Here is a 70,416-nt window from a genome sequence, read left to right as displayed (position 1 = left end):
TAGATATATTCATCTTTTCCTGAAAATTATCTAACATATTTGGGTGTTTTTTTTAAGATTTTATTCATTTATTTGAGAGAGAGAGAGCACGAGCAGGAGGGAGGGGCAGAGGGAGAGGGAGAAGAAGCAAGCTCCCCGCTGAGCAGGGATCCCAGTGCAGGACTAGATCCCAGGACCCTGGGATCATAACCTGAGGCGAAGGCAGATGCTTCACCGACTGAGCCACCCAGGTGCCCCTATTTAACATATTTGTAACGATTAAAGTCCTTGCCTACAAATTTCAATATGCGAGTTATATGTTTATTGATCTTTTAGTTTTGATTGTGGACTACATTTTCATACTTCAGTGCATGCCTAATTTTTTTTAAAGTAAACTCTGCCCAACATGGGACTCAAACTCAGAACCTGAGATGAAAAGTCACATGCTCTACAGACAGAACCATCCAGGCACCCCTAGTAAATTTTTCTTACTGGACATGGCATGTTGCCCTGTAGAGTCTGAATTCTATCATCCTCCTCTGAATATTATTTTGTTCTAGGAGGCAACTAAATTCCCAAAAGATCACCTTTATAATGTGGGGGCTTAGTTTCAAGGTTTAGGCTTTGTTAAGGTGGGCCTATTTTGGTTTTGCATTTTGCCCTTAGTCCTAGGTTCAGTCCTTATGCCTGGAATGTGGCTGTTACTTCTACAGTATGGCCCTACTAAGTTTCAAAGAAAAGCTTGAAGTGCTTATCAAAACCCTCTAATTGGGCAGAACTTGAGCTCCAAACTCTCTCTCCCTAGCACCAGGCCATGCATCGCAGTCAGCTCTTTCACCTCCACTGTTGATTTCCCCTGGGCTAATTAGGGACTTGCCCCCAGCATACACAATTTAGGACTTGGCTGAGAATTTGGAGGCCAGTAAGTGTGCAGATTTTACGGCTCTATGTCTCCTGTACTTTCAGGAAAATTTCCAGACTCAAAGTACAAACTGACTCCTCGGTGCAGTAAGACCCCCTTTTCTGCTTAAACTCTGAGGATTCATGCTAACTGGGGGATACCCTCAGGGGAAAAGGAAAGCTCATTAAAGATGGATCTCACACAGTACTCCTGTCTTCTTTCAAGGATGACAGACATGTGCTCCAGTTTCTATCTGCTATTATTTGTCCAACATCTTCAAAAGTTGATTTATATTTTGTACAGAGTTTATAATTGTTACCAACAGGAGGAGGGTTAATCTGTTTTAAGCCACTCCATCATTACCAGAACCAAACTCCCTAGCTTAACTGTATTTTAAATGCAAATACATCTTATCTAATGCATTAGTGAACAAATATAATTCTATCACAAAAGTTGTGCTTAAAAATTTTAATAATTTTACCTCAATATAATTGGTTTCCCTTGTCATCCTTATTTTTTTAAAGATTTTTTATTTTTATTTTTTATTTTTTATTTTTTTTAAGATTTTGTTTTATTTATTTGATAGAGAGATACACAGCGAGAGAGGGGACACAAGCAGGGGGAGTGGGAGAGGGAGAGGGAGAAGCAGGCTTCCCGCCGAGCAGGGAGCCCGACGCGGGGCTCAATCCCAGGACCCTGGGATCATGACCTGAGCTGAAGGCAGACGCTTAACAACTGAGCCACCCAGGCGCCCCTTAAACGTTTTTTAAAGTAATCTCTACACCCAACACGGGGCTCAAACTCACAACTCTGCGATTAAGAGTCACATGCTCCCAACTGAGCCAGCCAGTTGCCCCTGTACTCCTTTCTTTTAAATAAATAATTTTGAGAAAATTATTCTGAGAGGTTCAAAGGCTTTACCAGAATCCCCTATACACAAATGTTAAGAACTTTAAAAATATGTGTTAAGAACTCCTGGCCTAGATTCTCTCCTGCTATCACAGCTTTCCCTGCAGCTGGAGGAAGCAGTTTCTCCAGGGTTCCTTCATTCATCACTTACTGAAGACCTACTCTATGTCAGGCACTGTCCTAGGCCCACGAGGCAGAACAATGAACAAAACCGAGCCCCTCTACTCAGAGCTGTCAGGGACATGTGTGTTCTTTTCACATTTCCGTGTGGAGGGACCAGTAACAGAGGAACTCTCCAGGCCTTTACCCTCAGTTGCTGGGTTACCTGACCTGAGAGGGACAGCCACTGACTCCCATCTATTAACTGGAGAAAATGAGTCTGTTGAAAGGATCTAATCCCAGGGCTGTTTGTTCTTTTCTTTCCCTCTCCACCTCAGCCCAGTATCACAAAGCCACCACTCTACTGTGTCTGCCCATTTTCTCAGGACGGAAGGAGAGATCATCTATCAGATGCTGCAGGTAAGCAGGTGGACAGAAGCCACAATGCTGGGGAAAAGGAGTGGGAGGCAAGAGTGTGGTCCTTCTCAAAGTTTGGCAATGAAGGGAAGTGGGAATTACTGGGTGGGGAGGCCGGGTCAGTGGACAATCTTTATTTATTTAGCAGAGAGAGAGAGAACCCAAGTAAGGGAGGCAGTAGAAAAAGGGAGAGGGAGAAGCAGGCTCCCCGCTGAGCAGGGAGCCCAATACAGGGCTCAATCCCAGAATGCTGGGATCATGACCTGAGCGGAAGGCAGATGTTTAACTGACTGAGCCACCCGGGTGCCCCAGGGGACCATTTTTTTTTTTAATGAGAAAAGTTTTGGCACTTTTTTAGGCTGAGGGGAGACAGAGATTGAGATACAAAAGAGATCATTAGTGAACCAAGCTCAGAAAAATGGGATAACTCTGAGAAAGGGCACAAGACAAGTGTTCAGTAAAATGGAGTTGTCTGTGGATTCTACAGCATCTCTCAGTGTGCGGAGTGTACTTCCTTGCAGATTCCCAAGCCCCAGCACTTAACCCGAGGATAAGTTTGAAGTTAAGAACACATTGGCCTTGGGGCGCCTGGGTGGCTCAGTCATTAAAGCGTCTGCCTTCGGCTCGGGTCATGATCCCGGGATCCTGGGATCGAGCCCCGCATCGGGCTCCCTGCTCGGCGGGAAGCCTGCTTCTCCCTCTCCCACTCCCCCTGCTTGTGTTCCCTCTCTCACTGTCTCTGTCAAATAAATTAAAAAAAAAAAAAAATCTTTAAAAAAAAAAAAAAAGAACACATTGGCCTTGGGGGGCACCTGGGTGGCTCAGATGGTTAAGTGTCTGCCTTCGGCTCAGGTCATGATCCTGGGGACCTGGGATCGAGCCCCATGTCGGGCTGAGCCTGCTTCTCCCTCTACTTGTGTGCGCTCTCAAACGAGTAAATAAAATCTTTAACACACACACACACACACACACACACACACAGGCCTGAAACGAAGCCTCAGGTTTCACATCCTTGTGGATGTGCTGCCACCTGCTGGAAGAATGACAGATGCAGCGACAACCATTTGCTAAAGGGAACCGCTTCTCTAAAATGGCTGCAAAATCTTCACCCAACCCACCAAATCCAAAACCAGCCTTCAGGGAGGCCTAGGATTAAGGCCTAGGATTAAGGTATTTGCAGGGTTCCAGTCCCTCAAAAGAAACCTGAACGCTCCTCTCTGGCTTTCCAGGGCTACCGACACCCTCCAACCTCCTCTCCATTCCACCCAACCTCCTCTCCATTACAACCAGTAATAACAAGGCTGGCTAGACTGTCACCCTTAATGGTGATGAACCAAATAGAAAGTGAGAATGAACCTCAATTTTCTGCCCACAGCAGGTTTATTGAGGGGCTGAGGTAAATGCCCGGCACACCCCAGGCACAGTATCAGGAACATTCACTCTTTGGAACCAGAATTCACTCATTGTAGGTGACTCGGTTAAGCGTCTGACTTCTGCTCACATCACGATCTCGGGGTCCTGGGATCAAGCCCCAGGATGGGCTCTCTGGTCAGCTGGCAGTCAGCTTCTCCCTCTCCTTCTGTGCACTCTCTCAAAAAGTATACATGTAAGAGGAACTCTTAATGGTCCAGTAGGTTTGATTCCCTCCAGCAAGGAACCCACAAGAACCCCAAGTCTGGGGTGGTCAAATCCTATTTAACAGCATTTGAGTAGTACTTGAGCAGTGGCTGTGCTGGGCCTGGGCCTACAGCAACCCCAATTCATGTTCCTAATGGTCAAATACCTTATTTTCAGGTTTAAACCTGCAAGCCTGCCAGACAAGAGTAGGCAACCAGGGCAAGCACCTACATAGGCAAGGCTGTAGGGTCACAGAGGCCCTCGTCATCCTTTGCTGAGTCTCGAGATCTTCACACCAACCTCACAGGCCTTCTTGCGAGTCCAGTGGTGGGGCATTCATCTGCCACTGATAGAAATTTTGAACACCATTCACCTTTGCTGTAATTTAAGAGCTAACAGACTTAACCCACAATATTCTTGATTTGCTCCAATTCAAACTTTTGAATTTAGGCAAACAGGGTGCCAAGGATTTTTTTAGGTTTGACTGGTCAGAGAATGTGCTCCTGCTGGCTTGAGCTTTCTTCACAGCACCAAACTTCCACTGGCAAGCTCGCCCTCCAAGGAGGCCATTGGTCCTCTACATCCACAGTACTTGCATCAAGACTGGTTTAAGTCACAGATGATACATGGGGAGTTTAGATTTCCTCATCCCATAGTGCAACTCAAACAGGACAAAACAGAACTGTCCATTTCCTTTAGACTGCCCTCTAAGCCTAAAAAATTCTCCAGTCTGTGTGTATATACACACACACACACATATATATATATATGTATTTGTTTTAAAGGATTTTCTTTTTTAAGCAATTTCTACACCCAATGTGGGGTTCAAACTCACAACCCTGAGACCAAGAGTTGCATGCTCTACTAGCCAGGTGCCCCTTCTACATTTTGACTACTCTGATTAAAACAGGTGGTTAGAGGGGCGCCTGGGTGACTCAGTCAGTTGAGTGGCTGCCTTCGGCTCAGGTCATGATCCCAGGGTCCTGGGATGGAGCCCCACATCGGGCTCCCTGCTCTGCGGGAAGCCTGCTTCTCCCTCTGCCACTCCCCCTGCTTGTGTTCCCTCTCTCGCTGTGTCTCTGTCAAATAAATAAAATCTTAAAAAAAAAAAGAACAGGTGGTTAGAGTCCATGGGCGTTTGGATTTGGATTGTTAGGTTTAAAATCTCTGCTCTGTAGCATCTGGGTCACTGTTCAGTAATCCTGTTAATCCCTTGGCAATAGACCTTTCATATGGCCCTTAATTTTTATCAGAGGTAGACAAGACAAGGAGTACTTATATTAGGGAGTACGAACATAGTCTAATACCAAAGTTCTTTCTCATCGGTTTAACCTGAGGTTGTTGGTGGATTTGATAGTTTCCTCCCCAGGCTGACGGTCCCAAAGCCCCCACTGGTCCAGTCATCTGGTACAAATTCTACTGAGTCATTGCCAATTCCAGAGTCCACGCTCTCAGCTGCATGCCTCAGGAGGCCTGACCAATGTGCTCCTGGACCCTCTCCAGAACTTCTTCAGGATACCGGATATCCTCAGGCCTGCTACAAGCAGGGTAAGCCACAGCAGATTGCCAACAAGCCTTTCATGTCACCTTACCAGCCATTTCACCGAAACCCGTAGCCAGAATACTTCAAACCAATTTATCAAGCATTTCCGGGAGGGGTGGTGGGGTGGATCTGGAGTGGCAGAGCTGGCTTTGCCATGCTCTACCTTCAGTAATAGTCCAGGAGAAACACTCTAGGAAGTACAAGTCTGGCACCAGAGTTTAGGACTTTTAATTTGTCCCAAAGTTGCTGAAGCAAAAATCATGATAAAACATTCTGCTTTCCTTTACGCCCCCCCAACGCAAAAAACAAAAACAAAACTATTTGTAGGAAAAAAATGGTTTTGTACATGGGAAGAAACAATATAAATTCAAAACTTACAGATAAGGATTAGCTCTATCACTCATCTCTTTAAAAAGTTTATATGAATATCCAGTCAAAACCAACAGGGTATCTCCCTTGAAATTTTATCTATACGAATTTCCAAGTAGACCACAGGACTGTACTGTCTTGGAATGTCCTCAGAAGGCTCTGTCATTGATCAGGTAACAGAGTAAAAACCCCAGAGTCCTTTTCTTTCAAACAGAAGAGGGAAAGACAGAGGGATGGAAGAAACTATTCAAACTTCGTCTTCTTTCCTTGTGGCTTGTGGTCTCCCCCTCCTCCTCTGCCTCCTCGGAAGCCTCCTCGCCCTACAAGAAAGCAAGACATCATTAAAGAATGAGTGCAAAGCTGCCAGGAATCCTCCCCTCCCCAGAGTGATCAGTGAGAACTTGGGAGATTGAGGCTCTGAGCACATTCCGAAGTGCATATGCCACAGTATCCAGGACATACAAAAGGAAGCCCCCCCAGCTTTCTTACCTCCAAAGCCTCCCCGGCCTCTGCCACCAAATCCACCTCGGCCTCCTCTGCCACCACCTCGGCCTCCAAAGCCACCTCGGCCTCCACCACGGCCTCCAAAACCACCTTCACCCTTAGGCTTGGCCCAGTCCAAAGTAACTTTGTTTCCATCAATTTCACCATCTTCCATGGCCTCCTTGGCAGCTTTCGCATCTTCCTCACTGTTGAAGTCTACAAAACCAAACCTAAAATGCCAAGTGAAATTGCCCATTATAGAATACATACTGAACAAGGGCCCAGATTAACCGCACATGCTAGACACTGATCCCATAAGAAGCAGACTTGCTCAACTGAAAAAAGACCCAAGTAATACAGTAAGCTACCTATGGAAGGTTGAAAACTGGATTTACTGACTGCTTGAACCTCAGAAATGTCTCACAAAACAGCAAAATATACCTCTGCGAAGACAGAAGGTAAAATAATGCTAACTGTGAATTGTCTCTTCTTCTCGTGCGAATCCATAAACTGCCACCAATCGACAGAAAGGAGCTCAATGAGAAGATCTGCTAGATGGGAGGTCTCCCCTTAGCAGACACTGAACATTCCCTGCTCATCTTACCCTTTAGAAGACCCAGTCTCCCGGTCAGTGACTATCCTTGCCCGAACAGAGCCATCAAACGACTCCTTTAACGTCTCTTCTGTGGTATCCTCAGACAGACCTTTGACAAACAAAGTTTTGGACGGCTCTACAGAAGAAAAATTGCACATTTTACCTAAAGCCACAATTCGTAATAACCAGATGCTGGCTTTCAATAATGTCCAGTGTAAGACTACTGGCCAAGAATGCGCATCTTAGCAGATGCTAGCCTTTCACTTAAAGGCTGAAAAAAAGCAGGTAAAAAGCAACTTAGCGAACTAGTGCTGAATTAAAACAAAAGGCATACAACAGCCACCACCATCTTAAGCTTACGTTGATTACTAGAGCAGCTCAGATCCTGTCTCAGATCCTTTATGGAAAGCAGGAGAAGCAATGCAAACAAGGCAGACAGCAATCCCTAAGCAGGCAGCTTTTTACAATCACTGCACAGGGCAGTAACCAGGGGCAGATGTACTGCTCGGAGAAGACAGCTGGATCAGAACTTGACTATCTAGAGGAATTTTCTTGAGATTTCATCAATTATTTTCTCAGATAATCAGTCATCATATCCAGTATCCTTCACTCAGCAACAAGAGGAAAACAAAAATGTTCATCTCTAAATTGGACCCCCCCCGCCCCCAAAAAACCACCGATGCAGCAATGCACCGAGGAGTGCTGACCCACAAATACCACACCCTATTAAATATAACTCACGGCTTCTGGCATTAGGTGATCCTCTGGGTCCTTGCAACTCCAGTCTGATTGCTCTGCCCTCAATTTCCCTTTTATTACAGGAATTTAAAGCTTCTTTAGCATCTTCAAATGAAGCAAATTCTATAAACGCATACCTGCGGACGAACAATCAATACTTAGAGCAAGTTACCAAGCACATGTCTCCTATGCTGTTATCTAACGCCACCAAGCCTTTTACCTCAAGGAGATACTTAAGTCATGCTCTTTATACAAATCTGTGGAGCAAAAATGATTCAGCTTCCAGTAACAGCCAGGAAAAAATAATTTTACTCCCCACCCCCCCCCCTTTTAGATCTATGCAAGACCTTCTTAGAGCCCGTAATTGATAACCTAAAGATACTAGTTATTTTACCCTTTAGATTTGCCATTTTGGTTCTGGGGCACTTTAATAAAAGTTGCCTTCTCAAATACTTCCTGAAGGGTTTCTTCTGTTGCATTGTAAGAAAGGTTGCTTAAAACCAGTGTTTTTGATTCACCTACAAAAAAACAAAACAAAACAAAACGCCAAATAAAGACACTGAAGCAATGGTCCCCAAGTTTAGTCACAGCTACAACACCTTACTCAAGAACTTCCACACTGGGAAGAGTTAACATACCAATGTTGATGCAGGTGGACTTCCACCTGTTAATACTGAGTACTTGTCATGCACGGTTTCATTCCTGTTACCTAGAGATAAAGCTACTTGTCTGCATCTTCTTAGAACATTCTAATTTAAAAACGCACACCAAGTAAGTAAAAAGCATACATATCAAAGGAAGCTAATTTGTCTATGTTCTAATGCAAAAGGACTTCGTATAGCTCTCACTCAAGACTTATTATTACAAAGAGGTGTAACTTGTTTGATGTCAATCTACAAGATTTCACCCATCAATCCTGGGATTCCCTAAATTCTCACCACTCCAAGTGCTATTCTTGCCGCCTCTAGAGTCGTGACTTTGACCCTTCTCTCCGGTGTAGAACAGGGAGATAGCCCGCCCATCTATCTCTGTGCCCTGCTTTTCTTCCAAGGTTTTTTCTGCATCAGCTTCGGTCTTAAATTCAATATAAGCAATCCTGCAAAACAGTGGGGGGGAAAAACCATATTCTTCTAACGCAAATGTTTTAATCTCAGCAACAGAAACTTGTTTGAAATGAGTACAATAAAAACGTTCTTTTGCATCTAAAACTAATGATGTAATGTATGGGGATTAACATAAGAATAATAAAAAAAAAAAACACGTTCTTTTGTTTCAAACAAACTGAAATGTTCTGGTTTTCTGCCATCTTCCACTTTTCAATTAAAACTTTCCTCCCATACTACACAAGGTTGCCAAGTACACCTAGAACATTTGTTCCTGGTCTCCCCACCTCACTGCACAACTATTACTTACAAAGCTCGGCACATTGCACAGTACTTTATACATATCAGCTCGCCTTTTAAAATCACACTATGGATTAAGTCTATTATCTCCACTGTACAGACAGGAAATGGAGGCACTGATTAAGGGTTAATTTGCCCAGTATCACACACCTTGAAAGTGAGATCAAAATTTTTTATGAAATCAGGGTAATGCATTAATTTAAATAAAACTCAACATTCCATAGACACAAAACATACCCTTTACTCTTTCCATCCTTGCTGACTAATCTGATCTCCGCAGCATCTTCAAATACTTCTTTTAATTCATCCTGAGTAACTTTGTAAGGCAGATTTTTAGCCAAAAGTGTTCTTGCATCTCGATCTAGATAAAAAAGACAAAACTGGAAACATGGCCTAAAAGACGCTCTCCTCACCCACGAAGATCAACTAATGGAAAAGTTCTGTTCAAATAATTTGAGATCCTACAATATATAAGGCACTCTGCTATATGGAGATGCAGCAGTGGAAAAACACAAGCTGCTGTCGTAATTGAAATCAAACTTTGTGTTGAATACTTAGAACGGAGCTCAAACTAAAATAGGTGCTCAGTATTTTTTGAATTAAAAAATTATCAACATACATTTTGAAACACGGCAAGTGAACAGAGAGAAAGTAAAGGATACAAAGAGAATAGTTGGGACCTAATCTAGTTCCAGTGAGGAAAGACCTCTCTATATTAACCAATTCTTTTTTTAATGAAGTCTCTTCTTGCTTACCTGACTTGGGAATTTATATCACCAGCAAGCAATGGATTTAACAGTTGAACTCACTTAATCCTCACATTATAAGGAAACCCAAAGAAAAAAAACGAAACTATTTAGTCTGGCCACTCAGCTCCAGCTAGATACATATCCATTAACAAGTTAGAGAGCACAATCACAATTACCTAAAGCCTTACATACCTTTCTTACTGTCTTTTCCCTTTGGTTTTTCTAGTTTAATTTCATTGCCAAAGACTTTTAAACCAGTGAGTTCCAAGGCTTTTTCCAGGTCTTCAGCAGATTCAAAATCCACATAGCCAAACTTCCTTTAAGGCGGTAAGATGAAAAAAGCAAAATTATGAGTGGGGGGAAAACCCCACAAAAACACAACTACAGACCACATACTGGGCAAGCAGTAATACTAATGTGAGGATACAAACAAGGATTAAGTAAAAAAACACCTACAGTATTAACAGAAATCAAGGCTCTATAGACTATTGGCTACTACAGCGTCAGGTATAATAAATACTGATGCGAGTTTACCTTTGAGGTCTTATTAGCCATACTGCTCATAACAATTGATATTAACTGACAAAAGAACCTGTTTTAAGCACTAAGAAAATCCTATCTAAAAGCATTAACTATTACAGCTTTTCAAATCCAGTACTCTTATACATATTTTTAAAAATGTTATTTGATAGAAAGAGACAGAGCGAGAGAGGGAACACAAGCAGGAGGAGTGGGGGAGGGAGAAGCAGGCTTCCCGCTGAGCAGGGAGCCTGATGCGGGGCTCGATCCCAGGACCCTGGGACCATGACGTGAGCCAAAGACAGACACTCAATGACTGAGCCACTCAGGGGCCCCAAATCCAGTTATTTTTAGATGGTTCTAGAAACACAAGCATCAAATCTCATAACTTACTAAAAATTTAGTAATATAACAAAACTTAAAAATTTTGGAAACTTCAATCTGGGATTTTATATTTTCATAATCTAGTAACTTAATTCATTAATGTCTAATATTTGAAGACTTGCAAACCTAGAAGTAATGTGCAGAACTCCCTCATACTCACCTAGACACACCAATTCTGACATCCACAACAGCAAGATCATTTTTAGCAAAAAGATCACTGATGCCCGTTTTTAATTCAGGAGCAGATTTGCTGAAGTTCAGGTTTCCAACAAAAAGATTGAATGATGTAGTTGGTTCTGTAGCTGTGCAAAATATAAATTCAAATTAGTCTACTTGTAAAGTACGGCATAAACTTAAACTTCCACTATGCCATTTCTACACAGAGCACATCAGACATCACAATATCACATCAGGTTTCAGTATTAAGTCCCTTTGTTGTTCATCACTTGTGCTATCAGGCATCCTAACCCTCCCCAATCCCCCCCATTCCTGTTACCTTCTACTTTCTGCTTCTTGGCTTCTGGAGCTGCTTTCTGTTTGGCCATTTCCTTCTTTCGTTTTCCAGGTGCTTCTTTAACAGGCTCTGAACAAGATTTCAAACAATCTGGTTACCAGTGAGTAGCCACATATAACGAAGTGCCTCCCCCCACCCTTTTTAAGTTACCTCTGTACCCAAACATGTGGCTCAAACTCATGACCTCAAGAGTTACATGCTCTACCAACTGAGCCAGCCAGGCGCCCCTTGAAGTGTCTCCTTTAAATAAAATCTTTAGCAGTGTACTTCAAAATCTAACTTGATTACCTTCCTCTTCTTCCTCCTCCTCCTCATCTTCTTCCTCATCATCATCCTCATCTTCCTCATCCTCCTCCTCCTCATCTTCATCCTCATCATCATCCTCTTCATCTTCGTCCTCAGCTGTGCTCTTGGCCTTCACAGGAACAGCTTTTGCAGGGGCTTTCTTCCCTTTGGCTGGTGTAGTCTCCATAGCTTCTTCTTCAGAGTCTGAAAGTGATGCAACTTAGTCAAAAACTCAAGAGAATTCTACCAAAAACAGTGTTAGTTCTAGGAAAATCTAAAGGAAATATAATCCTATCAATACCACTGTGCTTAGCAAATTATGGAAGGGATTAACAGATTAATTGGAAGCAAAATCCCCCATTATGAAAAATACAAAACGTGCCACTTTAAGCTATTTCTCGGGCAAGCAATCATTTTGGGTAACTTAAGTCTAGTGTACCACAAACACCCCAGAAAATCCCTGGAATGGTTTTCACCTAACTCCCAGGTTGTCATGGAACATGTAGCATTACTACCAAAACCTCACCCCTAATGTATCTTACAAAAGTAACCCAAGAACTAATGAAAGAACTCCCTACCATCTTCATCCTCATCTTCATCATCCTCCTCATCGTCTTCATCCTCCTCCTCCTCATCATCCTCCTCATCATCTGAGGTGGGGGCGGCAGCAACTGCTTTCATCACTGCTGGCTCGAATTCATCCTCATCTTCATCCTCATCCTCATCCTCCTCGTCCTCCTCTTCGCTGTCATCATCATCTTCCTCGTCACTGTCTTCCTTCTTGGCATTCTTACCATTCTTTGCTCCCTTGGCTGGGGTGGCTGCTCCTTTCTTACCAGGGGTTGCTACCAATGCTTTGCCTGGTGTGGCCCCCTTCTTGCCAGGTGTTGCTACTGCTTTGGCCGGCGCAATCGTCTTTTTGGCTGGTGTAGCCGCTGCCTTTTTGCCAGGGGTGACAACTGCTTTCTTGGCCGGTGTGGCAACTGTGACTTTTTTTGTTGGGGAAACCATCACCTTCTTTGCTGGAGTTGTGGTAGCCTTCTTGCCTTTTTTCTGAGGAATGATAACCTGAAGAATAAATAAAACCAAACATAAGTCTGTTTCCAAACCCAAAAAGACAACCTTGGTCTCATGAGTGAGTACTAAATTCTGGAACTGGTTCTGACTCCAGACCACATGCATTATATGTATTTTAGCATGTTAAACTACAGGGCCATGACACGGGTCCTTCCATGTGCCTGAAATGAGAACCTTCATCTTCAAATACTCAAGCATAAGGAACCCCTCTTAACAGTTCAAATACCTCCATCATAACCCCATCTTTAAAGCAGCACAGCCTAACATGGACTCTGACAACAGACTGTGTGGACCCCACCTGCCACTGTGTGACAGCCTTAGGCAACGCTTTAAAAAAATTCTAAGCCTCAACTTCTTTCTCCTCTGTGAAAGATAATAGCACCAACCTCCCATATTGTTAGAGATTATGAGTTGACATATGTAATTAGAAGCCTTGCACATAAAAAGTTCTACTTATTAACTGCTACTAAATCATTTAGAAGTCCTACAGTGGGTGGTGGTATAAAGTTCATTGAAGGCTCATTATTAAAACCAAAAAATAAAATGAGTATCAAATACACTGGGCAGTTAGCCCTTGCAAAATTAATACAGGTGAGATCTTAAGCTTGATAAAACCATTATTCACCTACATCTAAGTTACACTTTTTGTTCACTGCTGGTTTTATTGGGTAATGTATTATCAGTAAAACTTTGATTAAATTCTACACAAGAAATCTGAGCACAAATACAGTAGTTGTCTTTACAATGAGCAAACAGTAGCCAGGAATGGTAACAGGTTAACACAAAGAGAGGTGGCAACCCTCAACCCACACCAAGAGGTACAGTAACCAGTATCCCAAAGCTCATATGCAATGGAATAGAGACTAAATCCTGCTTGGAGGCTGGGAAAATAATTAAAATAACAATAACAACTACTCTTATTATTCTGCTAAAGCTAACCTCAAACCTGAATACAATGCACAGCAATGCCACTTAAAGGTTAACAGTCCAGGCTGTTTATTCAACTAGTATGTTAGGTTAACATACTCAAACTAGAAAAATGTCACTACTTAACAAAACATGTAACACCAAGCCCTAAACAGTGCTCATGGAAAGGAGACTCCCAATCTTTTCTCTCAAATTCAAACACTTACCTATGTCAACATGTCAGTGAAGGGCTTGGGAAACAATTATCTCAGCAGACCATGGATGAATGAATATAATCTTGTTTTTGTCAGTATTTTCAGACATCTAATACCACCCGTTTTAACGCTCCAGTTCATAGTTGAACACACGTCTCCATTAAGTCATATACAATTACCTCTTCTCCACTGCTATCATCATCTTCATCTTCTGACACTTCCTCATCTTCACTGTCTTCTTCTACCTCCTTTGGGGGAGGAGCCATTTTCTTGGGGTCACTTTGATTTTTACCAGCCTAAAACAGACATTTAGCACGTTACACCTACAGCATCTCAGACCATTCATATTTTGCCATCACTCTTTAGAGTAAAAAGCAGTCATCTCCCTTTCTTAAAATCCGCCTTTCCTGCCGCCAGATACTAAAATAAAAATGAAAACCGTTATTGGGGTCAACGTTAAAACAGAAACTGTCAACCCCCACCCCATTATTCCTGTCAGGTTTTACAAAAACGACCCAAGAATGAAAGGGCAGCTACAAAGAAAATTATCTCCCTCCTCCTCCTGCCTTCGTTAAGCACATCCGTTTTTAAAACTGTATTTGCAAAACCAACCATTACCTCAGACGTGAATTTAATAGACTACAACCGGCCAATTTTAACGGCCAACAATCCGTAGCCCTTCACCTGAAAAAAAGCCTTTGGTAAATTCTGGCACCACATCCTACACTGTCGCCTGAATCCAAATTCGGGGGAGGATCTTTAACTTTTTTTTTTTAAATCAGACCTTAACCTCACTACCTTGGGTCTTGCCACGAAGTTCTTTCCCGTGGGAACAACCCCGCCCCTTCCAGACCCGGCGGGGCCACGTGGGGATACCCCGCAGGTCCCCATGTGCGCGCAGCACGGCACAGAAAGCACGAGGCTGGGCCTCCCCCTGGAGCCCACCTCGTGTGCGCCCGTCTGGCCGGAGCCGACATCCCGTGGGCCGCAGGGCCTCCACCTGAAGCAATCCCGCCGCTCCCCGCCTCGCCGCCAGGTCCCTTCCACAGACGCCGGGACCCACGCGGCGCGGCCCACGTGGCGGGCCGCGCGCTGGGGCACGTGCGTCAGGAGGCGGGGCCCCGCTTGGGCCCGTCGCAGGAGTTCGGCATCATCCCTCCACCCCGGGGCCCAGCGCCCCCTCCCCAATCAGTCTCGAAGTCTTTCCGCGCCCCACCAACCACCCGCGGAACCTCCCGAAGCTCTTCACCTCGCCACCAAATAGCCAAGAGCCGCGAGACCTCCCCACTAATCGCGCGAGACTTCCCGCAGCATGGCGCCCTCGAACGCGCCCGGGACGGCGCGCAGGCCCTCCTCCTCGCGGCGCCGCGCGCGCGCTCCTCAGAAAGCAGGCCTCGACGTCCATGCTTGCGCAAGCCGTCTTCTTACCTTTGCGAGCTTCACCATGATGGCGGCTTATGCCGGCAGAGTGTGTGGCGAGCGAGTGGCGCAGACGAGCCCAGAGGAACCCAAGCGACGTCGATGGCGGCCGCTGGTACAGAAGATCCCGGAGCGCGTACACTTGGCTGCTAACGAGAGCTCGAGACTGAGGCGAAAGACTGAGCCTGCCCAGTAATCGCCTCTGGAAAGGCGACGACGGCGCCCTCGTGACTCCGTCTCGACCAATCAGAGGTTGCGCCCATCCCCTGGACCAATCGCGAGCCTCTACCCAAGAACGGCGCGGGGCGGGGCGCAGGCGGGAGTGGGCGGGCCGAGGCGGGCAGGGGAGGGGGAGGGGATTCGGTGGCGGCGCCCTGGGGGCGGGACTCGCTTTGTGCAAGGCCGGCGCTGATTGGGTAGTGAGAGCGCGGTTCCTGAAGTGCCCCTCCGCGGCCCGCTTTCCGGGCGCCTGCGCTGTGGGACGGACGTTTTTGGCGCCGCTCGTGCCCGAGCCCCGGGCGGTTGGGTCGGGGTGGTCTTGGGTTCCCGAATGTGTCGAGGTCCTGTCGACTCGGGAGGCCTTGGAGATGCTACGCGGCTCCGGCCCGCTCTCCACGCTGAGCCGCCCGGCGGCCGTGGAGAGAGCAGTTCGCCCACCGTTTCCCCGCTGATGAGCCCGAGACCTCCGGAAATTCAGGGACCACAAGGCTCACAGCGCCCTCCTTGGGGGCCCATCTCAGCCCCGCCCGCCAACGGACCCGGGCCAGAAAATCCCCGCCTGCAGGTGGTTCTCTCCCGGGCCACGTGTCCGAAGCTGCCTCCTGAGAGCTTTTTTTTTTTTTTTAATACAGTCGCGTACGTTGTGAGCAGTGTACAGATAACACATTTAATGTCAAGTAAGCTCACGCACTAGGTATTTCTCCCAATGAGGAACAGGCCCAGAGAGAGAACTTTGTGGTCACCAGGTGTCATAACTGGGGTGGGGAGAGGAACCTGACCAAGCACAGAGCCAACCAACCCTTTGACCACTCACAAGTTCCCTTTTTGTTAATTTGGGACTAAAGCGTACATTAAAATGTGACTGCGCATTCAGTATCACCAAATGGCCCAGGAGTCGATCAAAAGCCAAAGGAAAAGCTCCCTCAATGGCGGAGGCACAGAAGGTTCTTTGCATCGTGATCTTGCCGATTATTTTGATGGGTCACTGTGGGCAAACTTCATTGGTGCCAAACCCAGAGCACTTCCTGCAGTATAGCCTGCCTAGGACATACCCTGGGCATCTGGTACCTAAGATGTTTCTACAAAACCATGCCTGATACCTTCAGCTATGACGATATTTCCGCAATTGAACTGCTGTTCAGAGTCACCTCTGGAGATTCTAATTAAAGAGGTTTGGGTTGGGGACCAGGATTTTGTATTTTAACAAGGGCCCATGGGGATTCTTGTGAGCAATCAAGTTATTTTGCAATTCTTAACTAGCATACTCCTGGGACTGAGTATGTAGGAAATCCACAGCTACTCCTGGGGGCTCTGATCAGGGAGGGAGGAGGCTGGGGCCAGTTCTGCGGTCAGCACCCTGCTTTCTGACCTGTGCAGATCCCCCAGGAAGTTCATTTTCTGAACTCTGAGATGGGGACCAGGGTACACTTCCTGGGTTATGGGGGACAGAAAGAATGGCCTGGGCCAAGGGATGGTGGAATAAGACCCTGGTGTTTTTTGGGGGGGGGGTGTTTTTAAAGATTTTATTTGACAGCATGAGTGGGTGGGGGGGGAGCAAGGGGAGAGGGAGAAGCAGGCTCCCTGCTAAGTAGGGAATCCGATGAGGGACTCGATCCCAAGACCCCTGGATCATGATCTGAGCTGAAGGCAGGTGCTTAACCGACTGAGCCACCTAGGTGCCCGAAGACCCTGGTGTTTTCAAGCAGTGTGGCACAGAGCAAGATTAGGGCACTCATAGGAAGAGGCTGGAGAGATGAGCGGTAGGCATGATCAAGTGAAAATATTCTAGAAATATTGGTGTGGCTGGTTCCTTGTTCATATCTGTTTATGTCACCTCCTAAGAGGTTTTCCCTGACCTTCTAATGAAAAGTGCCACCCAGGGACTCCCTATCACATCACCCTAATTGAGTCATCTGCAGGTACATAATTACAACCTGGCATTTTTTTTTTAAAGATTTTATTTATTTATTTGCGAGAGAGAGAATGAGAGACAGAGAGCGTGAGAGGGAGGAGGATCAGAGGGAGAAGCAGACTCCCTGCCGAGCAGGGAGCCCGATGCGGGACTCGATCCCGGGACTCCAGGATCATGACCTGAGCTGAAGGCAGTCGCTTAACCGACTGAGCCACCCAGGCGCCCACAACCTGGCATTTTTCTTGACTGTTTATTGTCTGTTTGCTCCCTCCCCAGCCATGAGAACATAGATTTTGTTCTCTGCTATATTCCTGGCACCTAAAGCATTGGCGGACACAAGTAGAGGTGAAAATTATTTGTTGAATGAATGAATGAATGATTGATTTAGGAAAAAGAAGTAGTGGGAAGATCCAGTATTGTTTAGTGTTCAAGCCCCTTGCTTTGGAGTCAGTCTGGGATAGAAAAATAGTAATGCTTAATATTTATATAACGCTTTACTAAGTTCCAAGCAGTATTCCAGTTTTTTACATATTGATTCATTTACAAGAAAGTTACCTCTGTTTTACAGAACTAGGGCATAGTGAGGTAAATCAACTTGTCCAGGGTCACATAGCTAGTAAGTAGAGGAGCTAGGACCCTACTCTGTCATCCCAGGTTCTTCATCTATAAAATGGGGATCATAATAGTACCAGCCTCTTGGGTCATTATGGGTATTAAGTGAGATGCTGCGTGTATTTTTTTAGGGCAAATAATAAGCCCCAAGCCCTCAATTAATTTTTTTAAAGATTTATTTATTTTTTAGAGAGAGCACGCAGGCAAATGGGGGGAGGGGCAGAGGGAGAGAGAATCCTCAAGGAGACTGACTCCCTGCTAAGCAGGGAGCCCAACGTGGGCCTCGATCCCATGACCCTGAGATTATGACCTGAGCCAAAATCAAGAGTCAGACACTCAACCAACTGAACCACCAGGCACCCCAGCCTTCAATTTTTAGCCATTGTTACTATTGACAGACTTGGTGACTTGGATAGAGAGGGAGAAAGGATAATTTACTTCCATTATCTGTTGAGTGTGTGTGTGAGTGGAGTGACACAAGCAGGGCTGCAGGTCTGGGGGGGAGCTAAGGAGCTCAGTGTGGGACATATTCAGTGCATGAGGAATATCCATTGCTTCAGGCAATTGGTCCTGCAGAGATGGTCACATGACCACAGGCACAGGCTGTATGAGGAACCTGCCCAGAATAGCAGCCAGAATGAGGAGAGGAGGCAGCCCAGGCCTGGTAGGAGACATCTGGAAGTGGAAGAAGGCCCAGAGGCAGAAGCAGAGCCAGAGAGGGGAGTCTTATTTTTATTTATTTTTTAAGATTTTATTTATTTATTTGAGAGACAGCACAAGCGGGGGGGGGGAGGGGCAGAGGGAGAGGGACAAGCAGACTCCCCACTAAGGCGGGGCTCCACGCAGGGCTCAATCCCAGGCCCCTGAGATCATGACCTGAGCCAAAGTCAGACAATTAACTGACTGAGCCACCCAGGCGCCGCAGGGAGGGTAGTTTTAGAAGCCAAGGAAAGAGAATGTTCCCCCTACTGATGCTGTTCAAGGAGGAAGATGAACTTTGGGACAGCCTGTGGCGAAGGAGCCAGTAGAGGAAGAACTGGAAGGTCAGAAAGAAAAGGAGAGGACAAGATTAAGTGAGGAAGGATTCTTGAATAAAGGGGCCACCCCTTGGTCCAGACCAATTTGAGACTAAAGGTAAGAGTATCTGTGTAGCTACCAGTAAGTTTATGCCAGGTTGTAGGCTGGGGGGCGGCAGCAGCAAGGCTGACCTGTCAGTCTGGCTCAGTAAGTGCCTCCTAAGTGCCCAGATGGTGCCTGGTGCGTGGAAGGTGCTTAGTAAACATCCACTCATTGAACAGAGTGTGGGTGTCAGAATCATGGTAGCTCCCGTCTGTTGGGAGAATGGGAGGTTGTCTTCTGAAAGGAAAGGGAGGGAGCAGGATGGGAGTTTACTGAGCAGAGAGAGTGGTAGGAGAAAAGGAGGGGACACTCTCTTAAATGCCCAAGGATTGAATTAAAAGGCATGCAAAGGTTGGGGCACCTGGCTAGCTCAGTTGGTGGAGCATGAAACTCTTGATCTCAGGGTTGTGAGTTTGAGTCCCATGGTAGGTGTAGAGATTGCTTAAAAACAAAATCTTTAAAAAAAAAATAAAAATAAAAGGTATGCAAGGGAATGTAAATTGGTGCACCCGCTATGGAAAATGATATAGAGGTTTCTCAAAAAATTAAAAAATAGAGCTACCATATAATCCAACAGTCCTACTTCTGGGTTTATTTCCAAAGGAAATGAAAACAGGATTTCAAAGAGATTATCTGCACGCCCATGTTCATTGCAACATTATTCACAATAGCCAAGATACGGAAACAACCTGTCAGATGAATGGATAAAGAAGATGTGGTGTGTGTGTGTATATATATATATATATACACACACACAATTGGAATATTATTCAGTCAAAAGAAAGAAAGACATCCTGCCATTTGGGACAATGTAGATGGACCCGGAGGTCACGATGCTAAGTGAAATAAACCAGACAAAAACAAATACTGCATGTTATCCCTTATATGTGGAAGCCTAAGAAAAGAAAAAAAAAATCTAACTCCTAGAAACAGAGTAGAAAAGTGGTTGCCAGGGGTTGGGGAATTGAGGAAATAGGGAGAGATTGGTAAAACGGTGCAAACTTTCAGCTATAAGATGAAGGAGTCTGGGCACCTGGGTGGCTCAGTCGGTTAAGCGTCTGCCTTCGGCTCAGGTCATGATCCCAGGGTCCTGGGATCGAGCCCCGCATCGGGCTCCCTGCTCAGCGGGAAGCCTGCTTCTCTCTCTCCCTCTCCCCCGGCTTGTGTTCCTGCTCTCACTGTCTCTGTCAAATAAATAAATAAAATCTTAAAAAAAAAAAAGATAAAGGAGTCTGAGGAGCAAATGTAAAACATAGTGACAACAGTTGATAATACCATATTGTATAATCGAAATTTGCCAAGAGTAGAACTTCAGTGTTCTCACCAAAACAGAAAAGATAAATATCTGAGGTGATGGATATGTCAATTAACTAACCAGGGGAACCCTTTCAGTGTCTAGTATATGAAATCACCATGATGCGTCCACTTTTAAATATCCTACAATTTTAAATGTCAATTATACCTCAAAGCTGAAATTTAAAAGACAAACGCAGAGCATCTAAAAATAAATGAAAGGTGAGTAAACACCAGATGAAATAAATTGCTTATAGCCAGAACAGGAAAGAGCAGATGATGGCTTTGAGCAGGCAGGGTGGACCTCCCTTGCAAGGTCCAAATGCACTAGACCTTGGATGAAGGGAAATTGTGGTGTGAGCCTGCCCTAGCATATAACGGGGTGGCAAACAAGAGATCCTGCCTCTCCACTCTGTGCCCTTCTGCCTGTGTTTTTCATCTATTCAATGAAGGCAGGAATTATTTTTCCCTTTTCCAAGGCTATGACTAAGTATTAAGAGTAAAGCCAAGATGGCTCAGATCCATATCCTCAGGGGTTCTAAATCGGAGATTCCAGAAAGGAAACCATAAGTGGCTTACCCAAATGCCCAGAAACTTAAATAAGGTTCCCTCCAGTGTGATTCTCCTGCTGCCAGGATTCCAATGCTCTCCTCTATCCCTGTAGAGGGATAACCAGGACCGCAGGGTCTGTAACTAGGATCCCAGGGTCTACACAGAGTAGAGTGGCAAGAGCATAGGAGTTTGGTTTCCAAATGCTGCTTTTTTTTTTTTAAGTTTTCTAAAAATGACTTACTTGTTGTATTGCAAAGCACACACATGGTATAAAAGTACACAGAGTTCAAAAAGATGCACAGTAAATGGTCTCCTCCCTCCATGTCCCTTGGCCACTGTGTCCCAGGACAATGCCAGCAGCAGTCTCTTGCATATCCTTCCAGATCCAGTCACTGCATTTGCAAATAGACACGTGCGTATTTATTATATTGACCACAAATGCTATCTACATACTATACACTCATGTGGACTCGCCCTTTTTTATTGACTAGATTTATCCTGGAACTCCACATCAGTGCAGGCAGAGCTACCTCGTCTTTTTTAATAGCTACAGAGCATTCCTCATGTGGAAGGATCCTTTATTTAACTATTTGTCCTTACTTCTGGGCATCTGGGTTTGTTTGCTATGTGTTGCTTCTACCAACTGCCATAGTAAATAAACTTTTTACACACTTTATTTTGCACATTTACAATTATACCTGTAGAATACTTAAATGGAGAACAGTGGGGTCAAAGTGTGTGATCTTTCACATTTCAATCGATGCTCTGCCAAGTGTGGGGGTTTTGGTGTCAGCTCCAGCCAAGGGTGATCCCACCTGCCCCGGCTGGGGCTATCTGCTGCCCCCAGAGCTCCGGGGCTGAGACAGCACTCTACATTTCGGCAGAGGAGGAGGATGTGGGAGAGGTGTGAGGTCACCACATCCACTGGGTATCGCTCTAATTCTTTTCCTCGAATTTTCCTACTGGGAGTCTGACCAGCCTCTGACACGAGCCCACAGCCGCGGGTACTGCCTTGATCAGCCACTGGCCATCTCTTCCGCTGCTCGGCACAGCCCTCTTGTCAGTTCCCCACTACCGACTGCACCTGTCCGCACTGAGGGGCCCACTCTGGGCACCCAAGGGCACCTCTGCACCCCCAAGACCCAGCCGGCCACAGTGGGCCTCACATCAGGGTGAGGGGGTCCCACAGCCCACTGGAGGGAGTCTATACATCTTCAGAAGGGTAAACTCCAATTCCCAGATCCAGACCTCCAGGAACCCAATGCCTCAGTTAGGCCCCAACCAGCAAGAAAAACTGCCTTTTTTTTTTTTTAGGTTTTATTTATTTATTTGACAGAGAGAGAGAGCACACAAGCAGGGGGAGCGGCAGAGGCAGAGGGAGAAGCAGGCTCCCCGTGGAGCAGGGAGCCCGACCCGGGACTCCATCCCAGGACCCTGGGATCAGGACCCGAGCCCGAAGGCAGACGCTCAGCCGTGGAAGGCTAGTCCACTGAAAGGCCGCGGCGGAGGTGGAGGGACAGGGGCGGCTTCCGGGGCAGTTGCTCAAAGCAGAGGGTCAGCGCTCTGGGCAGGGGGAGGGGAAGGAAGGGTGCAAGGCAGCAGTGAGCACCCCACTGGCCTTGAGAGGAATTCACAGCCTCAACTCCAGGGCACCCAGCTGGTCCCTGAGCCCAGAGGCCTGGGGTGTCTGCCTTTGTCTTCTCAGTTCCCCACTGCACCAGTGGCCAGGCCTGTCCCCCAGGAGACAGAGCCTGGGGGACAACCATCCTACTCCAAGCAGGGGCCCAGAAAGGCTCTCATTCCCACCTCCCCAGCACCAATCCGCTTCTGCTCTCCAGGGGCTCCTCCCCTCCCCCTCCTCTCCCTCTGGACTGTTACCCTACCCTCTACTTCACAGAGGAAAACAGACCTCCCCAGGGCACTCTCCCAGCCTGATTTATATCCAGCCAAGTCCCTAGCTCCCCTTCAAGGTTCCAGGGGAAGCTGGAATCATTTCTAAAACAACACCCTTTCTCCTGAGCCCTCCCCACCCTGCTGGGGGCCCACTGCAATGATCTCCCTCAGCCACACCTTCCATTTCAATACCTCCTCTTTTCTATTATCCTTCACTGGAGCAAGCTTCTGGAATCCTTGAGAAAAGATGTGCCAGTCCCTCTCAGGCCCTGCAGGGGCCTCCAGCCCCACGCTCTGGGGGGACCCCATACACCCCCTTGGTTGCTAGCCCAAAGGACACTTTAGATCTTATCTTTCTGGACCTCTCTGTGGCTTCTTTCTCTTGACCGCATCTTCTCCCCAGCCTTCTTCCTCCTCCCTTCCATCCTCTGCTGGGATCTGTACGCATACTCACCCATATGTGTTGTGATTGGTGTTTTAGGGGCAAAGAAGAGCACTCAACCCATTCTAGGGATAACAGGAGGACTCCTGGAAGAGATGGTTGAGTCCCGAGAGTTGACCAGGAGGCCAGGGATGGGGGAGGTCATCTCAGGCAGGGGGCCTACTGGGAAAAGGCCAACAGTCCAGTTGGCTAAATCCTGGAGGTCTTAGCGGGGCACAGGACCATGAGTAGGATGAGGGCAAATGAGGCAGTTGGATGCAAAATTTAAGGCCAAACTCGGTAATCAACATGATACTATAATGCAAGATTTAAAAATCAAAATTAATATGAGAAAATACATGAACAGGGGTACCTGGGTGGCTTAGTCACTTAAGCATCTGCCTTCGGCTCAGGTTATGATCCCAGGGTCCTGGGACGGAGCCCTGCATTGGGCTCCCTGCTCAGCAATGAGCTTCTTGAGGTTATGCAGAATTTATCCTAAAAGGATTCATCCTTTTATTGGTGCTCAGTAAATACTGATTCCATGAATGATGCCCACATGCCATAGGGCTACTGGAGGAACCTCATGACTAGCCATGGAGATCCCAGAACTCCAACCGGTGTTCCAGAGACTATGGAGATCCCAGATACTCCAGCTGTCTCCAGGTCCTAGAGTCTAACCCCAGCCCATGGCCACCTTGTCGGACCAGGGGCACCCTTCCCAGCCAGGTCCTCTCTCTCCTGAATCTCCACTGTCCCCCACTTGGCCTCAGCCTCTGTCCCCATCCAATCCTCTGGTTGTCCTCCTGGCTCTAGGGCCCTGCCCTGTGCAAAGGATTGAAAGGTAAGGTTGAAAGTAGATGAGGGTCTAGACCTCAGCTTTGTAGATTTGGAAACCTGAACTTTAAAGAGATAATTTATACCTCACACTTAAAAAAAAAGTGTTGGTGAGGATACGGGGAAACTGGAACCCTTGTGCACTGTTGATGGAAATGTAAAATGGTGCAGCTGCTATGGAAAACAGTATGATGATTTCCTCAAAATATTAAAATAGAGGTGCACCTGGGTGGCTAAGTTGGTGAAGGGGCTGCCTTCGGCTCAGGTCATGATCCCAGAGTCCTGGGATCGAGCCCCGCATCGGGCTCCTTGCTCAGCAGAGAGCCTGCTTCTCCCTCTCCTTATGCCTGCTGCTCCGCTCCCCCTGCTTATGCTCTCTCTCTGTGTCAAATAAATAAAATCTTTTTTAAAAATTAAAATAGAATTACCATATGATCCAGCAATACCACTTCTGGGTATATATCCAAAAGAATTGAAAGCAGGGTCTCAAAGACATTTGCACACTCATGTTCAACCAAAAGGTCCCCAATGTCCCATCAACAAGTGAATGGATAGGGGCACCTAGGTGGCTTAGTCGGTTAAGTGTCTGATTTTGGCTCAGGTCATGATCTCAGGGGCCTGAGCAGGGACTCCCACTCAGCAGGGAGTCTGTTTGTTCCTTTCCCTCTGCCCCTCCCCCTGCTCATGCTCTCTCTCTCAAATAAAATGTTAAAAAAAATTTTAAGTGAATGGATAAACAAAATGTGATATATGGAGAGATATATACACACAATGGAATATTACTGAGGCTTAAAAAAGAAATTCTTTTTTTTTAAAGATTTTATTTATTTACTTGAGACGAGAGAGAGAGAGAGAGTGCACAGAGGCAGAGAGAGAAGCAGAGTCCCTGCTCAGCAGGGAGCCCAAAGCCGGGCTCCAATCCCAGGACCCCGGGATCAGGACCTGAGCCGAAGGCAGACACTTAACCAACTGAGCCACCCAGGTGCCCCAAGAAAGGAAATTCTAACACATGCTACAATATGATGAGTGTTGGAGACATTATGTTAAGTGAAATAGGAGAGTCACAAAAAGACAAATATTGTATACTTTCACTTCATGAGTTACCCAGAGTAAACTCATAGAAACAGAAAATAGAATGGCGGTTGCCAGAGGCTGGGAAATGGCGGGGGGGGGGGCGGGGGGAATGAAGAGTTATTGTTTAATGAGTATAGCATTTCAGTTTTGCAGGATAAAAAAGTTCCAGGGCTTAGATGCACAACAGTGTGAATATACTTAACACTACTGAACTGTATACTTAATGTTTAAGATGGTAAATTCTATTTCAGGTTTATTTTATCACAATTTTTAAAAAGATAATTTAATTTTTTAAATAAGAAATACATTCAAGAAACCAAACAATATAAAAGGATAGATGGTAAAAAGTATCTCTTGCACTCCTGTCTCCCATTTTCCTGGTTCCTATTCCTTTACCCTGCACAGGTAACTGCTTTTTAAAATGTGTTAACCGGGCACCTGGGTGGCTCAGTCATTAGGCGTCTGCCTTCAGCTCAGGTCATGATCCCACGGTCCTAGGATCAAGCCGCATCCGGCGCCTGCTTGGCAGGAAGCCTGCTTCTCCCTCTCCTGCTCCCCCTGCTTGTCTCCCCTCTCTCGCTATGTCCCTCACTGTCAAATAAATAAATAAAATCTTTAAAAAATAATAAAAAATAAAATGTGTCAGCCATAAAGGACAAAAACCATATACTCATCTCAACAGATGCAGGAAAAGCATTTTACAAAATCCAACACCCTTTCTTGATAAAAACACTCAACAAAGAAATAGAATGTTACCTCCTCAGTCTGATAAAGGGCATCTACAAGATTTCCACAGCTAACATCACACTCAATGGTGAAAGACTGAAAGCTTTTCCCCTTAAGATAAACAAGACTGGGGCGCCTGGGTGGCTCAGTTGGTTAAGCGACTGCCTTCAGCTCAGGTCATGATCCTGGAGTCCCGGGATCGAGTCCCACATCAGGCTCCCGGCTCAGTGGGGAGTCTGCTTCTCCCTCTGACCCTCCCCCTCTCATGCTCTCTGTCTCCCATTCTCTCTCTCTCAGATAAATAAATAAAATCTTTAAAAAAAAAAAGATAAACAAGACAAGGATGTCTACTCTCACCACTTCTCTTCAACATTGTACTGGAGGTTCTATCCAGGATAATGGGGGTGGGGAAGGCATCTGGTTTGAAAAGGAAGAAGTAAAACTATCTCTACTTGCAGATGAGATTATCTGATATATAGGAAATCCAACAGGATTCCCCCCAAAACTATTAGAGCTAACAAAAAGTTCAGCAAGACTATAGGATAAAAGTGTGCGAAAATCAATTTTACTTCTATAAAATAGCAATGAACAATCAAAAATGGAATTAACCATTTTTTGAGAGAGAGGGTGCATGTGTGTGGGCAGGGTGGAGGGGCAGAGGGAAAAGGAGAGAATCTTAAGCAGGCTCTATGCTGAGTGAGGAGCCTAACACAGGTTTCAATATCACGACCCTGAGATTATGACCTAAGCCGAAATCAAGAGTCAGATGCTTGGGGCACCTGAGTGGCTCAGTCTGTTAGGCATCTGCCTTCTGCTCAGGTCATGATCTCAGGGTCCTGGGATCAAGCTCCGTGTTGGGTTCCTTGCTCAGTGGGGAGCCTGCTTCTACCTCTGCCTCCTCCCTACTGCTCATGCTCTGTCTCTCCCTCTCTGTCAAATAAATAAAGTCTTAAAAAAAAAAGAGAGAGATGTTTAACCAACTGAGCCACCCGGGTGCCCCAATCAAAAATGGAACTAAGAAAACAATTCTGTTGGGGCGCCTGGGTGGCTCAGTCGTTAGGCGTCTACCTTCAGCTCAGGTCATGATCCCAGGGTCCTGGGATCGAGTCCCGCGTCGGGCTCCCTGCTCTGCGGGAAGCCTGCTTCTCCCTCTCCCACTCCCCCTGCTTCTGTTCCCTCTCTCGCTGTGTCTCTCTCTGTCAAATAAATAAATAAAATCTTTAAAAATAAAAAAAAGAAAACAATTCTGTTTACACTGGCATCAAAAAAATAAAACACTTAGGAATAAGTTTAACAAAAGTAGTATAAGATCATACACTGAAATCTACAAAGCAACATTAAAAGAAATCCTGTGTTTGTCAATTGGAAGACTTAATTTTATGAAGATGGCAATACTTCCCAAATAGATATACAGATTCAACACAATCCCTATCAAAATTCCAGCTATTAAAAAAAAAATTCCAGGGCGCCTGGGTGGCTCAGCAGTTAAGCGTCTGCCTTCGGCTCAGGTCATGATCCCGGGGTCCTGGGATCGATTCCCACATCGGGCTCCCTGCTCGGCGGGAAGCCTGCTTCTCCCTCTCCCACTCCCCCTGCTTGTGTTCCCTCTCTCGCTGTGTCTCTCTCTGTCAAATAAATACATAAAATCTTTAAAAAAAAATTCCAGCTATTTTTGCAGAAACTGACAAGCTGATCCCCAAATTCATGTGAACATGCAAGACCCAGGATAAGCCACACAGTGGGGGAAAAGAACAAAGTCTGAGGACACTCTTTCTTACCTCAAAACTGACCCCAAAGCTGTGGTAATCAAGACAGTGTGGTACTGGCATCAAGACTGACATACAGATCAATGGAATAGATTGGAAAGTCCAAAAATAAACCCATGCATTTATGGTCAACTGATCCTAACAAAAGTGCCAAGACAACTCAGCGGGGAAAGACTCTCTTCAACAAATAGTTCAGGGACAACTGGACGACCACATGCAAAAGAGTGAGACTGGACCCTATCTCACACCGTTTACAAAAAATAACTCAAAATGGATCAATGACCTAAATATAAGCACTAAAACTATCAAACTCTTACAAGAAAGCATAAGCATAAGTCTTTCTGATCTTAGAGGAGGCAATGATTTCCTAGATACAACACCAAAGATATAAGCAACAAAAGAAGAAATAGATACACTGGACTTCAACAAAAGAAAAAAAGAGAGAATTTCGGGGCACCTGGCTGGCTCAGTCTGTAGAACATGCAATTCTTTTTTTTTTTTTAAAGATTTTATTTATTTATTTGAGAGAGAGAATGAGAGAGAGAGAGCACATGAGAGGGGGGAGGGTCAGAGGGAGAAGCAGACCCCCTGCTGAGCAAGGAGCCCGATATGGGACTCGATCCCGGGACTCCAAGACCATGACCTGAGCCGAAGGCAGTCGCCTAACCAACTGAGCCACTCAGGTGCCCCATGCAATTCTTTTTTTTGAAAGATTTTATTTATTTATTTGAGAGAGAAAATGAGAGACAGAGAGCAAGAGAGGGAAGAGGGTCAGAGGGAGAAGCAGACCCCCGCTGAGCAGGGAGCCCAATGTGGGACTCGATCCCAGGACTCCAGGATCATGACCTGAGCTGAAGGCAGTCGCTTAACCAACTGAGCCACCCAGGCGCCCAGAACATGCAATTCTTGATCTCAGGGTCATGAGTTTGAGCCCCACGTTGGGTGTAGAGATTACTTAAAAAGAAAAAGAGGTATTTATCTATGCTACAACATGGATGAACTTTGAAAACATTATGCTAAGTGAAAGAAGCCAGATGCAAAATACCACATATTTTATGACTCCATTTATATGAAATATACAAAATCAGCAAATCTTTTTTTTTTTAAGATTTATCTATTTTTAGAGAGAGAGAGAGTGCGAGTGCATATGAGCTGGAGGAGAGTTAGAGAGGGAGGAGAGAGAGAATCTCAAGCAGACTCACCACTGAGCAGGGAGCCCAACACAGGGCTCGATCCCACAACTCCAAGATCATGACCTGAGCCAAAACCAAGAGTTGGACGCTCAACCAACTGAGCCACCCAGGGGCCCCATCAAATCTTTTTTTTTAAACATGTATTTAAGTAATCTCTACACCCAACATGGGGCTCAAACTCACAAACCCCAGATCAAGAGGTGCAAGATCCCCCAACTGAGTCAGCCAGGTGTCCCCAAAATCAGCAAATCTTTAAAGACAGAAAGGAGATTAGTGGCTTCCAGGGACTAGGGGAAGGGGGATATGGGGAGTGACTGCTAATGGGGATGGGGTCTCTTTTTGAGGTCATGAAAACATTCTATAAGTAGATAGTTGTGATGTGAATATATAAAAACAAAAAACAAAAAAAACCCACAATGAATTGTATACCTTAAAAGGGTGAATATTATGGTATGTGAATTATATCACAATAAAAAAAATTCCACATAAGAATATATTTAACCTTCAAGGAGAAATACAGCTCTCACTGGACCAGGACTGTATTATGTCAACCAACAATGGAAGCTGAATCAGAAAGGAGCTGGGCAAACATGGAAGGCCAGCTGACTCTTTTCACAATATATCTAGATTCCTAACCCTCCTCATCATGTCGGCATTTCCATGACAGTAAGATCCATTCCCAGCTCCCCAACTCTGCTCTCTAGCCCCACGGGCTTTCTCTGAAATCTCCAGACTCACCCAGCCACACTCTCAATTCCTGGTCCAGGTCTGGTTCCTCTTTGTCTGGGGACATGAGCATGAGCCTTTGATTCATGTTGCCTCCGCTGAGATCACCAGCATCTCCAGAGCTCCCACAGGGTGCTGGGCCTAGCTTGATGCGTGACAGAGCAGGAGCTCAGCAAATGTTTCTGGAGTGAATTGGAGTTAGGAAGAGCCTCGTTGAGGGGATGTCATCTAGACTGAGACCTTAAGGGCCGGTGGGATCTGTCAGCCAGGTGGGTGAGGGGAGAGTGCCCTCGGCAGGCCAACAGCATGTGCAAAGGCCCTGGAGAAAGAGAGCTGGTGCCGTGCTGAGGACTCAAGGGGGACTGAGGGGCTTGAAGACTCCTGAGCAAGAGGAGAGGAAGAAAACCTACAGCAGATGGGGCTAGAGAGGCAGATCGGGATTAGACACCTTTCATTGCAAGCAGCTGCTCAAAACTGTTTAAACATCCAAGGGATTCGTTGGCTCTCAGCACTGCGAAGTCCCGGGTGCCCCGATTCTCAGCCACTTCAGGGCTAGCTTGATCCAGCAGCTCAAAAATGGCACCCCGTACCTGCTTTTTTGTCTTTCTTTCCTCACCATTCCATGTCAGCTTTCATCATGGTGGTAGCTTTCATCACGGTGGCAAAACGTCTTTTGCTGCAGTCAAGCGATGAACCTCATGGCTATACACCCTAGGGTCCAGAGGGAGCTAGAAAACATTTTTTTCCAGCAGCCCCCGCCAAAAAAAGGCATCTTCATTGGCCTGGGATTGGAGGCCCACCCTGTGGCCCAGTAATGGGATGATGCTGATCGGTGTGCGTCTGAGCCACCTGTCCCAGTCCCAGGCCCAGGTGGGTCAGCACTTGGGCCAGTGGGTACCCTCAAAAGTGAACAGGGAACTAAGACAACAGAGAAGGGTCATGGGAGACAACCACAGTAGCCGAAAACTCAAATTATTTTCATTTACTAATCTATGTGGGGTATTCTCTATTTTGAGGGATTGTAAAGAACCAAGAGGTTTAAATGTAACAGTAAAATGCTACCATCATCACTGGGGTGCTGCGGCTGGTGTGACCCCGGGAAGAATGCCCCCTGGGACTGTTTTCTCTTCAGGGAAAGGAAGGGCTAGGTCACCCGGCCATCGGAGCGGAGCTTCCCACTCTCCAAGGTCCTGCTCTCCGAAGGGAGGTGCAGTGGCCTGATGTGGCCAGCAGGTGGCAGCGCCAAGGCACTCCTGGTTCGGGCCAAGCCTTTCTTGGTAAGAGACAGCGGCTGGCTTCTCCAGCCAGATCCTATAGCTGCTGTGCTTTCTTGGGAACCACGACTTTTGGGTGGCAACAGGGCCAACTCCATGGGTATGTGACCCATATTTTGAAGGGCCCTGGGATTGGCTCAATGCTCCGCTGTTCCTGTCTTGAAACCTTAACAACTGTTGAACAGGAGTCCTGCATTTTCATTTTGCGCTTGTCCCCATAATTACGGTGCTGGGTGGCAGAACTCATACTGCCTCGGGGATCCCTATCACTGCTATTTCTCAGAAACGTGCTGGGCCCTTCCCTTTGCTGGGCCTTTCCTCAGCCTTCCTGGGGCTCCTGATCATGCTTGTCTCCAGCAGCTCACTGTCTATTGGGAAGCCTAGAAAGGACGAGAACCCTACAGGGGGAGGATGGGAACCCTATTGGGGAGGATGGGAACGCTATAGGGGGAAAAAGTAATCCCTCTGGTGAGCTCATCCATGGCCTCGTGGTTGTTACATCTGCTGGAAACCTTCTGGGTCTTACCTTACTTGACCCTTTGGAATTTGACACTCAATCCTTCTATTCCACAGAGTCTCGAGACTAGCTGCTTCTCCCCTGGACCACCTTCTCACTGCTTCACAGCCATCAGTGTCCCCTGGGCTTCCTTCCATTTTTTTAAAAAGTCAACTACTGAGGTGTAATTTACATACAGTAAAACTCAACCTTTTGGGGTGTACAGTTCAATGAGCTTTAGTAAACATGTACAGTCATGGTATAATCCAGAAAGAATACTGCCAGCCCCCCCAAAGTTTCCCTTATGCTCTTTTGTAGTCCGTCCCCTGTCACTCCCAGCCCCCATGACCCCTGATCCACTCTGTCTCTATGGTTTTGCCTTTCCAGGTCATAGAAATGGAACCATACAGCAAGTAGCCTTTGGGGCCTGGCTTCTTTCACTTACCATCAGGCCACTCCCACATGAATATTATTTTTTGGTGTTCCAGGCACAGCCCTGGCTGAAAGCACCAGTCTCTGCTGATGACACCCACCGCTTACCACTGAGACCCCTCAGGATCCCTCAAACCAGCTCCTCTGCCCTCATTCTCTCTATTGGTCATCAAGCTAGAAGTCTGGGAGGCATCCTTGACTTCGTCTGGCATCCCTCCATATCCAGAAGTAACCCTCCTCCATCCCCTCCCGCACTGCCTCGGTTCAGGCCCCCCCACCCACATCCCTGCAGGAGTCTCCAGGCTGGTCCCCCTGCCTTCCCGCCCTGGCCCTGCCCCAGCCCAGTCAGCCAGTATCAACCCCCCAACACTGCAAGTGCCTGGGGGGCGCAGTTGGCCAAACTGGCCTCTGCCTGTCTCTCTGGCCTCACCTCCCTCCGCCTCCCCTCCTCAGAGCCCTGCACTTCCGCCAAACAGCGGGTGCTGTTTTTCCTGAGCCAGAGTCAAGACTATTGAACAACTTCACAGACACTGACAGTGAACTTGATGAAATGACACTGTTGCTGAGTAAGCGGCACCCAAGTAAAATAGTTCAAAATGTCTACTGGTCATTTCCAAGAAACTTAAGTGTAAAAAGCAAAGTGCAAACGGGATCTAGAATAGGCTCCCTCTCGTGTAAAGAAGGGGAGCCAGAGAATATACACGTGCAAAAAGAAATACAGTACGAATAAAGCGGACACTGAGATTGGTTACTGGGTGGACGACCGGGGTAAGAAGACCAGAGAATGGGAGGCATGGGGAAGCCACACTTCTCTGGATACAGCTGTATAGTTCTGACTTTTAGAATCATGACTAGATTTTATACTTCTGAACACATTTGTTAATCCACAAGGAATTGGGGAAGAGGGGGAGTGGAGATGACCCGGAGAGGACTATGAACAGGAACAAATGACCCTAAGTGTACTACAAATGAATAATAACCCAAGGACACTGGGAGCACTCACCTAAGCAACTTTAGAAGAGAGTATTTTGACCATACACTCTAAGACTAAAGGAGAAAAACTGTACAATATTGTACTCTAAGTAGTAGGCTTATTTTTCAGAGAAGTGTGTGTCAGAAATTCAAAAAACACTGGGGGCACCCAGCTGGCTCAGTAGGGAGAGCATGCAATTCTTGATCTTGGGGTTGTAAGTCTGAGCCCCACGTTGGGTATAGAGATTACTTAAAAATAAAATCTTTTAGCGACATCTGGGTGGATCAGTGGGTTAAGCATATGACTTTTTTTTTTTTTTAAAGATTTTATTTATTTATTTTTAGAGAGAGAGAGAGAGAACACATGAGAGGGGGGAGGGTCAGAGGGAGAAGCAGACTCCCTGCCGAGCAGGGAGCCCGACGCGGGACTCGATCCCAGGACTCGATCCCGGGACTCCAGGATCACGACCTGAGCCAAAGGCAGTTGCTTAACCAACTGAGCCACCCAGGCGCCCCAGCATATGACTCTTGATTTTGGCTCAAGTCAGGATCTCAGGGTCCTCGGATAGAGCCCCCTCGGGCTCTGCACTCTAAGCTCTGCTTGTCTCTCTCCCTCCTTTCTGCACCTCCCCCAATCTCTCTCATGTGCACTCTCTCTAATAAATAAAATCTTTTAAAAATAAAATCTTAAAAAAATAAATGCAGAAAATATGCGTATTCTAGCATTAAACAGGTAAATAAATACACTGTGATGAAAGCCAGATTTCTCACTATCAGAAAAATCAGTTATAAATACAGAAAGGGGTCAGCTAGAATAAACAGTGTGGTCTTGGACCGGAAGTAGAGGCATCGTTGTGAACTCATGGTTTTCGAAATACAAATATGTCCGAACAGCTTGTGGTAGGTATCCATGCGTATGTACGTACATTTCCTGACTGTCCAGTGAGAGGGTCTGAAAGTCCTAACGCCCAGCACCAACGATGTCACCCAGCACCCAGGTCTTGGTGTCTCATGCCATTCTGCAATGAAAAGCACCACGGCTTCTTGGAGAATAGCCATATCTTCAGGGCTGTGGCAAGGAAGTTACAAGATGAGCCTCCCACATCTTGTGGTGCTAGAAGGTAAGGAAGGGTTCAAATCCTAACGGGGACATGTGGACCCATATCAGTGGACACAGGAGGCAAACTTGAATGGGCTCCCATGCCAAATCTGGGACAACCTGACAGACAAAATAAATAATGATCATAATGGATTATAATCCATAGAAGAAGCTATAGAATAAAACAAGAATCTGTGAGTCCACACGGATATAAATACTTGAATGAATGAAGAAAAAAAAAAGGTGAAGGGAAAAGTCTTCCCCACAGAATTCCAACCAATCAGGGTGCCTGGGTGGCTCAGTCATTAAGCGTCTGCCTTCGGGTCAGGTCATGATCCCAGGGTCCTGGGATCGAGCCCCACATCGGGCTCCCTGCTCGGCGGGGAGCCTGCTTCTCCCTCTCGCACTCTCCCTGCTTGTGTTCCTCCTCTCGCTATCTCTCTGTCAAATAAATAAATAAAATCTTAAAATAAAAAAAAAGAATTCCAACCAATCAATGTAGAATGAGGAAAACTGAAAACTGCCATTTGGCAGATACCCAGTAATAATTGTTTCAGGAAAAAATCAGCAATAGATGCTAAAATTACTAGGGAAAAGTAGGATGAGGAACAGGATATTTAGAGAGTCTCTTAGGATCTCTCTTTGAGAGAACTTACAAACAAGTAATATTACAGTGAAGGAACCTGACAGAAACCATCTTAAGCATAAATGACTGGGGAGGTGGTCACTCCAAGGTGGGCCAGGAGAGGCTTCTCTGAGGAGGCAACATTGAAGCTCTGACCTGGGTGGTCAGAAGACTTGGAGGGGAATATTCCAGAAACAGCTCTGTCCAAGGACTCAAGGCACAGAAAGAAGGCAAGTGTCAGGTATACAGTGAAGAGTAAAGTAGATAAGAGATCAGGGAGACAGGAGACCTCCTATTACACATGGCTTTGTAGTCCCATGGTAGGTAAGGAGTTCAGGCTTTGTTTTTGTTTTTGTTTTTGTTTTCTGTTTCTTTTTTTTTTTAATAACTGTGTAAACTACACATAACCTTGACCATCTTGATTATTTTTAAGTGTATAGTTCAATGGTATGAAATATATTCATAACGGTATGCAACTACCACCACCATCCATCTCCAGAACTCTTTTCATTTTGTAAAGCTAAAACCATACCCATTACACATGAAGTTCCCATTTCCCCTCCCATGCACCTGGCAACCACCATTCTACTTTCTGTTTCTACGATTCGGACTATGCTAAGTATCTCATATAAATGGAATCATCCTGTATTTGTTCGTTTGTTTTGTGACTGCTTATTTCACTTAGCATGATGTTCTCAAGGTTCATCCATTTTGTAGCATGTGTCAGAATTTCCTCCTTTTTAAAGGCTGAATAATATTCCACTATATGTATATGCCACATGTTGCTTATCCATTCATCCACTAAGAGACCCTTGGGTTGTGTCCATGTTTTAGCTCTTGTGAACAAGGGTATACAAATATCTCTTCAAGATCCTGATTTCAATTCTTCTGGGTATACACCCAGAAGTGGAATTGCTGGATCATATGGTAATTCTACTTGTAGGTTTTGAGGAATCACCATACTGTTCTCCACTGTGGCTGCACTATTTTATAGTCCCACCAACAGGGCACAAGAGTTCCAATTTCCCCACAGCCTGTCCAACACTTGTCTTCTGTTTGTTGTGTGATTGCGGCCACCTAATGAGTCTGAGGAGGTATCTCATTTGCATATCCCTACTGATCAGTGATGCTGAGCATCTTTTCATGTGCTTATTTTGTATTTGTTCATCTTTGGAGAAATGCCTATTCAAGTCCTTTGCCCATTTTTAAATTGGGTTGTTTGGTTTTTTGTTGCTGAGTTAGAGGAGTTGGGGTTTTATTATAAATGATGAAATAGCCAAGAATGTTAAGCCGGGGAGTAATGTGTCCTAATTTGAGTTTTTTGTTTTGCCCTATTTTTTGGTCACTCTGTTGGGTGGAGAATGCTTTGAAGGCAAAGAGTTGTAGATGGAGACACTAGAAACAGGGAGGCCATTTTGGGGTTTTTGTAGAAGTTCAAGCAAGAGATGATGGTGGTCCCAGCTAGCGGAGTGTTCACTACAAATGGGATTGTAGAGAAGGGGGAAGATTTGAAACCTTAGTTAAGTAGTATAATCAACAAGATTTTGCAACTAAATAGAAATGGGAAATGAGTAAGAAGAAGGAGTCCAAGATGACTGCCAGGGTTCTGGCTTGAGACAGAACTGGGTAGATGATGGTACCATTCACTAAAATAAGAAAACCAGGGGAGAATTGGTTTAGGAGCTGGGGAGAGAAATGATGAATTCAATCGTCAACACCACACATTGAAATGGCCTGTGGGACATCCCAATGGAGAGGTCCAGCAGCTTCCAGGCTGGCATTTAGAAGGAAGAGCTGGGGCACCTGGGTGGTTCAGTCAGTTGAGCAGCTGACTCTTGGTTTCAGCTCAGGTCACAATCTTGGGGTTGTGAGATCAAGCCCTGCATCAGGTTCTGCACTCAGCATGAGGTCTGCTTGAGATTCTCTCTCCTCCCTCTGCCCCCCCCCTGCCTGCTCACTCTCTCTTCTCTCAAATAAACCTAAAAAAAAAAAAAGAAGAAGAAGAAGGAAGAGTGGGGCTCGAGATTCCACAACGGAAGCCTTGCACATAATAATTAAGTCATGGGACTAGATGGTTCCAAGGGAACTTCCTGAAAGTGTAATAAAAACATAGGTGTAGGGGCGCCTGGGTGGCTCAGTCGTTAAGCGTCTGCCTTTGGCTCAGGTCATGATCCCAGGGTCCTGGGATCGAGCCCCGCATCAGGCTCCCTGCTCTGCGGGAAGCCTGCTTCTCCCTCTCCCACTCCCCCTGCTTCTGTTCCCTCTCTTGCTGTGTCTCTCTCTGTCAAATAAATAAATAAAATCTAAAAAAAAAAAAAAAGCAACAACACAGGTGTAGGTACACATGTACGTAATTATTGGAAGAAGGTTGGTATCTTTTAACCACTGCTTGAAGAGAGCCCTGACTGACCTCCCCTGTCCTCTTCTCCTCAAAAAGGTTAAAAGTCACTGGTAGGGGCCCCTGGGTGGCTCAGCCAGTTAACTGTCTGCCTTCGGCTCAGGCATGATCTCAGGGTCCTAGGACGGAGCCCCACATCGCACTCCCCACTGAGCAGGTAAGTTATAGGGAGAAAAAGTCATTGGAGGAAAATCAACATTCAAGGAGGAGGAGAGGGTCTGAAAAGCATTCAGAGAGGAAGGAGAAAAATGGGCATGAGATTTCAAGGGGAGGGAAGAGGTGGGCAGTGGCATCATATGCTGCAGAGATTAAGGTCAGCTCTAAAAGCGGGGCTTCTTCACACTCATTAATGGTCCCAGAACCTCTGCCCAAAAAGGCTGTCCTGAGTGTCATCAGATGCACTCTGCCTCTCCTTCCCTGGACAGCAGGGATTTTCTCTGGCCTTCTCAGAACATGGCAGAACAGAAAAGGGATCCCACACCTGGAAATCACCTATGGCTTATTTGATGCCAAGAGAACTCACCCTGGTTGGCAAAGGCCCATCAGTACACACCTGATGCAAGCAAATAAACTCAACTTGAGCTTGGAAGACTGACAGATATTTAGGATTTCCCTGTTTTTGTTTTTGTTTTTTTTAAAGATTTTATTTATTTATCTGAGACAGAGAGAATGAGAGAGACAGAGAGCACGTGAGAGGGGGGAGGGTCAGAGGGAGAAGCAGGCTCCCTGCCGAGCAGGGAGCCCGATGCGGGACTCGATCCCGGGACTCCAGGATCATGACCTGAGCCAAAGGCAGTCGCTTAACCAACTGAGCCACCCAGGCGCCCCCTGTTTTTGTTTTTAAGATTTTATTTTTTTATTTTTTAAGTAATCTCTACACTGAACATGGGGCTCGAACTTACAACCCCCGAGATGAAGAGTTGCATGCTCGACTCACTGTGCCAGCCAGGTGCCCCAGGATTTCACTGTTAAGTGGGGGAGAAGGGGAGGGGGGAGCAGATTACAAAATGATCCAGACTTAATGCACTCAACCATATAAAATAATACACAGGAAATTGAAAGAAACAAACATACCTAAATATTTATAGGGGTAACCTCTGGTTGTTGAGATTATAGATTTTCCCCTCTATTTCTTTATAGTTTCCAAATGTTCTACAATAAGTATATATCACTTCTATAATTGGACTGATTTTTCAAGATACAGTTTCTGCAACAGTGAGAGTCCTGTCCCAGTTTCACAGTGGAAAAACACCTTTTGGGTCACAGAGCTCTTTAAAACCCTGATGGTAGCTATGGGCCTCATTCTGCATCCCCTTGGGGTGGCCCTGATGCCAAGACAATGCCCAACCCTGCCTGTAGGAGGCAGAATGGTTTTGGGGCCAACCACAGTTTATTCTAATGCTAACCAACAATGTTAAAATTTCAAAGAAATGTGTAAATCCAAAATGGAAACACCAAAGAAACCCAGAGGTGAGTATTGGCTATGCTGTCCCCGCTCTGTTGGGGGGTGGAGGGTGGGGTTAAACTGGCCTGAGTCCCAAGATCAGAGCGGCAGGTCTGTCATCTTTGGGGACAGAGCTGCGCTAGGCATCTAAACATCCCATTCATCCAGCTCACTCCCTGGTTCATATCCCTGGCTCATGAGTGCCTTTAGGAAAAACGTGGCTGCTTTTAGGGCAGAGGTTTATCAACTTGAATCACTCTAAAGGCCAGAAAGGCCAAATACAGGAAAAATAAACTGCCAAGGTATAATCAAACTTCATTTCATATGTGATAAATACAAACACGGGACGCCAGAGATTGTACTTTAAATTTGACGTTGAACAAATATAATTTGGAAGTAGAAATAATTATTTAAAGTCTCATAATTTCTTTCTCCTTAGATTTCAAATCTGACACCTGACATTCCCTTCTTAAGCCCCAAGGTCAAGGCTGGGAATCTTGTGCAGCAACCTGCGGCAGAGAATTCATCTCCGAGTCCTTTAACTGGAAGCAATATTTAGTTTTATGTTGTTTCATGACAGAAAAGAGCTGCTCACAAACGTACGTACTTCCAAACATGGACAGAATCTTTGCACAGTGGTTTTTATATTTAGGGTAACTGTTCCCAAGATACTTATAGAATTCTGGGGTCCCGACACCATCATATTTCGTTTTCAGTAGGGTGTTCCCTGCAATTCAAGAACTTCCATTTGTAGCTCTTCGCTCACGTTATTAATGTTGATCGAGAAAGGTGAACTGAACAGAACAACGTCAGCTCGTTTTCATAAAATTTGAAATCAGAGTACCATTTTTGGAATTCAGTCTTCAACTCTTTAATTTGGGAAATATAGTTCTGGCCATCTCTTTCATTTTCAGAAACTAATTTCAGCTTAGGGAAGTGGGCCAGATTGTTCCTTGCCTAATGAGTTTCCCAAAGACACGGTTTTCTTAGGAAGGAGCAAATTGAATCGTACATCTGTGTAACCACTTGTGGGCGTCTTTGCAGAGAAATATCCAACGTGTTTAGGTAAGTCATAATGTCAACCAAAAAGGCTAAATCTTTGACCCAATCTTTGCTAGTAAGCTGAGGAACCGATTTTCCTTTAGAAGACATGAAAAAATCAATTTCTTCCAACAGTTTGAAAAACCACCTGAGCACCATGCCATGACTCAGCCACTTATGTCCCATGGAGCAAGACAGGCTTCCATACTGTGCATCTAACTCGCTGAACAAAGCACTGAACTTTCTGTGGTCTGAGCCATGTGACCGGATCCAGGTTATGCTGTGAATCACTATGTCCATGACATGATCCATTTTTAACTTTTTAGCACAAAGTGATTCCTGGAGAATGAGGCCATGCATGGACTTCAGTTCCATGTCTTTGCAAAGCCCTGACACTTTAGATTTAAGTTTTGTAACAAGTTGTTCAACACCAACCAGCGCCGAATTGCCATCTGTGTTAACACTTACTAATTGTGACCAGTCTACGTTAAATTTTTTAAGGCTTTCCTCAACACAGACAAGAAAGTCATTTCCTGACGTGGCGCCTGTCATGGGAACCATGTCCAAAAGTTCTTCCGTCACATCAAAAGTGCCATCAACACCACGAATAAATACAGCCAACTGGGGGGCATTAGCTCCATCGGCCCCTTCATGAGCCGCAATGGAGAAAGCCACAAATGATTTAGCTTTCTCTTGCAGCTTGTCCTGTAAATTCACTGCCCTGCTGTCAACACGCTGTGAAACAATATTACCACTTAGTCTCAGATTGGCAAAACTTGTCTCTGTTCAGGGCACATAATCTCCGCTGCACTCAACAGACATTCCTTTATAAACTCGCCGTCTGTAAAAGGTTTCGATGCCCGGGCAATTTTCTCACTTAACATATAACTGCATTTCATAGCAGCGTCATTTATTTTATTCACGTTCAAAAGTAAGTCGTGTTGAAATTTCAGTCTTTTTTTCAGTTTGTTAAGTTTTTTATCACGCATCTTTTCGGTATACCCATCATTCCTACTATGGTTTGTTTTATAATGGCGTCTGAGGTCCAAGTCCTTCGACACAGACACACTTTGTTTGCATATTAAACATGTAGGAACATTCTTGACCTCCACAAAGAAATAAGCTCGCTCCCATTCTTCTTGAAACGTGTGGCTTTCTTGTTCTAGCTTTCGTTTTCCCACTTTTGAAGGACACAAACCCATAAGAAATATTAAAATGTCACCTTTACGGTGAGAAAAGTACTACTTTGCAAGAGAAACATAGTGACTATTTTTTCAAAGTGTGTGTTGTTCACTCCTTCAAAGTAGGAGAGAACTGAGCGAATCGTGGGGGCTGTGGGGAACAGCTAAGAAGAAACCTCTGATTCTCCTGTGCAGATGGCCGCAGACACGCAGGAACACAGCCCCAGGGCACTGATTCTCTGAGGCCGCAACAAAAGAAGCTGGAAATCCAGATTTTTATGTGAAACTCCTTGATTCTTAAAAATATCCATAATAAATTGTGGGGTTTTTTCCCTGTGAATACTAGATAAGCTACGACGTCTACCCATCAGATTAGGCAGCTTAGGGACACTGGTTTGGGGTCTCTGATTTAAACCAGACAAAAACTCTACTTGAAGAGAATTAAATATTGAATTCTGAAACCACAGGTTTAAGAAGAGCCTGTCCAAACAGAATCCTAGAAGGTTCCCAAGAAGGGGAGCTAAGCTGATGGATCTCAAAGTGCCATGTTTTTGCAGACTTCATGGTTATAGTTAACTAGGACACTAGTCATTTGCTTAATAGAAGGATGACTTACACATTTCTGATACAGGCAGACATTGTATGGAAGTGTCCCTATCCTCCTGCTAGCCCCTCTCTGGGGAACCCTGTTGACAACCCTGGCAAGTCTCAGTCTACAGAGCTGTAGCATCCCTTACTCCTCCATGTGCTGGGCTTCTCACCTCTCCCTTCTCGGCCTTGGCTTTTCTCTTCAACATGGCCCAGAACTACAGCAAGCCCACCGATCTTTGTTCCTCGCTTCTCGTCCAAGGCTCTCTCTGCATCAGCCTGTGACTTGAAGTCAACATACGCAATCCTACAATTGTGGGGGGGGGGAGAAGAAAGAATAGTCAACATTTAGTACTTTTATTGTCTTCTGAATTAGTAATACACATACAGGATTCAAAATGCAAAAGTTAGAAAAGGATATGGTGAAGTGTGCCTTCTGCCCAATTTCTATCCGTACAGGTAACATGCCATACATATAAAAAGCAAACATACACATATATACACTCTTTTTCAAAGCTTGACTGAGATATAATTTACATATCATAAAATGCATCTATTTAACGTGTACAATGAGGGGCGCCTGGCTGGCTCAGTCGGTGGAGCGTACTACTCTTGATCTCGGGGTTGTGAGTTCAAGTCCCACACTGGGTACAAAGATTACTTAAAAATGAAACCTTTAAAAAAAAAAAAGTGTATAATGGTTTCTAGTATGTTTACAGACTTCTATAACCATCACCATGATCTAATTTTAGAACGTTTTTGGGGCGCCTGGGTGGCTCAGTTGGTTAAGCATCTGCCTTCGGCTCAGGTCATGATCCCAGGGTCCTGGGATCGAGCCCCACATCGGGCTCCCTGCTCCGCGGGAAGCCTGCTTCTCCCTCTTCCACTCCCCCTGCTTGTGTTCCCTCTCTCACTGTCTCTCTCTGTCAAATAAATAAATAAAATTTTAAAAAAAAAAAAGGCTCTTTAATTTTAGAACGTTTTTATCCTCTCCCAAAGTAACCACCGGCAGTCACTCCTCATTCCCTCTAACTCATTCCCACCCCTGGCCCAACTACCTTGCTACTTGCCTATCCTGGACATTTCTTATAAATTGGATCATATGAACATGCAATCTTTTGGGTCTGGCGTCTTTCACTTAGCCTAATGTTTTCCAGATTCATCCAAGTAGTAGTATGTGTCAGTACGTCATTCCTTTTTATGGCAGGATAATATCACCTTGTAGGAAATACCACACTTTGTTTATCCATTCATCAGCTGGTGCACATTTGGGGTTGTTTCCACTTTTCGGCTATTATGAATGAAGGTAATCTTGCACACGTGTAGAAGTGTGTGGCTATACGTTTTCATTATGTTTACCCCGTGCAGCAGAATTGCTGCCCCATACGGCAACTCTGTTTAACACATTGAGAAACAGCCAAAACCAGTTTCCCAAGCAACTGCACTCTTTTATTTTACATTCCCACCGGCAATGAACGGGGGTTCCAATTTCCCCATCGCCTTGCCAACACTTGCTATTGCCTGCCTTTCTCATTACACCCACTCTGATCGAGTGGAACTGCAGGATAAAATGGTACATGCAACTATAATTGATAGATACTAACTCATCTTCAGAGACTTCACGAATTTCCCTTCTACCAACAACATCTGAGCATGCTGGTTTCTCCAACCCTCTTCAATACTATGGAATACACCTTTTGATTGTTAACATCTAATAGGTAAAATGTTGTATCTAAACTAAATCAAAATTGCATTCTAATTTACAATTCTTTTAGTATGAGTGAGGCTAAGTATCTTTTCTTACGTTCAAGAGAAAATTACTTTTCTGTGACCTTCCTGTTCATAATTTGCCAATATTTTTACTGGGTTGTTGGTCTTTTTCTTTTCTTTTTTTTTTTTTTTTTAAATTTACTTATTTCTTTTAGAGAGAGACACAAAGAGAACATGGGAGGGAGGGGCAGAGGGAGAGAGAGAATCTCAAGCAGACTCCATGCTGAGCTCAGAGTCCGACATGGGGCTTGATCCCAAAACCCCCAAGATCACGACCTGAGCCGAAACCAAAAGTCGGACGTTCAACCAAATGCACCACCTAGGTGCCCCTGTTGGTCTTTTTCTTACTGATTTGTGAGATGCACTTTATCTATCAGCAAATTAGCCCTCAATTTTGATAGAAATCATGAATTTTTTTTTCCTCGTTTGTCACTTGTTTTTCAACTTTGCTTACGGGATTTTTTTTTCCCCATGTAGATGTATTTTATATTTCTGCAGTCAAATTTATCTGTTCTTTTAGGACTTCCAGGATTTGTGTCATACTTAACAGGCCTCCCCCTCTTGCAGCTTATTAAAAATAAACAAACAAAACAATCTCTAGGTCTCCCTCTGGTACTTTATGATTTCATATTTTCATTGTAATCTTTCATGGACCTGTAACTTACTTTGGTGAAAGATATGGAGTAAGGATCTGTTGAGTAAGAATATTCTTGAAGAGTGCACCACACTCACTTCTGACATAGGTATTATGCTTTATTTAACACGTCATGAATTCCCTGGCATCTCCTAATTCCCCTTTGTAATAATACCTCATGTAAAGGAGTAATTTAAAGACTTAAGTATATGTAATCAAAACTTAACTAACAATAGAGAAATTCTATGGCTTTTGGCAGCAATTTTTTGTTTTGTCGTTTTCCAGTGTTGCTGACTACAAGCATAGGAGAGCCCCCAAATCTCCTCACAGGAAACACTGACGATAGGGGTGCCTGGGTGGCTCAGTTGGTTGAGCGACTGCCTTTGGCTCGGGTCATGATCCCAGGGTCCTGGGATCAAGCCCCGCATCGGGCTCCCTGCTTGACGGGGTGGGGGGGCTGTTTCTCCCTCTCCCTCTGCCACTCCCACTGCTTGTGCTCTCCTGCTCTCTATGCCAAATAAATGAATAAAATCTTAAAAAAAAAAAAAGAAAGAAAGAAACACTGACAATAGCAAATTGCTGACAATACGGGATGTATCCTTTCAGACTTGTTTTCTGAATTGGCAGGATTCTTTTCTAGAGATTATGTTCTTCAGAATATACAGGTATAGACTATTTTAGAGTTCACCTATACCAACAATTTTCACTCAAATGTATGTGTAATCCTGATATGCAAGCTGCACCTCATTAAGAATTCCTTCAAAATAGGGGGCCCTGGCTGGTTCAGTCAGTGGAGCGTGTAACTCTTGATCTCGGGGTTGTGAGTTTGGGTGTAGAGATTACTTAAAAATAAAATCTTAAAAAAAAAAAAAAAGAAAATTCCTCCAAAATACATCCCATTCCATCCTTCCTAATTTTACCACATCCACCCTCTTACTCTACCAAAGCCTAGCTACATAGCGCTAGTGTTTCATTAATTGTTACAACATAGCTCTAATGGGCCCATTTAATGCTCTGTTCTGCCCCTGTCCGGGCAAATCAGCAAGCGTGTTGGTTTACTAGAGTCAACCCTGGAGAGAGAAAAATGGAAATAACCCATGACTGAACTCCTCTAATCCTCAACCTTGAACTTCGTAGAGTAAGTCTTCATTTCTCAGTGACACCACTATAGTTTTCTAGAAGCTTCTGGCTGTCCATTTATGATGCCCCCTTCAGTTTTTTATGCCTGCTGGCAGAAAGGTTGGATAACTACTTTTTCCTTCTTTAAAATCAGGTGTAAGTGATTTAGGAGAATGTAATGAAATTCTGTTATGTCTGAATCCAGCAGAAATATATTCTTTTTCAATATAGGTACAAAACACACCTTTTACTCATCCCATCCTTGCTCACCAATCTGATTTGAAAGGCATCCTTAAACACTTCTTTTAACTCATGCTGGGTGACTCTGTGAGACAGGTTCTGGATCAAAAGTGTTTTGGCATTCCAACCTACGTAACACAAAAGAGTATTTTTAGTCTGAGTTCAGATCTAATAAGCATCCAAAGTTCTCTAAAGGAGAAAAATACTTCTCCAGGAGTTGGAGAGTGTTAATAGCAATACATATTCCCTCATTTAACAAATCTTTGAACACATATCTGGGCGACGGCCTGTGCTAGAGGCTACATGAAAATACAGACTTGGCATCTACTCTCAGGAATGTGGTCTTGTTGGGGGAAAAGGCTAGTAAGCAAAGTCACATACTTACAAACTCTGGTAAGTGCCAAAAAAGAAAAGTAAAAAGGGAAATGAGAACACCCAGTAAAGACTTAACCTAGGGGCACGTGGCTGGCTCAGACAGATAAGCATGCGACTCTTGATCTCGGGGTTGTAGTTTGAGCCCCATGTTGGATGGAGAGATTACTTAAAATAAAGTAAAAAAAAAGAGGGGCACCTGGGTGTCTCAGTCGATTAAGCATCCGACTCATCCGACTCATCTCAGGGTTGTGGGACTGAGCTCCATGTTGGGCTCCACACTGAGTGTGGAGCCTGCTTAAAGATTCTCCCTCTCCTTCTCCCTCTGCCCCTCCACGCTCTCTCGCTCTCTCAGAGGGGAAAAAAAAGGAAAGAAACTCCCCCCTAACCACCCCTCCTCACCCCAAAAAGACTTAACCTAGTCTGGAAGTAAGGGAAACTTTTTCTGATCTTGAGGAAGTGACCTTTAAGCTGAGATTCTATGGATGGGTTGCAGGTAGCCGGGGAATGAGTTCTGGAGAGAACATTATGACAGAGAAGGTAAGGTACATAAAGACAGAGAGTATGGTAGACAAAAAACATTATGACAGGGAAGGTGAGGCATCCAGCTTGAGCACAGAGGGTGAGAGTAATGTAGACAAAGTTTGTGCTGGGCAAGGAGGTGACCTGGTGGTAACTGACTACTTGGACTGAATAAGAATCCGAGACTCATTCCTGACCCAGAGTTTGTCTAGATACACAGGTATCTATAAACAAATTACCTTGTTTGCATATCTTTCTTTACTTCCTTTCCTTTCGGTTTTCTCAATTTAATTTCATAGCCAAGGACCTTTGTCTCACTAAGTTTCAAGGCTTTTCCCTGGTCATCAGCAGATTTAAAATTCACATAACCGAATTTCCTACAGAGATGTAAAAGAAAAGGAAAAAAACCCCTAGGTAAGATCAAAAGGCACATGACTTTGGGTTGGTTAGTCATACTGGATGTGAAAGTAGAAATCAGCAGTGAGTCATTTACAATTTAAAACCAAGGCTCCACCAACTAGCAATACAAATGCCATAAAGTAACCAGAGAGGAGTGGCTCTCACCCCCAGGCAAGTTTGAGAAGGGCTAGAGGGTGCTTCTAGAACGCGGTGGGGGTGGGTAGAATCCAGACCTGCTGTTACATAGCCTGCAATCCACTTGACAGTCCCCAAAACAAAGAATTATCTGGTGTCAATAATGCCAAAATTGAGAAACCCTGTTCTAGAGCAAGGACTGAGTCGGTGCAAATTCACCTATTGAAATCTTCATTACTTTTCTGTTTAGCGACTGACCGAATTTAAACAAAAGCTATAGAAAACGAAGCTTGAAATTGTAAGGTTGTGAATTTTTGTTTTAAGAAAGAGCCATCTGCATTTGTGAACTGGAACAAAAATATCACTCCTAATGAGGAATGTGTTAGCAGACCCAAGGGCTATTACAAAAAGATTTTTTAATGCAAAAGGAATTCTTATTTACTGCAAATGCAACAATAATGCAAAATATAGTTAACACAACCTGTAAGCACAATGTGACAGAAGCTGTAGCTCTGGAGCCAGATTCTGGGCTCAAATCCCAGCTCTGCCATTTTTGAACTGTGTGATACTGGGTACATTACTTAACTTCTCTGTGCCTAAATCTTCTTTGTGAAATGGGGATAGTATCAGTAATTACCACTGAGGGCTGTCTTACCAGATTCCATGAGTTCATATAAATAAGGAACAAAGAATAATGCCTGGAACGGTGAGTGCTCAATGAATGTTCACTATTATTATTATCTTTTTGTTCCTACCTAAGACAGTCTGAGTACTATAAAATATGCTCACACCCAGGAAATATGCTTCTGATGCAAAAGAAGTGAGAAAGATAAAATGCAACTTGGCAAAAAAGCAGAAGTGATGCAGGACCTATATTTGCCACCATAGCTAGGGGGCTGTGATTAAAGGTGTGACTTGGTTTAAAATAATTCTGGGCAAATAACATTGCTCACAGTGGAAAATCATGAAAATACGTTTCTGTAACAAGGAAAATCTCAGGATTATTTTAACACTCCAATTGGAAAAAATGGGATAGCAGAGTTTCATCTAATGGATTTTCTAAGAGCCACTGAAGGATTTTTTTTTTTTTTTTAAAGATTTTATTTATTTATTTGACAGAGAGACACAGTGAGAGAGGGAACACAAGCAGGGGGAATGGGAGAGGGAGAAGCAGGCTTCCCGCTGAGCAGGGAGCCCGATGTGGGGCTCGATCCCAGGACGCTGGGATTATGACCTGAGCCGAAGGCAGACGCTTAACAACTGAGCCACCCAGGCGCCCACCACTGAAGGATTTTTAAATATATGAGCTCCTCTTATCTATGGCTTCAGTTACCCACAGTCAACTGTGTGGTCTGGAAGCAGATGATCCTCCTTCTGACCTAGCATCAAGAGGCCAACAGTGCTCTAGCTAGAGGTCACAACGCCTGAGCGTGGACCTCAGTCATCTCATCCTGGAGGCATTTTATCATCTCACATTATCACAACGAGGGCGACTTTGAGAGAGAGAAACCACATTCATGTAACTTCCATTCCAGGATATTGTTATAATTGTTCTAATTCATTATATTATTGTTAATCTATTATGGTGGCTAATTTATAAATTCAACTTTATCACTGCTATGTATGTAAAAGAACCAACGTAGCGTAAGTAGGGTTCAGTACCATCTGTGGCTTCAGGCGTCCACCAGGGGTCTTAGAACATATCCCTGTGGATATGAGACTACTATACTCTCCGTCTCACCGTGAACTGCAAGAGGCTGAGGTAAAACACCACCATGGGCTCAAGAGCAGGTAACAAGGGGCGCCTGGGTGGCTTAGTCGGTTAAGCGTCTGCCTTCGGCTCAGGTCATGATCCCAGGGTCTTGGGATCGAGTCCCGCATCGGGCTCCCTGCTCGGCCGGGAGCCTGCTTCTCCCTCTCCTTCTGCCCCCTGCCCCCAGCTTGTGATGCCTCTCTCTCTCTCTCTGTCAAATAAATAAATAAAATCTTTAAAAAAAAAATAGAGCAGGTAACAAAAGGATGTGACAAGACAGAACCCACAATAAAATAGGAAGCTACTGGAACTCCTAATTTCTCCAGGGATAATAATGCCAGGTTGGTAAACTTAATGTTCTTAAATTATTGGTATTTACCTGGACGAGCCAACTGACACTAACAACTGTGAGATTTTTAGCAAAAAATTCACTGAGACCTGTTTTTAGTTCAGCAGCAGTTTTGTCAAAATTCAGGTTTCCAACAAACAGTTTGAAAGTTACAGGTGGTTCAGCTGCCATACAAAAAGGTAAAAAAAAAAAGAAAGAAACGAAAAAAAACCCTCAAACAGTGCAGAAACAATGACGCTAAAAGAAAATTCCACTGAAGTTTCTGGCATATTATAACACCTAACTGCAGTAAAAATCCCCTTGTTTACCACTTGGGCTTTTACTGTGTCCACAAATTCCAAAACTGCAGATGCCTATTCCGTTATGAAATTCTCCATGTTTTGTCTCGTGCTTTAAAACACAGCAAAGAAGTTACCTTCCAATTTCTGTCTTCTGGTTTCAGGGGAAGCCTTCTGTTTGGCCATCTCCTTCTTCCGTTTATCAGCTGTTTTTTGGGGCAGGCTCTGTGGGCAAGAGCCAGAGTATATTATATTTTTAATGATCTGTCTGTACCACTCATGAGTAAATTGGAAGCTTTCACTCTATCCACAAATATCACACCTATGGTAATGCCTACTCTTCACAAAACCTATGGGTGCGGTCTGGTCAGAGTACTTTTTTTTTTTTTTAAAGATTTTATTTATTTATTTGAGACAGAGAGAATGAGAGAGAGAGAGCACATGGCGGGGGGAGGGTCAGAGGGAGAAGCAGACTCCCTGCTGAGCAGGGAGCCCGATGCGGGACTCGATCCAGGGACTCCAGGATCATGACCTGAGCCGAAGGCAGTCGCTTAACCAACTGAGCCACCCAGGCGCCCGGTCAGAGTACTTTTAAAAGCATTCATAAATTAATCAGAACATTCTTCAAGTTCCTAAAAGAAATCCCACAGCCCCTGCCCTTCCCTTACAACTCCAATTCCTTAATATGGGCTACCCCTCAAGTGAGCTGACTTGGGTCATTCCGGCCTTCCTCCTCCTCCTCTTCCTCACAGTCTTTGTCATCACCATTGTTGTCCTGCTCATCTCCACCAGGCCCCCATAGGAAGGACTGTTCTCCCTCTGGCCCATGTAGAATACACATCTTTTTCAGAATCTAAAAGAAAACCCACCTAACAAGTCTGCCACACAGACTTGTTAAGAATGAGAATAACAAATTGCTCTTCCAGAGAAACTGCTCATAAATCCGACTAAAATACACCAACCTAACGAAAAAATTCAATGCCACTTTAACTTCTTATTTTGAAATAATTTGAAATGTACTGCCATTATATTTAAATAAAAATATTAATAATTACTTCTTCGGAAACAGTATCATTTAAAATGTTGCACAGACTCTGTCAAGACAAAAACAAAATCACTGACAATTAAGTTTGGGGGACAATTAACCTGCATGGCTCATAAGCACCATGACAGAAACAATCAGTGGATAATAGTCATAGAAAACTCTGATTCTGGTCACGTGGACAGTAGAGGTCAAAGGTCCATTGAGATTCCTCATCCACGAGGCCATGCCTGAAAAGTCAGCCGGGGATTGCCAAGGCAGCTTTCTGCAAGGTGGGAGCTTCACAGAACCCCTCTGGCAGCGATGTGGGATGGGAGGCAAGGCTGTCCCCAGAAGAGGATTGATCACCTTCTTCATCCTGGTCCAACTCAGCCTTCTTATCTTCTTCCTCCTCAGAGCTCCCGTTTCTCTTCTCATGGTCCTTGAACTTGACACTCCTGTCTTTTGGCAACAGGGCCCATGTGGCTGCCTTCCTGTGTGGGGATATCAGTTTCTCAGCAAACACGGGAGCCAGAGACTTTTTTTCTTCTTTATTTTCTAGAGAGGTAGAAACTTAATTACTTCTTTTTTTCTTCCCACCACTCTGCTGAGGGGTGACGACCTGGAGAGAAGTGGCAACACTGAAAGCACATGTTCCCTGCGCCCACGAGGTTACAACCACACTGTATGGTCAGCAAGTACAAGATTCGGTCAGGCATGTGTGTCGGGGTCTATGCTGAGCTCTCGGAGTTTCTCAATGTGTAGTATAAGAGAGCTCCCAGCACCACCTGGCATGCTTGTCTAAAGAAACAGGAAAAGGAAAAAAAAAAAAAAATTCCTAGACTTCACTTAGAGCTATCAAATCAGAATCCTTACAGGGAAGGAACTAGGTTTCTAGAAGTTTCCAAGCTACTGCCCTAAGAAAACAGGAAAATATACCAAGTCAACTACTGTTCAGGTGGTTCCACATGCCATTAGAGTGCCAACTCTTTGTTTGTTTGGTTTTTTTTAGATTTTATTTTTAAGTAATCTCTACACCCACCATGGGACTTGAAATCACAACCCTGAGATCAAGAGTCACACGCTGCATCAACTGAGCCAGCCAGGCGCCCCTACACTGCCAGCTCTTTGCATACAAAACACAAAAGTAAAAGAGTCCCCCACAACAGGCACCTGGAACATAAAGAGGAATGAGAGCCAAGCCCCTAAGATTGGGCCTCATGCTTCCTAACTGTACCATCAATTCCATCCCACAGCTACTGATAACTGAGCATGGTACTATAAAACTAAATAACTAAAGATAAAAATGTTAGGGGCACCTGGGTGGTGCAGTCAGCTAAGCATCCGACTGTTGGTTTCGGCTGAGGTCATGATCTCAGGGCCGTGAGATCAAACCCTGCATCAGGCTCCACGCTCAGCACAGAATCTGCTTAAGATTCTCTCTCCCTCTGCCCCTCCCCCACTCGCGTGCAAGTGCATGTGCTCTCTCTCTCTCAAATAAATATTTCAGCAAAACATTGAATGAATACACAAAAGGACAAAACGAAGAACTATGGGCAATAAATAAAACAAGTGTCTTCATCTTGCCAGTGTTAACTAGGAACAGTGTCATAACAGAAGGAAGGTATTACTGGTATTATTATGAGATGAACTATATCCCACTAAAACCCATATGTCAAAGTCCAATCCACAGTATCTAAGAATGTTACTGTATTTGGAGACAGGCCTTTAAAGAAGTAATTAAGTTAGGGCGCCTGGGTGGCTCAGTCGGTTAAGCGACTGCCTTCGGCTCAGGTCATGATCCCAGGGTCCTGGGATCGAGTCCCGCATCGGGCTCCCTGCTCTGCATGGAGCCTGCTTCTCCCTCTCCCACTCCCCCTGCTTGTGTTCCCTCTCTCGCTGTGTCTCTCTCTGTCAAATAAATAAATAAAATCTTAAAAAAAAAAAAAGAAGTAATTAAGTTAAAATGGGGTCATTAGAGTAGGCCCTAATCCAATGAGAGATTAGGCCACAGAAGATAGACAAATGACCATGTGAAGACATAGTAAAAAGGCAGACGTTTACAAGCCAAGGAGAGAGGCCTCAGAAGAAACCAAACCTGTCAACAACTTGATCTTCAACTTCTAACCTTCAGAATTATGAGAAAATAAATTTCTGTTGTTTCAGCCAACCAGTATAGGATATTTTATTAAGGCAACCTTAAGGGGCGCCTGGGTGGCTTGGTGGGTTAGGCATCTGCTTTCAGCTCAGGTCATGATCTCAGGTCCTGGGATTGAGCCCCACATTAGGCTCTCTGCTCAGCGGGAAACCTGCTTCTCCCTCTCCCTCTGCCCCACCCCAACCCCCGCTCATGCTCCCTTGAGAGAGAGATTTCTAAATAAAATCTTAAAAAAAAGGCAAACCTAGCAAACGAATACAACTGGTATATATAGCACATCACAGGAAGAGATAAGTAGCTACCATGTGATAAGTATTACTGGTTATGAACATACATAGGCAAGCAGATGAGGGACCAGTTCATCTGGCATGGGAATGATGTGGGATCAGGGAAGTTATGGGAAAGAGATGAGGGTTTTATTTGTTTTTTTAGTAATCTCTTCACTACCCCTAGATTAAGAGTAGCATGCTCTTCCAACTGAGCCAGCCAGGCACCCTAAGAGATAAGGGTTTTAATGAATTAATTTCAATGAGCCAACTTTAGGGTCTGGTTATCCTAAAAGTTCATCTACCTGTGAACGTACTTCTATATGCTGCACCAATCAGAGGAAACCATTATAGAAATCACACTTTAGGGGCACCTGGATGGCTCAGTTGTTAAGCGTCTGCCTTCGGCTCAGGTCATGATCCCAGGGTCCTGGGATCGAGCCCCGCATCAGGCTCCCTGCTCAGCAGGAGACCTGCTTCTCCCTCTCCGAGTCCCCCTGCTTGTGTTCCCTCTCTGTGTCTCTCTCTGTCAAATAAATAAATAAAATCTTAAAAAAAAAAAAGAAGAAATCACAGTTTAGAGAGGAATGACCTAGGGTGACCAGTGTGAACAGTCTAGAACCACATCACATGCATATCAGCCTAGGGAAAATATAATGTGACTATTCCTGTTTTCCTCCAAGAACCAGAATGGGTTCCAAAGCAAAAGCTGCATTTACCAAGAATTTCCTGGATGATTGCTACAAAAGCTAATGCAACGTACAGTGAACATCATAATACAGTAGATGCTCTTTTAACTGTGTCTAACTATGTCTACTTAATCAAATCACACTAACCTGTATCTACAGCTAGATTAAACGACAGTCCCCATCCCAAACAGGACTTACTAACTTGATGTTCATGAAATGCCAAGCACGTGTGGCTAGCAGGTTCCTCTATGGCACTCACAGAACACCTGGCCATTTCTGCTGCCATAGGCTAAAGCAGATCCTTAATAATTATCAATTGTTTGTTCCAAACCTGTATATGACCCTTGTATTTAAGGTTTCAATTACATAATAAAATCATATAAACCAATCAAATCAATGCAAAAAGTAAGTTACTGAATCTGTGAAAACCATGTTGAATACTTCGGACATATTTGATAAAGCTTAAAAAAACTGTAGTCAAATTAGGTGTGGTTGAGCAACCACAAAAGGATGGGAAAAGTGGTAAAAACGTAGCAGTATTCAAACTGCTTTACTAGGAGTTTTTTAGGTTTTGCTTTGCTTTAAAGAAACAAACTTTGGGGTGCCTGCCTGGCTTAGTCGGAAAAGCATACAACTCTTGATCTCGGGGTTGTGAGTTCAGCCCCACGTTGGATGCAGAGACTATTTAAATACTTAAAAAAAAAAAAAGAAACAAACTTCATATTACAAAAGCTGCACTTACGGGCATACTTTGTACTGGGAAGACAAACTACTCCAACACTGAACCCGAAGTCAAAAACAAGGCCTCAGTCCCACATCAAAATATTTGTAAATGAATAAACATTTAACATGGGTGGGTTTTTTTTAAGATTTTTATTTATCTATTTGAGAGAGAGAGAAGCAGGACTCGATGATCCCAGGACCCCGAGATCATGACCTGAGCTGAAGGCAGACGCTTAACCGACTGAGCCACCCAGGCGCCCCCACGTTTAACATGTCTTAAATTAAAATCAAAAGGTATGTATGGATAATTTACTTCTGATTGATTAAAACAACTACTAGACTGAATACGGTTGATAAAGTTTCTATTATACAAGTGGCTGCTTAAAGTGGACAATAAATACATCCTGGCTGCCTCTCAAAACAAGTTGCTTGGCGGGTGGGGGGGGCGGGAGACAAAAAAAATGAACTGGGAAGAGGTAGGGCCTTTGGATTCGGCAGAACCATGTATAACCCCTGCTCTGTCACTTATTAATTATAAAACCCTGAGCAAGTAAGTTAATGGCTAAATCTGTTTTCCCGTGTATAAAATGGAGCTGATGATGCCTGTCTAATACAGTCGCTTTGCTAATGAAATGAGATGATGCATTAAAGCCTAGCTCAGTGGCTACACACGGGAAGCATTCACTATTCATGGGCTGTGTACCCACCATCCACCTAATTCTTTTAGGACTCAACTTAAACCTATCCATATTTAAATACTCACACAGAGGCTCCCAGCCAGAAGCAGGAAACACTGTAGGGACCTAAGTATCTGTCAAAAGAATAAATATGGAAACACAGGTGTTTGGCAGGCACACAAACTAATGGAATTTGATGGAGCAATTTTTTTTTTTTTTAGATTTTTTTTTTTTTTATTTGCGAGAGAGAGAATGAGAGACAGAGAGCATGAGAGGGAGGAGGGTCAGAGGGAGAAGCAGACCCCCTGCCGAGCAGGGAGCCCGATGTGGGACTCGATCCCGGGACTCCAGGATCATGACCTGAGCCGAAGGCAGTCGCTTAACCGACTGAGCCACCCAGGCGCCCTAATGAAGCAATTTTAAGAATCAAGAGATCTTCTTTCAAACCAGTATTTCCGGGCAACCAGTATCACTTTTCTTTTCTTTTTTTTTTTTAAAGATTTTATTTATTTGCCAGAGAGAGACACAGCGAGAGAGGGAACCCAAGCAGGGGGAGTGGGAGAAGGAGAAGCAGGCTTCCCGCGGAGCAGGGAGCGCAGTGTGGGACTCGATCCCAGGACCCCGGGACCATGACCTGAGCCGAAGGCAGACGCTTAACGACTGAGCCACCCAGGTGCCTCAACCAGTATCACTTTTCAAACAAAAAAAAAACACTTCTGCTTTCCCCCAAAACAAACCTCACTTCTCACAATGTACTATTCTTTTCAGTTGACACTGGTACTTAATTTGCTAACATTCCATTTGGAATTTTTGCATCTATGTTCATGGGAGTGGTCTGCAATTGTTTCTTGTTTTTTTTTTTTTTTCCTAAAAATGACTGGGTCAGACTTTGGTATTGAGTCTAGGGTGGGCTTGTGAAAGTAGTCTGAAAGTGTACACAATACCACTTCTGAGATTAAACAAGGCAGTTCAACTGTTTTACTCTGGATTTTGGTTGTTGACCTTAGTAAGTCATTCTGCTCCACACTGTATATACAATTACCTCATCTCTACTGTCACTGTCCTTCTCCTCCAACGTCTCGTCTTCCCCATCTTCTATCTCCTTCGCAAAACGACTCATTTTCTTCTGTTCACCTGGATTTTTTTCCCCCCGCTTAAAATGGACACGATTATTAGGCTCATCACAGGGCCTTCAACATTCCATGGGCTAAGCACATTTTCTCTCCGGTATCTGTAATAAGTTTCTATTTGTAACAAACACATGTCAGGCCTCATCTTAAAGTTACTTTCATTTTGAATCTTTCACTCACAGTAGTGAATATCAAAATATTTAGAAAAAGATAATTTTTGGCATCTATTTGTAGGTCCGATGTCCCATACCTTGTCTTTTGCCACGATCTAGAAATGGTTAACTCCTCGAGGTATTAGGCAAGCTTCCAAGAACTCCTCCCTTTCCCTCTCATTCTGTTCCCTTCAACACGCGTTTTCAAATAATTTCGATGTTTTTAAAAAATTGATTCCACTACCAGCTGCTCAAATGAAAGCACACAGGGCCAAAATAAAGCCCCCTTACAGGTAAAAAATCAGTACCTACAATTCAAGTGTCTTTACCTTTCCAGACCGAGAACTCAGTGTTAAGTGGAGCAGCGTCCATCTCTACCTCCCTGCAGCACAAATAAGGAGTCTCACACCAGAACCCAGAACCGCCACTTCTCTAGGTAACCCGCACAGTCTCGTCCCTCCTGGGGAGGCGATCGCGGGTGTACGGCCCCGCCCACCCAGAGCCACCGCGCACTGCAGAGCCGGGGGCGAAGCCCCAAAGGGGCCCGCCGCAGCCCGCAGGCGCCGACAGGTCTGGAACGCCCTCCCGGCGGCAACCGGAGAGGGAGACCCGGGCGACACACACACTCCGGAAGAAGACGGACCCCTCGTGACCCCGCCTCGGCCAATCAGAGCCCGCACCGCCTCTGGGCCAATCCCGAGCCGCGAACCCAAGGAGGGGGCGGACAAGCGCGAGCCTGGGGGCGGGGTCTCGAGCCGGGGCAGCCAGTGCTACGCCTGCGCGCCGGACGCGCGTTTTAGTCCGTTTGTCTCGGTTCTCGCGGGCGTCCTGCCATTGGCGCAGATAGGCGGGCCAGAAGGTGAAATCCCCAATAAGTTCGGGAATTTGGCGGGCGGCCACACGTCTCGGCACACCTTTGTTGGTGGGCCCGGAGAAAGTGAATAACCGTCGCAAAAGCAGCCTCCCGTCGCGGGCTCGTGAGCGAAGCTAGATGGGTGCCAGGCGCTTGCGTCGGTTAACCTGGTTAGGCCGCCGCCCGCGCAGTGGGGCGGGCGTGAGTCCTCTCATTTCCAGCCGAGAAGGAGGCGCGTGCCTTCTAACGCGGGGCAGAGCCGAGACCAGGACCCGGCAGGCGGCCTTGGGGGTCGCCCTGTTGACCCCGGGCACCGCGCCCTCGCCGCCCGCCAGCGCCTGCCGCTGCCGTGGAAGCAGTGACAGCGCTGATGGTGGTAGCCAAGGTCGTTAGTACCTGTTTTGTCCCGGGCATTGTTGCTTTCCACGCATTTTATGCACTTGTCTAAACTTGTGACTTAGATGTCTTAATAGTTTCATTTTACATGTAAGGAAATTGAGGCTCACAGAACGGGAACTCCACAGCTATTGACTTGCATCCTCCATTACTAAATATTATTTCTTTGAGTTAAAACCATCAGTAATATGCTCTTTCAAGCACCCTTAGTACCGGTTGACCCAGTAGAGGATCAAAATGCTAGGAATTATCCCCATACCGGGACTGGAAAAGAGCGCCTGGGGATGTGTGTGTGTGTTTTGGGAGTGGGGAGTCCTAGCTTCAGAAAGTCCTGAACTGGAAGGAAGGAGAATAGGAAAAACAATTTGCCTACATATTTTAGATTTGGTACCTCACTAAAGACTTACCTAACTAAACTGATCAATGACAACTCAAAAGAAAGCAGGAATCCATTTCACCTATGAATAAAGATGCAAGGTTCAAATAAAATATTAGCAATTTGAGCAAATTGAATGAAGCAGTGTAGTAAAAAAAATTATCGACAGTAGGATTTAACCCTGGAATGCAAGGATGTTTCAAGGTAAAGAAATGGGCCAAACTAACAGACTAAAGGAAGAAAAACCATGTAATTTGAAATAAAGCCCATCTGTGAAAATGAAACATTTGATGACAAGTTACCAAGCATTCTTATTAAAATCAGTAATAAGAGGGTGCCTGGCTGGCTCAGTCCCTAGAGCATGAGGCTCTTGATCTCTGGGAGGTGAGTTCCAGCCCCATGAGTGGCGTAGAGTTTACTTAAAATAAAAAAAATAAATACATATTTTTTTAAATCAGTAATAAGAGCTTGGGATTTGAATGTCATTCCTAAGGAACAAAGAGCAAAATCTGTAAATGAAATTAAGACATATTTGACTATAAACAATTTAAAACTTCTGGATGCAAGATTGTCTGCAAACAAATTTAAAATATAAGGAATAGGGGCGCCTGGGTGGCTCAGTTGTTAAGCATCTGCCTTCGGCTCAGGTCATGGTCCCAGGGTCCTGGGATCGAGCCCCGCATCGGGCTCCCTGCTCCATGGGAAGCCTGCTTCTCCCTCTCCCACTCCCCCTGCTTGTGTTCCCTCTCTGGCTGTGTCTCTCTCTCTCAAATAAATAAATAAATAAATCTTAAAAAAAATAAAATATAATATAATATAAGGAATAAATTGGAAAGAAATATTTGTAACGTACATAACAAAAACAGTATCAGAATATGAAAGAACTATAAATCAGTAAGAAAAAGACAAAAATGGGCAAAGAATATGAAAAGCGATTTTCAAAAGAAATTTAAGTAGCACATAAAGTTGTGAAAAATGCTCAACTATACAACCATCAGGGAAATACAATTTAAAATGATAAGATATCGGGGCACCTGGGTGGCTCAGTTGGTTAAGCATCTGACTCGGTTTCTGCTCAGGTCATGATCTCAGGATTGAGAGATGGAGCCCAGGTAAGGCCTCGAGCTAGGTGGGGGTCTGCTTGAGATTCTCTTTCCCTCTTCCTCTGCCCCTTTCCACATCCTATGTACTCTCTCCCAAATGATGTTTTTTTTAAAAAAAATAAATAAAATAAGACACTATTTGTATCCATCAGATTAACAGAAATTAAAACATCAATTGAAGGGCGCCTGAGTGGCTCAGTCGATGGGCGTCTGCTTTCGGCTCAGGTTATGATCCCGGGGTCCTGGGATCGAGCCCCGCATCGGGCTCTCAGCTCAGTGGGGATCCTGCTTCTCCCTCTCCCTCTGCTGTTCCCCCTGCTTGTGTTCCCTCTCTCACTGTCTCTCTCTCTCTGTCAAATAAATAAATAAAATCTTTAAAAAAAACCCAAAAAACATCAATCGAGCTTCTGCTCCGCAGGAAGCCTGCTTCTCCCTCTCCCACTCCGCCTGCTTGTGTTCCCTCTTACGCTGTCTCTCTCTGTCAAATAAATAAATAAAATCTTAAAAAAAAAGAGAAATTAAAACATCAAACAACAAGTGTTTGGGGATTGTGGGAAACCGGCAAATTGTGTAGGGGAGGATATATATTTTTTTGCTCTACCCTTCTAAGTTCTGGGCTGGGGGCCCTGTAACAAAAGAGATTAACAAGAGAAAAGCATATAAATTTCTTTATCACAAGTTTTATGTAACATGGGAGCCTTCAAAAGGAAATGAAGACCTGAAGAAGAGGGTAAGCCTGAGTGTTTTTATGCTATTTTTGATAGAGACTTATGGGAACATGGATGGGACAAAGGAATATGAGCTCAGTGTAGTAAACTGGGAGAAACAGCAAGGCCTGTTGGTTCAGATTCCTCCTGGTGTCTTAGAGAAAACGGTGCTCCTTTCCTCTGGGTATAGGGAGGGCACCTCTCACATGAGAGCCTATGGCCTGCCTCAGGGTAAGTCAGAGTCCTTCCTGCACCTGCTTTGTGTCAAATTCCTTTAGCTTAAAATATTTAGTATGCCGAGGTGCCATATTTAGGGGTAATTTGTCCTGAACCCCCTTATTACAAACACCCAGAGAGAAATTTGGCAATTTCCAGTCAAGGTAAAAATTCTCATTCCTTACGTTTAGGAATTCCCCTTACAGGTATCTAACCTAGAGGAGCAGTCACACTGATAGACAAATACGTGAATTTTTCTTGCAAACTTAAAAATAATTTTATTATGGACATTTCCAAACATACATTAAGTAGAGAGAATAAAAAAATGAATCCACCTTTACCCATCACCCAGCTTCAAAACTTCAATATTTTTTTAAGATCTTATTTATATATTATTTGAGAGAAAGAGCAAGAGATTGAGAAAACGAGTGGGAGGAGGGGCAGAGGGAGAAGCAGACTCCCCGTGGAGCAGGGAGCCCGATGTGGGGCTAGATCCCAGGACCCTGGGATCATGACCTGAGCCGAAGGCACACGCTTAACCAACTGAGCCACCCAGGCACTCAAAACTTCAATATTTTGCCAATTTTTTCAAACTATTCCTTGCCTCACTTTTCCTCTCTCCTCCCTTCCTTTTTTTTCTTATTTTAATCTGAATCCTAGTCATCCTATCATTCACCTATAAACACTAATTTAGTATGTGTGGTAACATGCTGTTGGCTTGATACCATCTAATAGCTAGTCTGTGTTTGATTTTCTGTCTCAAAAATGTCTTTTTACTGTTGGTTTGCTTGAATTAGGATTCAAAAGTTTCAAAAAATTTTTCAAAAATTTCCACACATTACATTTGGTTGATATGTCTTAAATCATTTTAAATCTATAATAGAGAACCTTATATATATATATGATAGGTGGCACCTGGGTGGGTTCAGTCAGTTATGTGTCCAACTCTTGATTTAGTCTCAGGTCATGATCTCAGGGTCGTGAGGTTGAGCGCTGCATTGAGCCCCACATCCAGCCCTGCATCCAGCCCCACATCGAGCCCCATGGCTGACTCGGCACTCAGCGGGGAGTCTGCTTCTCTCCCTCTCCCTCTCCCCCTCCTCTCTCTAATAAGTAAATAAAATCTTTAAATATGTATGTAATAGAGAACCTCTTTTATTAAATTTTTAATTTAAATTTAATTAATTAACATATAATGTATTATTAGCTTCAAGGTAGAGTTCAGTGATTCATCAGTTGCATATAACACCCAGTGCTCATTACATCACGTGCCCTCCTTAATACCCATCACCCAGTTACCCCATCCCCCCACCACCTCCCCTCCAGCAACCCTCAGTTTGTTTCCTATAATTAAGAGTCTCTTATGGTTTGTCTCCTTCTCTGATTTCGTCTTATTTTATTTTTCTCTCCTTTACCCTATGATCCTCTGTTTTGTTTCTTAAATTCCACATATGAGTGAAATCATATGATATTTGTCTTTCTCTGACTTATTTCACTTAGCATAATGCCCTCTAGTTCTATCCACATCATTGCAAATGGTAAGATTTCATTTTTTGAAGGCTGAGTAATATTCCACTGTATATATATATATACCACATCTTCCATTCATCTGTCGTTGGACATCTAGGCTCTTTTCATAGTTTGGCTATTGTGGACACTGCTGCTATAAACATTGGGGTGCAGGTGCCCTTTCAGATCACTATTTTTGTATCCTTTGGGTAAATACCCAGTAGTGTAATTGCTGGGTTGTAGGGTAGCTCTATTTTCAACTTTTTGAGGAACCTCCATACTGTTTTCCAGAGTGGCTGCACCAGCTTGCATTCCCACCAACAGTGTAGGAGGGTTCCCCTTTCTCCGCAACCTCACCAACATTTGTTGTTTCCTGACTTGTTAATTTTAGCCATTCTGACCGGTGTGAAGTGGCATCTCATTGAGGTTTTGATCTGGATTTCCCTGATGCCGAGTGATGTTGAGCATTTTTTCATGTGTCTGTTGGCCATTTGTATGTCTTCTTTGGAGAAATGTCTGTTCATATCTTCTGCCCATTTCTTGACTGGATTATTTGTTTTTTGGGTGTTGAGTTTGATAAATTCTTTATAGATTTTGGATACTAGTCCTTTATCTGATATGTCATTTGCAAATACCTTCTCTCATTCTGTCTGTTGTCTTTTTATCTTGATGAAGTTCCAATAGTTCATTTTTGCTTTTGTTTCCCTTGCCTTTGGAGACCTGTCTAGCAAGAAGTTGCTACAGCCAAGGTCGAAGAAGAGAACCTCTTTTAAATGTTATCTATTTATTGAAGAAACCAAGTCATTTGTCCTATAGAATTTATCCTTATTCTGGATTTGGCTGACACCTTTAAGGTATCTTGAACATATTTGTCCACCCTCAGTTCTTGTAAACTGGTAGTTAGATCTGGAGCCTTCATTAGATTAAAGCTCAGGGTTTTTTGCAGTAAGACTTCATGGTTGGTGGCATGTACTTCTTTTGCCTACCTCTAGGGGGCACTTAATGCCCAGTTGTCCCACTTTAGAGATGTTAAAACTGATCAGTTTGGGTGTTCTCGCTTCATCATCCATTATAACCATTGATTTTCCACCTGATGGTCCTAGGCAGTTTGTTTTGTAAAGCAAATGATTGAAAACAATCTATTATTCATTATGGGGGCAGGGGATATGTGTGAGGAAATGATCGGAATCAAATTGCCAGAATCTTAACAGAGGTTAATTTCGGTGCTGGGAATAGAAGTACTACTTTCGGGGCACCTGGCTGGCTCAGTGGGAAAAGAGTTCAAGGGTGTAGAGATTACTTAAATAAATTGGAAAAGAAAATTTTTTAAGTATTACTTTCATTTTTGTACTTTTTTTTTTTTAATTTACTAAAATAGAAACAAAAGAAATCCTGCCTATGCATGTCTAACAAAGGTAAACCAGACAGGGAAAAAGATTGGCGGGAAAATTCCAAATCCAAATTCCAGGAAGAACAGCCAGGGAAGTACAGAGAAGGACAGCTGTGAATGTGGAACACAGTCTGCTTTGCTTTGTTTTTGCCTGTCTGATGTCCACGCCTCCTCCCGACAGCCTTCATTCCCTTTAGGGTCTCCTCCCTCCTTCCCTGGATTCAGTTTTGGTGGAATTGCCCTTAAAGATGCTCCACCCTCCCCTGGCCAGAGCTCAGAGGCCAGTCAGACCCCGTCTCCCAGGACTTTGAGTCTTGAGCAGCATCACTTCCTCCTGGACGCCTTCCCTCCCCTGGGGCAGGTGCCCCTTTTCTGTGCCCCAGAGTCCCAGCTGTCAGAGCACTTACACGCCAGTATATTTGTATGTCCCCGTTCCAGCTCTGTACGATGCCAGGCGCACAGTGCTCAACAGATGTTAGCTGAATGGATGATGCCCACCTGGCTTTAATGCTGATGAAGGTACATGAATCTTAGCTAAAAAGATCCCAGGTCCTCTTGCAGATGTTCCAGAGAACGTGGTAGCAGCTTCTAGGCCTTCCAGTCTCGCCCCAGGCTCGGGCCACTTCTCCTGAGCAAGGGTACCCTTACCAGTCAGGTATAGCCTTCCATGAGTCCCTCCCCTGGGCCTTGGGCCTCTGTTCCTAAACAGCCCCCCTGTTGTCCTTCCCTGCCCTGTGCAGAAGCTTGAAACAGGGTGAGGTTGGGGTACTGCATTTCAAGAGGCCACACAGAGGGACAATTACCTTAGAGAGTAACTACTTTCCTCACACTAAACCTTGTAGATTTAGGCACCTGGACACTGGAAGGATGCTGTTGTCAGTATGGGCCTGGGAGTTTTATTTGGGTGCAGGCAGGTGGCACATTCTCTGTTTAGAGATGTCAATACCTTTCAGTCCAGTCTGGCTTTGGCCCCAGGTCATTCTGACTTTTAAGGGTAATTAGTGGCTGAGCCCAGATTCAAACCTGGGCAGCCTGACTCCAGAGTCCTTGCTCACCACTTCTGTACCCTACTGCTTTGTCAGGAGAAGCACACTCCGGTTCTCTTCTTGTGCTGACGAGGTTTTTAGACTGTTAGAAACATGTAAATATGTCTCTAGCATCAAATTCCTTAAGTCTGTCCTCATTTTTCTTGTCTTAAAAAAGAAAAAAAAGAGGGGCGCCTGGGTGGCTCAGTCAGTTGAGCCTCTGATTCTTGATTTCGGCTCAGGGCATGATATCAGGGTCATGAGATTGAGCCCCATGTCAGGCTCTGCACTCAGTGGGGAGTCTGCTTGTCCCTCTCCCTCTGCCCTTCCCCCCTGCTTGTGCGCATGCTCTCTCTCTCTTGCACGCATGCTCTCTCTAAAATAAAATCTTTAAAACAAAAACCCCACAAAAGATAGTTTTAAAAACAACGAGATAGAGGGACAATGATCATGAAGTACTACAGACGGTTTGTTGTTTGGGGTTGTAACAAATCAGTGATAACATCTGCTCATCTTAGAAATGTGTAAAGATAACCACTAGTAGAACAAACAATGCATAACCTTCAAACCAGTGAACAGATGAATCTGTTAAGGTTCTCAGCTGCAAACAACAGCAAACGACTCTAGCCAACTCAAGCAGAAAAGGAATTTATTGAAAAGCTCTCAGCAGCTCAGAACATCAACAGGAAGGCTGGAAAAGCTGGCAGAGAAAATGGGCAGAAACCAAGGGAGGCTGGGTGGCAGGAGGCCCACGGATCGTCACGGGTCTCAGTATCACTCGCTCCAGAGAAGGAGTCCCATGTCGGATCATCCAGCTGTCTGAGTGCAAGTCATGGGCCACAGGGTGACATCAGCAGTGGAGAGCATCTGGGAGCCTTTCAGCTTCTGTAGTGAGAGCCTGGGCTTGGTCTCCAATGAGTCACACACTGAGGGGTTCCCACCCCCCTCCCTCCCACACACATGGGGAATGGGAGGCCCTCAGTGGGTGCCAAGCAAAGAACATGCCAGGAGTGGCTCGGGGGGGGGGGTGGTGCGGGGGGACACAGAGGTCGGGGGAGGGAACAGGAATTGGGGGGTGGTGAGCTGGTGAGGAAGTAGAGAATAATTTCCGCCTTGTTGGTCTTAGGTTTTCCAGCAGTTCTGTTACGAGTCGTGATTTATGCACACACACAGAAAACCACAGGTGAAGTGCCGAAGTGTGACACTCTGAAATGTCAGGGCCCCTTTTATTTTTTTTTTTTTAAGATTTTATTTATCTATTTGAGAGAGAGAGAATGAGAGAGAGCACATGAGAGGGGGGAGGGTCAGAGGGAGAAGCAGACTCCCCGCCGAGCAGGGAGCCCGATGCGGGACTCCAGGATCATGACCTGAGCCGAAGGCAGTCGCTTAACCAACTGAGCCACCCAGGCGCCCAGGGCCCCTTTTCTTTTGCAAACAAGGGACCAAGGCTGGGAAAGGTGATGCCACCTGGCAAGGAGGTGGCAGCAGGGCTGAGATCAGAACCAGGTCCCCCGGATCCCTGGCAGCCCCGCTGCCCAGCCACCCCACCAGGTGGAGATCCAGACTGGGTGGGGGCCTTGGAGGATCAGGTTGGCAGGGGTCCCAGGCACAAGCCAAGAGCTAGAGAGGGCCAGAAGGGGTCAGAACCTACAGAATCTCAATGAGAAATGGGAAGGAAAGGTGGGGCCCCATGAACACATTTCAGAAAGTGGGGGTGAGGGTGGGGGAGACCCCAGGCGGAGGCTTGCTCTGCCAGTTAACCAGCTGCCTTGTTTCTGTAGAGGAAGGACTTCACCTGTGGGCCTGGGGCTCTGGAGGGCAGGCAGCGACCTTATATCCCTTCCAAAATCTTGGGGGGGGGGGAGTCGCTGAGGTGCCGGTCCGAGCTTATCGGCTGAAGTGAGGACGGGGCACAAGGGGGAACAGGTCATGAAGAGGAGGGCAAGTGTGGTTCCCAAAACTGCGTGTGGCACTCTGACACTCAGAAGGGGTCAGTCTCTTACAGCCCCTCTCAGCCACCATTCTCAGTCAGCGGGTGGATCCTGATGCCCGGGGGGCCCAGGTCACACAGGGTGCTGCCCATGGTCACCCTGCTGAGGCTGTGGGAGTTGCGGCAGGGTCTGTGGTATTGGCACCGAGTCCTCAAGCACAGGGCTTCCTGGAAAGTCTCCCTGAAGCGGCTCGACATGATGTTGTAGAGCACAGGGTTAATGGCCAAGCTGAGGTAGAAGAAGACGCCGGAGGTAACATGCACGTACTGGAAGGCCAGTTCCAAGCCCTCGGTCCACTGGTACACAAAGCTCCACATGAGGCGGTCAGCGTGGAAAGGGGCCCAGCAGATCCCAAACACCACGACCAGCACAACTGTGGGGGTACAAAGGGGAGACTTGGGTGCCTGCCAGACTGCCTTCCCTGGGCTTCAGGGTAGTCTGCCCATTCTCACCGTGCCACCCATGCCCATTGTCCATCTGGAAGGCTCTGGAAGGCTGCCTGCGCTAGCCTCAGCACCCCCTTCAGAGAGGCTGGGCCACCGTCACTGCCTGGGCAGTGGGCGTGTGCCCTACCCCTGGCCACAGTCAACTGGACCAGGTGAGGATGCCTGAGCCAAGGTGGCCCAGTCTGGCTCTCCCATCACAGAGTTTGGAACTCGGTGGCTCTTAGCTAAGAGGTCGCCCAGCTTCCCAGAGCTTCCCTCCAGCTGTGGCGTCAACCAGCCATGCCCTTCCTCGGGTCTCTGTCATCGGGCTTGTCTTGATTTTTGTTTCTTCTTGCTTGTCTTTGCTTCTCTGACTGCCTGTCTTCCCCTGCAGTGCCTTCCCCGCCACACCCCAGCACCGTTTTCCCTCATCATCCAGGATTTCGACCAGGATGCTGCTTACAACATCCCCAGCCCGTAGCCTGATGTACCTAGTCCCTCAGAAAGCGAAGCTGGGGGAAGGAGGGAGGGAGGCAGGGAGAGAAGAAAGCCGGAGCCCCAGGCCAGCAAGCAAGGCAGCCTTAAGGAAACACCCCAGCTTCCCAGGGCGAGAGCCATCCCAGCTGAGCAGACTTGGTCCCTGCAGGGCAAGGGAATAGGGGGCAGAGGCAGAGTGGGCAGGGGGCGGTCTGTAGTGCAGGCTTCGCAGGGCACAACTGAGAGGCAAGCTTGAAACTCTGGGGTCAGTCCCATCTTAGGGAGTTGCTCAGGTGGCCTTGGACTCTGGGACACTGTCCTGGGGGACAAGAGGAATGGGTCTCTCTCTGGGAATGGGGCAGTCCCCAGTTAGCCGGCTATAATCCCATGGCTTTGACCAAGGTCTCACTACCTCTGTGTTGCCCTGGCTCACTCCATCTACCTGATTCAGGCCCCGCTAGGGTGGGGCAGGATGGGTAGGAAATCAAGGATTGGCCTAGTATCATTTTGTCTGGCTTCCCCAGGGCCTCTCTTTTTGTAAAAGAGCCAGACATAGACCACAGTAAGACCCAGAGCCTCAACCCAGCGGGCCGGCCCCAATCCTTCTGCCCTGACTCTCCTGTGCTCTGCACACTGACCCTCACAAACACACCTCCTGACGAGCTTCTATTAGACAGTGGGTCCTCTAGGAACCACAGATACAGCATGGAGGAAATGTATCATCTTGCCCCTCCAACACCTTGCTCCCCTTCTTTCGGGACCTTTGTTCCCCTCAGATCCCAGCGTGTGAGTCTGCGGGGGCTGCAAACCGCAACAGGCTGCCACTCTGGCCTGGGGACAGGCTATGACCTAAGCCCACCAATCAGAATCCTGCCCTGGGACAGGCACAAAGGGAAGAGGGCAGTTCCTCAAGAAAGAGGAACACTCTGTGCCCATGGCCCTGCCTCCCAGGCTGCTCTAGGGAAGGACAGAGCCAAGACAAGTTCAGGAGCAAAGATGAGAGACCTGGCAAGTCCAGCTCCCACAAACGGCTCTGCCTTCCTGGAACCCAGCCACGTGCCCCTGCCCAGTCCGTGGCTGGATTCCATGAGTCAGTGCCAGCCACCTGGGAGCACCACCTGTGCATCTGCATGGGCCTCCAAGCTGAGAAGCACCCCGGGCTTCGTTTAATGCTCGACTACTGCTGTCTGGACCATCATGATGACTTTGAAACAAGGGATCCCCAAATTTGCATTTTGCACTGGGCCCCACAAATCACGTGGCCCATCCTGCCGTTTACCTTTGGTATGAGTTTCTCACCGAGTAAAGCACGCGCGCGTGCACACACACAGGGCGGGGTGGGGGCGGTGGTGGCAACCCCAAACCTCACACTCAGTCTCCATCAGAAACCCAGACACTCAGCCCCCCGGGTCCTGGAGGCTCTAGCCTCGTACCCAGCGCTAGGCCCAGCCTCTCTTCCCAGCAGCAACACTTACACAGCATCTTGGTCACCTGTGTCCGGCTCTGATCCTGCGACCGCTGAAACCTGCAGCTGTCACTGGGCCTGGCCCTGGCCTCCTGCCTGAGCAGCCACAATCTCTCACGCCGCAGCTGAAGCCCGATGAGCAGGTAGAGCACGCTGATGGTGGCCATGGGCAGGCAGAAGAAGAACAGAGTGGTGATCTGCATGACCAGGTTGTAGAGAGCCTGCGAGTGGACCAAGGTGCACCTAGCCGAGTGGGGCACTATGCCCCGGCAGGGCAGTTCCAGCTGCTGGATGCCATGCAGGCTGGTGTTAGGCAGAGAACAAAGCACAGCGAAGCCCCAGATGGCCCCGAGTACACGGCGCACGTGGACCCGAGTCATCATGGACCTGGCCTGCAGCGGATGCACCACGGCCATGTAGCGCTCCACACTCAGGGCGGTGACATTGAGCACGGAGGCCAGGCAGACTGTCTCGAAGAGCAGCGTGCGGAAGTAGCAGCCCCCAGCGCCCAGCAGGAAGGGGTAGTTACACCACATCTCATAGAGCTCCAGCGGCAGACCCACAAGCAGCACCAGCAGGTCGGACACAGCTAGGCTGAAGAGGTAGTAGTTGGTGGGGGTACGCATGGCCTTGTGGCGCAGGATGACCGTGCAGGTCAGCCCATTGCCCACGGTGCCCACCACGAAGATCAGCAGGTACATGGCGCAGATGGGCACAAACAGCTCTGTCTGCTGGGGCCCCAGGTACTTGAGTCTCAGTTCTTCATCAGTGAGGTTCAAGTCCTCAGGGTCGTGGAGCCCCGAGGCCCTACTGCCATTGCAGGGCAAAAGGCTCCTTGCATCCCCTGGGGACAAGTCTCCAAGGTGGATGGAGCAGTTGAAGCAGAGAGGGGCCTGTGGAACAAAACAGAGAGACACCCAGAAAAGTCACTCAAAAATGCCCGGTAATTCATTAAACCAAAGGTGCCAGGGACACTAAGAGGAACGATATTTTAGGTACCGCTGGGAAATAAAAAACTCTGTCATCCATTGTAAGGTGTGTAACAATTTCAGAGATGTAAAAGTGTACATCTTAAAAATGAGAAAAAGCAGGGGCGCCGGGGTGGCTCAGTCGTTAAGCGTCTGCCTTCGGCTCAGGTCATGATCCCGGGGTCCTGGGATCGAGCCCCGCATCGGGCTCTCTGCTCCGCGGGAAGCCTGCTTCTCCCTCTCCCACTCCCCCTGCTTGTGTTCCTGCTCTCGCTGTGTCTCTCTCTGTCAAATAAATAAAATATTTTTTAAAAATGATAAAAAGCAGGATTCGGTTCTAAATGTCATGATCCACTGAAGTCTGAATAAAAGATGGTTCCTCTGGAGCATGAGCTTTGCAGCCAGCAGTCTCCCCTTGGGTATCTCCCCTTTCAAGCCCTGGACTTCGGGAGAGAGACTCAGTTTGGGCATCTATAAAATGGGCACAACATGCAGTACCTGATCTTATCAGTATGGTGTTTAAGAACAAGAATGAAACTGGACCATTTCCTTACAGCACACACAAAAATAGACTCAAACTGGATGAAAGACCTAAATGTGAGACAGGAATCCATCAGAATCCTTGAGGAGAACACAGGCAGCAACCTCTTTGACCTCAGCTGCAGCAATTTCTTCCTAGAAACATCACCAAAGGCAAGGGAAGCAAGGGTAAAAATGAACTATTGGGACTTCATCAAGATAAAAAGCTTTTGCAGAGCAAAGGAAACAGTTGACAAAACCAAAAGACAACCGACAGAATGGGAGAAGATATTTGCAAATGACATACCAGATAAAGGGCTAGTATCCAAAATCTATAAAGAACTATCAACTCAACACCCAAATAACAAATAATCCAACCAAGAAATGGGGAGAGGACATGAACAGACATTTCTGCAAAGAAGACATCCAAATGACCAACAGACACATGAAGAAGTGCTCAACATTGCTCGGCATCAGGTAAATCCAAATCAAAAGCTCAGTGAGATACCACCTCACACCAGTCAGGATGGCTAAAATGAACAAGTCAGGAAAACGACAGATGTTGGCGAGGATGCAGAGAAAGGGGAACCCTCCTACACTGTTGGTGGGAATGCAAGCTGGTCCAGCCTCCCTGGAAAACAGTATGGAGGTTCCTCAAAAAACTGAAAATAGAGCTACCGTATGATCCAGCAATTGCACTACTGGGTATTTACCCCAAAGATACAAATGTAGTGATCCGAAGGGGTGCGTGCACCCCAATGTTTATAGCAGCAGTGTCCACAATAGCCAAACTATGGAAAGACCCAGATGTCCATCAACAGATGAATGGATAAAGAAGATGTGGTATATATATACAATGGAATATTATGCAGCCATCAAAAAACCCAAAATCTTGCCATTTGCAACGACGTGGATGGAACTAGGGGGTATCATGCTAAGCGAAATAAGTCAATCAGAGAAAGATAAGTATCATATGATCTCACTGATATGAGGAATTTGAGAAAAAGGCAGAGGATCATAGGGAAAGGGAGGGAAAAATGAAACAAGACGAAACCAGAGAGGGAGACAAACCATAAGAGACTCTTAATCTCAGGAAACAAACTGAGGGTTGCTGGAGGGGAGGGGGGTGGGAGGGATGCGGTGGCTGGGTGATGGGCATTGGGGAGAATATGTACTATGGTGAGCGCTGTGAATTGTGTAAGACTGATGAATCACAGACCCGTATCCCTGAAACAAATAACACATTATATGTTAATAAAAACAATTAAAAAAAAAAAAAGAACAAGGGCTCTGGAAGCAACTGCCTGGATTCAAATCCAACCTCCCCAGTTCTGGGCTGTGTGACCATTTGCATGGGAACCTCTCTGTTTCCTTATTGCAAGGATCCAGGCAGTTTAATCTACAAAAGGTACTAGCGTGGGGCCTCCTGACACACAGAAGGGCTTGGTTATCAGCCACCTCGCAGTGAGGACTGAGTCACTGTGGGGATCAAGCGAGGGGGTAAAAGGGCTAAACACGAGAATGCTGACCCAAAAGTTGGTCCTTATTTCTGTTTCCTAACACCTGCACTGTTAAAAGTTGAAATATTTGACAAC

The 70,416-nt window shown here is 45.6% G+C and overlaps 3 protein-coding genes and 3 non-coding genes across 11 annotated transcripts in view; all 6 read right to left on the bottom strand.

Annotated features, from left to right (window-relative positions):
• Window positions 1-5,674: 5,674 nt before the first annotated feature.
• Window positions 5,675-15,329, bottom strand: LOC118011952 (nucleolin). The gene is made up of 14 exons (XM_035006900.1): window positions 15,131-15,329; window positions 13,882-13,998; window positions 12,083-12,572; window positions 11,508-11,708; window positions 11,202-11,288; window positions 10,866-11,007; window positions 9,995-10,119; window positions 9,291-9,414; window positions 8,589-8,746; window positions 8,045-8,168; window positions 7,654-7,787; window positions 6,922-7,048; window positions 6,324-6,547; window positions 5,675-6,154 (listed from the first exon to the last, which is right to left on the bottom strand). Exons 1-14 carry the CDS (start codon window positions 15,146-15,148, stop codon window positions 6,078-6,080), a joined length of 2,148 nt encoding a protein of 715 aa, XP_034862791.1. The 5' UTR covers window positions 15,149-15,329; the 3' UTR covers window positions 5,675-6,077.
• Window positions 6,731-6,865, bottom strand: LOC118012748. The gene has a single exon (XR_004679810.1). It is a non-coding gene; the product is annotated as a small nucleolar RNA SNORA75 (small nucleolar RNA).
• LOC118012756 lies at window positions 7,431-7,511 on the bottom strand. Its single transcript, XR_004679817.1, has one exon. It is a non-coding gene; the product is annotated as a small nucleolar RNA SNORD20 (small nucleolar RNA).
• Window positions 11,090-11,158, bottom strand: LOC118012754. Its single transcript, XR_004679816.1, has one exon. It is a non-coding gene; the product is annotated as a small nucleolar RNA SNORD82 (small nucleolar RNA).
• Window positions 15,330-22,237: 6,908 nt separating the features above from the next.
• On the bottom strand, window positions 22,238-56,038 carry LOC118011951 (nucleolin-like). Of its 5 annotated transcripts, XM_035006898.1 has the most exons (7): window positions 55,162-56,036; window positions 54,206-54,253; window positions 48,723-48,810; window positions 44,782-44,905; window positions 41,188-41,321; window positions 23,176-23,249; window positions 22,249-22,391 (listed from the first exon to the last, which is right to left on the bottom strand). In XM_035006898.1, exons 1-7 carry the CDS (start codon window positions 55,237-55,239, stop codon window positions 22,371-22,373), a joined length of 567 nt encoding a protein of 188 aa, XP_034862789.1. In that variant the 5' UTR covers window positions 55,240-56,036; the 3' UTR covers window positions 22,249-22,370. The 5 variants fall into 5 exon arrangements, with proteins under 5 accessions (XP_034862787.1, XP_034862789.1, XP_034862790.1 ...); XM_035006896.1 differs by having other exon boundaries at window positions 22,238-23,249; window positions 55,162-56,038; XM_035006899.1 differs by lacking the exons at window positions 22,249-22,391; window positions 23,176-23,249 and adding an exon at window positions 33,313-33,707 and having other exon boundaries at window positions 55,162-56,035.
• Window positions 56,039-63,372: 7,334 nt separating this feature from the next.
• Window positions 63,373-70,416, bottom strand: part of NMUR1 (neuromedin U receptor 1) — an 8,816-nt gene continuing 1,772 nt past the window's right edge. Inside the window, exons 2-4 of one of the 2 annotated variants that reach the window (XM_035006893.1) lie at window positions 67,345-68,227; window positions 65,235-65,340; window positions 63,373-63,861 (exon numbers count right to left, since the gene is read on the bottom strand). In XM_035006893.1, coding sequence (XP_034862784.1) covers window positions 63,855-63,861; window positions 65,235-65,340; window positions 67,345-68,227 — 996 coding nt within the window. In that variant the 3' untranslated portion in view covers window positions 63,373-63,854. Of the gene's footprint in view, window positions 65,341-67,344; window positions 68,228-70,416 lie in introns of both variants that reach the window. The other variant, XM_035006892.1, reaches the window with a different exon arrangement.

The sequence above is a fragment of the Mirounga leonina genome, unplaced genomic scaffold (assembly GCF_011800145.1).
Source record: "Mirounga leonina isolate KUSES-001 unplaced genomic scaffold, KU_Mleo_1.0 Mir_151, whole genome shotgun sequence".
Lineage (NCBI taxonomy): Eukaryota > Metazoa > Chordata > Mammalia > Carnivora > Phocidae > Mirounga > Mirounga leonina.
Note: the sequence above shows the minus strand (reverse complement) of the source record. Positions and strands in the feature narration are given on the sequence as shown.

Coding starts and splice junctions, on each gene's coding strand:
- LOC118011952 (XM_035006900.1), bottom strand. Junction 10,120..10,865: donor GTCAGAATTGGTGTGTCTAG/GTGAGTATGAGG, acceptor ACCGCCTTAAAG/GAAGTTTGGCTATGTGGATT. Junction 7,049..7,653: donor ATCACCTAATGCCAGAAGCC/GTGAGTTATATT, acceptor TTTCTTCTGTAG/AGCCGTCCAAAACTTTGTTT.
- LOC118011951 (XM_035006895.1), bottom strand. CDS start 55,239: ATGAGTCGTTTTGCGAAGGAGATAGAAGATGGGGAAGACGAGACGTTG. Junction 54,254..55,161: donor ACAGTGACAGTAGAGATGAG/GTAATTGTATAT, acceptor TTCTTTTGACAG/ATACTTAGGTCCCTACAGTG. Junction 40,426..41,187: donor CCAAGGCCGAGAAGGGAGAG/GTGAGAAGCCCA, acceptor GTCCTTCAAAAG/TGGGAAAACGAAAGCTAGAA.